Below are 67199 nucleotides of genomic sequence, written 5' to 3' on the forward strand. Positions count from 1 at the left end.
TGTTTTCATAACCAATTCAGTATTTAAGACGCGGCCAGCCGCCGCGGAGCTCTCGGGCTCCCCCTTCCTTTGTCTCCACCGCTCCCCTCCGCCCGCCCCTCGCACCTCCTCCGACAAACCCTGCGATTCTGATGGAAAATTCATTAGTCTCTCCCTCCCCTGCCCGCGTTCCCAGGCAGCTCCTCGCCTGATGTGTCCTCTCCATCCTGATTATCTGGAGACGCCAATTTCAAAGAGACATCTTAATAGTGATGTCAACGAATTAATTAGATGTGTTAATGAGCTAAAAGCAACCCAAATTAAATTAATGCGGCAATAAGCACAGACAGCAAAATTAGCTCCAATTTCTCTGAATGACTCTGAACTGTACACAACACCTCATCTCGCAAGAACACCACCATCCCCCAAAGCTAATCAAGAACCCGGCGCAATTAACTGCTTAATTACAAACAGGCACACGCGCACACGCGTGCGCACACGCAAACACGCCTGCAAGAAATTCAGCAGGCGGGGAGGGGCCGGCCCGGGCCGGCCTGGGCCAGCCTGGGGGGTGGGAAGCACGAATCCCCCCGAAAGAGCGCCCACCGCCGTCATACGGCCACCCCTCGGTGATCTGACCCCGGCACAGGGGCTTGGCACCGAGGCGCGGGCATTCCAGTGCCTGGTCTGTGTTCTGCGGCCAACGTCAGGTGGCTGGACCCCGCCAGGGGGAGAAGGGCGGCTGGGGTGCTCCTGCAGGGCCCCTGGGCCCCTACCTGGGGGCGTGGGGTGGCTGGGGAGGGGCGCAGGATGAGGGAGAAGGGAGGAAGAGGGGCGGGAGGGAGGGAGCCCAACTCTGAGTTGTTTACTGCTTGCATCAGAATCTGAGTCGCAACTAAAAAGCTAATTGTCCAGCCGGCTGATTTCCCACCGGGCAGGGAGAGCTGCTAATAGCTTCGCAAGCGGCTCAGGTATCTGATTAGCTGTGATTGCAGCTAGAGACAGGAGAGGGGTGAGGGCAGAAGTGGGGAGGAAGGAGGGCGTGGCGAGGAAGGGGGAGGTGGGCCAGATGGATGGCTGGCCCAAGGCTCGGAGGGCGCTGGGCAGGTGCAGGGGAGGAGGTGACGGAGGAAACAGAGGTGATCTGGGAGGGGCTGGCCCCCCCATGTGTGGAGCTGGGATCCGGGATCCAGGATCCCCACGGTGGCTCTGCTGCCCAGGCCATGCCGTCTCCAGGGAGTCCTGTGCCCCTGCAGGCCCATCTAGAACACGGGGTACTAGCTGGGCCTGGCATGACGGCAGGACGCGTGACCCAGAGCCCAGGAGCAAGGGGCAGGCCCAGAGTGTGCCCAGTTGGTGCCAACAGTCAGGGGCTGGAGTAGCTGCCCCTGTGGGCACGCACGGGGCCAGCAGGCAGTGAGGCCCGGACCCCCGGCTGTCTCCCACCCTCCCACCTTTGAGGTCAATGAGTTTAGTCTCCTAAGTCAAGGATGCTTTTTGTTCATTTCAGATCTGGGTGATTGATTCGGGGAGAGAAGGAAGGAGCTGGTCGATTTGGTCCCTCCAGGCCAGCCTCCCGGGGCGCCCAGCCTCCGTGGAGAATGGCTCTCCCCAGAGCAGGGCAGGGGGTGGGGGTCCCTGGGAGGACCACGGATGGGGGCTGGGGGCAGACGGCACAGGCCTCCTCTCCCTCTGCGTCCTTCCCTCTTCGTTGGTCCACTTGTCGGTTTTTCAGCGTATTGATTCATTTTAAATATATCCGTTTCCATCCTGCTGCATGCTGGAAGCTGGACAATACGGCCTCATGAACCGTGGCCATAGGCTGCACCCCTTGTGGTGAGCACCCAGCGCCCAGGACGGGCATCCCTGTGCGCTGGGCACTACTGGTGTGAGCACAGGGCTCCGGGGCCCTGAGCACCCCACAGGGGCACTGAGAGTCCCAGGGAGGCGGTGGCCTGTTGATCAGACCTCCAGCCTGGGGTCACGGAGAACCCGCCCCCAAGGCCACCCCCGAATGGGCCTCCGACTTCAAACCCCAGAATGGGGAATCACAAGCATGAGTTTAAGGGAGGAAGAGGCTCGGCGTCTTCAAAGCCCACGGATGTGGCATCCTGAGGCTGTCGGGACAGGCCTGGATTCCCAGGCTGGATGCTTGCTTCCTTTTATAGCTGGGGAGACTGAGGCTGAGGGTCTGGGGGACGGGGTGGGGGGGGGGTTGCTCAGGTCACACAGGCCCTCTGCTTGCTCTGCTCTGATGCTGGGCCGTCACCTCGGAGGCTGTTACAGGGTTTTATCTCCCAGCAGGAAAAAAGGATTGTTTTGCTCAGGAAAGTGTTCCAAAGAGGTTTCCAGTCCCCAGGCAGGGGCGAGTCCCCAGGGCCTTTGGGGGTGGGGACAGCAGGGTGGGAGGGGCGTCCCCGACCGGCTCTCCCTTAGGTGGCCACCCCTCCGTCTCCGTCCTGCCCTCTGACTCGGGGAGGGCCCTGGGCACACACACAGGTGCGCACAGGGCTCGGGGAAGCAGGCTGGTGCTGTGTCAGGCACACACCTGGAGGCCGCCCAGGCCCCGCAGCCCACACCAATTAGGAACTCACTTTACATTATTTTAATTTGTCTCTGGGGCCCTGGAAGCAAAGTCATGCGATTATTATTATTATTTTTTTGGCTGGAAACTCCAGCAGCCATTGTATAAATTACGTCTAATTGAATCCATCGGACGTCATTTCTCTTAAACAATCATGTTTTCCTTTTCCCAGCAACTGGGCCACCCGCTCCGAACTCGCTCCCGTGCCCCTGGGAAGAGGAGGGAGGCTCTGAGCCACCCAGGCCACCTCACCTGCAGGGGACAGGGGCTCTCTACTCCGTCCCTCATGGGCTCCACCTGCCACCGCACCACTGGCTGCTGTGTGGCCTGAGCGAGTGGTGTCACCTCTCTGAACTCCCGACTTCCCTCTGTCAAAGGGCTGGTGTGAGGGTTAGAGACAGACAATGCCCGGAGGATTCTCGGCATGCTGTCCGCATGGAGCGTCCCACTCAGAGAGCTCGGTGTGCAGCCACACCAGAGCATCCTCTCCCCCCAAAGCATGGGCCCCTGGTACGCAGGGGTTTGTATTTAATCAGCATGGACAGGGAAACAAGTGTCATGAAGGAAGAGTCTGTGTCACTCCCACAATCCCCTGGAAACACGCAGGGCCTCACGGGAAGCACCAGGTAGGGCAGGAGGCGGGGGTGCGAAACTCCGGGCAGGGCGGGCAGGCCTAGGACTGGCCACTGTGGATGGCCTCAGCGGGTCCTGGGGCGCAGGGGCCGTCCCTGGGGCCTGGGGTGATTGGGGCAGGAGGACGGGGCCTGGGGTATGAGGGCTCCACAGGGGAGGGCTGGGGCGGGGGCTCTGTGTTGGCTGGGCTGCGTTTGGAGAGTGTGCTCTCGACTCCGGGGCCTGCAGGTTGTCAGAGCTTCAAACACGCAGGCAATGGGAAAACACGGTTAATACAGAGGGATCAAACAGACGTCAGCAGCGCATGGGAGGCCGTGTCCCGTCTGATGGTGCTCAGCCCTCTCTGCCGGCTTTGTGGACCCCACAGTCGGAGCCGGGATGGGAGTGCTGACCCCGGCCTAGAGCTGAGGACACTGAGGCCCAGCGAGGGAAGCCGCTTGCTTGAGATCACCCGGGGAATTGGGCCGGGCCAGGGAATTGTGACCTCAGCCTCCTCGGGGCCGACAGAGAGAGGAAGGAGCTTCCCTGTGGCCCGGCGTGGGGGGTGGACGCCAGGCTCCTGGGCTGTGTCGGGGTCCAGCGAGGCCCTGTCTGTGATGCATCGGCGCCTAGCGGGTGCCCGGTAAGCACTCACTCTCTGGGCGAGTGTGGACAAGACTGTGCCCCACCCCAGGCCTCAGTTTCCCTATCTGTACCTCGAGGGATGCAGTGGACAGGCCAGGGGCTCGGGCTGCAAGACGGCCCGCACTGTTCGCCCTGGCATCCTCGCTCTGGGAACCTACCCCGTCCACACTCTCCTGCAAGAGAGCTGGGCGGCCCAGGCTGCTCCCCGAGGCAGACACCCGGCAAGGGCAGCCGATGACTCCGTGGTCACACCCTGCGCCGGTACAGCCGGCAGCCGGCCAAAGGGACGGTGCAGCTCCACACGGAAGCGGGCGAGGCGGCTCAGGCCGGAAAGACGCAGGACACCGCGTGCACGCTGTCGCCGTGGGGAAGGCAGGAGGTTTCGTGAGGCGCTTCTGGATACTCAGGACACTGTGAAGAGCAGAGCAGGAAGCCCGGGTCTGCGGTGGAAGGGAAGCATCGTCACCTCTTCCCCTTTGCGCCTGTTACCTTGTCTTTAAAGAAGTTCTAAGTGCTTTTAGGTATAAACACCACAAATGTACATCCACGCAAAAACGTGTACCTAAATGTTCGTGGCGGTGTCGCTCGCGACGGCCGAGAGGTGGAAACCACCCAGACGTCCGTCATCTGATGGGTGGATCCACACGGTGGGGTGCGTGCAAACGACTGAGGTTACTCGGCCACGGAAGGATTCCACGTGGATGAAGCTTGAAGACATCTGCTCAGAGAAAGAGGCCACTCACAGAGAACGAGAACACGCCGGAGATGTACAGAGCGGGCACAGCTGTGGGGACAGGCAGTGGTTTGGGAGCAAATGGGGACTGGCTGCTAATTCGTAGGGTCGGAGTTTCTTTTGAGGTGACGACAGCGTTCTCAAATGAGACACTGGGGTACTTGCACAGCTCTGCAAACGCACGAAAGACACACGAGTGTTAGGAAGGAGAAGCGGACAGGGTGCTGAGGGTCCTCGGCTGTGGGGACACAGCACACCAACTCAGGGATCTGAAACCACAGAAAGCCCCGGGCCCCAAGTCCAAGATCAAGGTGGCCCAGGGTGAGCTCCCTCCAAACGCCGTAGGGGAGGAGCCCTCCGGATGCTCTGCGGGATGCGGGGCGGTCCTGTGGCTGCACCCCCCCCCCCCCCCGCCTCCGCCTGTTAGTCCGCGGCCCTCTCTGCTTCTTATGGGACCAGACACCCTGGATTTAGGGCCCATCCCAGCGACCTCATCTTCATGTGGTGACCTCTGTGCAGACCCTATACAGGTAAGCGTCTGACTCTTGATCTCAGCTCAGGTCTCGATCTCAGGGTCATGAGTTCAATGCCCGCATCCGGCTTCACGCCCCGCGTGGAGCCTCCTTTAAAAAAAAATTACAAAGAGAGAGAGAAGGAACACAGCCATCGTCCCGAGCATGAGCCTGATGCACTCTGGGGGGACTCACGAGCTGGGAGCAACAGTAGTCGTAGTAAAAATGTCCCTGGCTGGGAACCTGGCCGGTTCTGCCCAGAAGGCCCGCCCCTGGCCTGGCCCCTGCCCTACTCTCCCCTCGGTCCTCACCCCTGCAGGCCTGTCACGTGCCCACATCCCACCTTCTGAGGTAACAACCTGCCACACGCACAACCTCTTTGCACCCAAAACGTTCTCTGATCTGTGTAAGCTACAATTGAGTCTGCGCCGCTTGATATTAATATCTTTTGTTTGTGTGTCAGGGTTCTGCGGAATCTAATTAAGGCGTGTTCTCGGTGTATCCGGGGTGTTCAAACAACTCCGCGGAGCAGACAATGCAAGCTGTTGACCTGCAGAGATAAACTGCTTACGGAGGACTGGGGGGCGGCGGGCGGGAGGGGGGGGGTGCACGGCTGTTCTTTTCTGCCAGGGTGCCGGCAGCTCACCCTTGTGCGCGGGCGGCCCCAGCGTCCTTGGAGGGGCGTGCCGACCCCAGCGGCAGTTTCTGTATGCCCTTCTGTGTGTGCAGACACGTGCACAAATGTGCACCACACCCAAGTTAGGCCTCCCTGGACAAGCAGCCAGCAGTGTCGTGTCTCCCCCGTCATCGCCCCATGCACAGATGGGGACGCTGAGGCCCTGGTGCGCCTCACGCGCGCGGGTGTTAAGGTGGACCTCAGGGCTGCCTTCAAGTAGCCGACAGGTAGCGGCGAAACCCACATCGGGGAGGGCTGGCCCCGGGGTAACACTCGGGCCTGCAGTGCAGACTCCAGGGCAGGCCCAGGTAAAAACTGTCATCCCCGCCGCAGAGAGGTCTGGCCTGGACCCACACAGTGGGCTGCTGGCAGTGCTGGACCTTCCTGACCCTGGAGGCCACGGCGGGGCTCCCTTTTAAGGAATTCGCGCGCCCACGAAGTACCTGCCCCACGCAGCTTAGCAGACGCCGCAGCGCCACCTGCCGACCGCGCTCGGGGCTGCAGGGAGGGCGTGAGGCTGGATTGGAGGCCCCGCCCCTCCTCCAGCCCCGCCCATCTGCCCCAGGCCCTCCCGCCACCCGGCCTACCCGTTTGCCCCATTCCCCGCCCACTCTGGACCCCGAGCCCCGCTCGGGGCCCCGCCCCACCTGCCCGGTTCGGCTCCAGCCCCTGCCCACTGCCCCGAGGCCCCGCCTCGCCCTCCACCAGGCCCGCCCACCTGCCCCAAGCCCCGCCTCTCCGCCAGGCCCGCCCATCTGCCCGGGGTCTCGCCTCGCGAAAGCCAGGCTCAGGGAACCCGGACGCTATAGTTCCCCGGAGAGGTGGGCAGCTTGGTCACGGCTTTCGGGTCCAGCTTGAAGCGGGCGCAAACGCCTGCCAGAAGTACAGGAGGCGCGTTCCCTGTGTCATGATCCTGCCATTATGTGGGCCCATCTCTCAGGTGAGGAAACCGAGTGGAGAGAAGTTGTCACCCGCCTGGGTCCCACGAGGAGGAGTGACCCAGTGGGCTGTGAGCCCCGCAGCCGCTGCAGAGCGGGCACTGACGACGACCAGTAAACCAAAGTGTATCTGTTACCTGTTAATTGAGTCGTTCACACCGCAAACCGGTGGGACCCTCTCGCCACTGAGCGGTAGGGGTGCTGACACCGTTTCACAGGTGAGGCACACAGACGCGCCTGCATCGGGAAGTGTCGGGGCGGGCCACACCCCCCCTTCTGTGCTGGCGCCAGGACCCGACGTGGTGAGCAGGAATCTGGGGCAGAGGCCGAGGACCCTCAGGAGTGGGCTGGGCTGAGGGTCACGTCCTGGGCAGGACTGGGAGGCGGGGCCCCTCCCGGAGTGGCCTCAGTCTCCGCATCCAGACGTGTGGCGTGTGGCGGGGGAGCTGGAGCGAATCGCTCGGGTTCTGCCCCTGCCCTCCAAACACCGCGAGTCCGGGATCCACCAAGGACTGTACCGGCACAGGGACCCGGGCTTCACCTGCTCTCGCACCCGGCCGGCCCCCCACAGGGCCCCTCCCGGCGCCTGTGGCTTCACCACCGGGAATTTGAGCGCCTCTGGCCACCACACGCCCCCCCCGCCCGGGGAGGAGGCGTCTGTGGGGATTAGGGGCTGCCAGGGGCAGAGGGAGCCCCTGGGGCTGGGGGACCCTGAGAAGCATGACCTTACCCAAGTCCCACCGCCTGGCCTCCTCCCGCAGCCTCCGGGCCCCCGCTGTCCCACCTGTCCCATCCACCAGCTACCACGCCATCGGGGGCCCAGTCGCACACAGCTACGTGCACACCCCAGCTGTACCGCTGCCAAGCCGTGTGGCCTTGAGCGAGTCGCCTCACTTCTCTGAGCCTTCGTATCCTCATCGGGAAAGTGGGCTGACATCCTGGGCTGGTTCTGGCCCAGGTGTGGGCCTACCAGAGCCCGGAGCAGAAGAGGGCAGGTCTGCGGCCCCCGCCGGACCACAGGTCTCGGGAGGCCCTACTGTGTGCTGGTGCAGCATCAGACTAGATGTCGCTGCTGTCCCTGGCGTCCCACCACCAGCCTGAGAGCCAGGCCAGAGTGCCTTCCTCAGCCCCATTTTACAGGTGGGAACACGGAGGCTCAGAGAGGCCGTGTGATTTGCCCAAGAAGTGAGGGGAACAGGTTTCCAGCCCACGACTCGGCTGTAAGCAGAGCGAACCATGGGCCAGGGGTCCCTAACCTCAGGCCCAGGGGTCCCCCGGGCTCCAGCTGGCCTGGCGCAGGTTGGGCTCCGGGACCCTTGGAGGAAGGACGCACAGCTACTTTATAAAGGCTGGGAATTGGCTCCTTCTCCCAGAGAGGGGCACAGCCGGGCCCTTCGGCATCTGTTGTGCGGACAGGCAGCCTGGGGCTGGGGCGGAGCCCCGGGGAGCCAAAGTGCGTGTGTCTCAAAGCCCGGCCGCGGGCCACACCGTGGGCGAGAATGGCCCCTTGGGCCGTCCCCACCCGGCAGGGGCGCACGTGGCCCCACGCCCGCACTGATGCACACGCGCACCCCTCTGCGGTCCCAGGTAACAGCAAAAGCGGGGCTCAGGGACCGGTTTCCTCTAGCCCCGGGTAGGGAGGAGTGTCAGAGCCCCCACAGGTTAGTCCCCCGGCCTCTCGGGGCAAGAGGCCTGAGACCAAGGCTTGAGAACTGACCGTGACGTCCCTCCAGGCTGTAAGCGCGTGCCGGTTCCCTCCCGCCCCACGCGCACGCACACAGGTACGTGCCGGGCAGCCAGCACAACCGTGCACATGCCCCCTGCGGCCGCTGGATGGGTGGAGGGACAGTCGGAGCGGGGGGCGGAGGGTGTCCACGGCGCTCTCGGTGAAGCGCAGGACCTGTCCTCACAGAGACACCTGCCTGGCGCGGGAGGCACAGACCTTGCGGGCCCTCACAGACCCCCAGATGGGCACCCGCCCCTCCATCTCCTGCCGTTGTCCAGGGGCATCCGCCTCCTCCCCTGGGCCTGCGTGGGGACCCCCTGCTCCACCGGCTCTCCAGAGACCCCTCGCAACCAGGGCTGGACACGAGGCACTTGGAAGCGGGGCGTGGCGGGATAGGCCCAGGAAGTCCCCCCTCCCGTGGCGATTCAAGTGCATTGTTGCACACGAGTTTGGCATCAAACACTGGAGCGCCTTTGGACTTCCCAGCACGGTGCCCGATGAGTTAATTACCAGAACACCAGACCCCTGGGTCTGTGTCCTCGCTCCTGAGTGCGGAGTGGTGGCCTTGAGCCTTCGTGTCGGGGAGATGTTGGGGGCCAGGGTGTGACCCCAGCAGACCAGCTCTCACCCTGCGGCCCTCTGCAGGGCCCCCTCCAGCTCTGTCGGCAGCCCTCCACCCTCCTGAGCACGCGGAACAGAAAGGGGGGTCCTCCTGGCCCACTCCTCCCCGCCCCCACCTCCCCAGCTGCTTCAGACCCACCTCCGTGAGCTCCGGACGCGAACCCCCACCTGGCCTCTACTCATTGTCCTCTCGCACCCCAACCCCTCTGCCCCCGGGGCCTGCCCATCCCACCCTAAAGTGCCCAGATGCAGCCACGTGGGTCTCCTGCCACACCCTCCCTGCCCCCCGCTCCCGTGAAGCCAGACTCCTGGTCTCAGGACCCAGATCTGATGGTGGGAATCTTGTTCCCCAAACCCAGTACCACGAGACAAACCCCAGGCAAACTCAAACCGAGGGGCATTCTGCAAAACCCCTGACTAGTACTCCTCAAAACCGCCAAGGTCATCAAAGCAAGGGAGGTCAGGAAACAGAGGAACCCAGGGAGCCAAGACGCAATGTCACATGGGTCCCGCGTGGGGCTCTTGAACAGGAACGGGAGCGAGGGAAACAGGAAATCTAAGTAACACGCGTGCGCTCCTAGGAGCACACCTGCCTTGGTGTCGCGGCTGTGACCCACGTCCCCGAGGGAGGTGGGATGCTGACGGCGGGGGACGGTGTGCGGGGATGCACGGGAACCCTGTTCCGTAAACCTACACTTTCCGAAAATAAAAGGTGTGTTTTAAACAGAGAGAGCACACACAGGAGATCTGCCTGAATGTGGAGAAACTCACATCTGTTTCATCTTGGTGGTGGGTTCGTGGGTGTCTGTGACGTTGTTCTCTGCACTCCTCTGTGCTCGGAAACGTCTCATAATTAAACACGTAAGAGAAAACAGACCCAGATCTGACGCGCCGCCCTGGCCCGACGCCCGCCAGAGTCTCCTGGAGCCCTTAGCATCAGGTCCTCAGGTCTTAAGCCGGCCCACGAGATGGATGGGGACCGCCTGCCCGCCCGCCCGCACGCACTCCTGACACCACACGGGGACCGGCGTCTGCCTGTTGCCTTCCTGTCGCCCCCTCTGGCCCCTGCACCGGTTCCCAGTCTGCACCTCTCACGCTGGGAGGGAGGGTCCCAGGTCCCAGCCCCCGTGGGGTCACCTCAACGGGCATCGCTGTTTGTGGTCCACAATGCCTGCCCCCACCCCCGGGCCAGGGGCCGGGACCCCTGTGAGGCAGGTGTCATGCACCCACTTTCCAGACGGGAAGACAAGGCTACCCAGGAGCTGCAGGGGTGTGGCCTGGAGACCAGCGTTCTCTACCACACTCACCCCCAGCCTGGCGTCCCACCTGGAAAGTACTGCGGGGACCAAGAATCCAGCCTCCGGGCCCGGACCGCGCGGAATGAACGTCAGACCCTTGTGTTCTGGGCCCTGTGACTCTGCACACTGTCTCCATCCAGCCACGCTGGCGCCTCCCCGTGTCTCCGCCACGCCGACCTGCCCCAGGACCTTAGTACCTGCTGGCCCTGCCCAACACGCTCCACCCTGGAGAGGCATTCCCCGGCCAGGGCACGATGCTGCGCCGTCCCCGCCCGGCTGTCAGGGCTCCCTCCCACCCAAGCAGGGAAACCGAGGCCCAGAGGATGGAAGGAGCCTCTCACAGGGAGTCAGGGACAACTCTGTTGTCTTCCCTCAGCTCGTCTCGTGAAACTCACATATGCACATGTGTTCACATTCACAAAAACACCCACACGTGTGAACACACGTGTGTGCGTGCACACAGCAGGGCTGGGGGTCTGTGCTGGGCGGCCGGCCAGGTCTGCAGTTCTTACGATGCGCACGTGACGTGGCTGGCGTATGACGTGTCCCGTGGGTGTCCCGTGCCAGGAGCACACGTATGTGACACACTCCCTGCCGTGTGGCACGCTGATGAGCGGAGCGTTTTATCCCCATGTGCGTGCACACGCGTGTGCAAAGGAGGGCTGGCTGCAGTGGGTGTGGCGGGTGTGGCCAGAATCGGTGACAGCACGTGGGCTGTGGGTGCGACGGGCAAGGGATAGCAAGTGCTATCCGGGCAAGGGATAGCAAGTGCAAAGGCCCTGAGGCAGGGGCACGTCTGCCTCGTTTGAAAACAGCAGAGAGGCTGGCGTTGCTGGAGCAGAGCGAGGGGGCGTCAGGCCAGCTGCATCAGGCTGTCCACCATCTTCAGAGACTGTTTTGGTGACCTTCTTCCCCCACCCTGTCACCAGGGGACCGGCAGGGAAATGGGCAGGCAATAGTCTCAACTCCCATTGTGCCAAAGGGAAACTGAGGCCCAGAGAGCGCAAGGACCCTCCAGACCCTCCAGAACCTCGGTATGAGCTGTTGGGACCACCTTAGGCCCCCTGCCTCCCTGACCACGTGCGTACAGGTAGAGTAGGTGGGCGTGGGGCCCACCTGGCGGGCAGGTGTCCCAGGGCACAGCAGTGAATTTCCGTGGGAAAACTTGGCATCAGGCTGGGCTTCCAGAAGGGGAAACTGGGGCCCCGAGAAGGCCTGCCCCCCTCCCTTAAGAAACTGTAGTGCACCTGGGCCGGACTGGGTCCCCACCTCTTCCCGTCCTGTCCCCCCAGTCCCGTTACAAATAGAAACCTGGGCCGGGGACCGTATCCCACCCTGGACTCCCCCTGCCCCAGCCCCCGAGGAACAATTTACCTTTCAGAGCCGGTCCAAGATATTAATTAAGATAAATCTACCTCAATTTTGAGATTCTCTTATCATGTAATTTATCAAAATTATGTTAATTATTTCTGTAGGGCAGCAAAATTATTACCTCTTTTGTGTCTGATTTGTATTAATATTCATAATTTAATAATTCAGCATCCTGGCCATCTGGTCCGGGATCAGGTTCCCTTCCCTCCTTCGGTCCCAGCCAAAGCGTCCCCACCACCCTGCCGGGTGTCCCCAGGGCCCGGCCCACCCTGTCCCCACGCCTTCCCCGCCGTCCACCCGGGCGGACTCCGCTGCTGCCCCGGGCCTGCCCGCCCCGGTGGCCCCACGCCGCCCGCGGCGCCCGAAGGCCCGAGCGCAGGTAGGCGCACCGTCGCCACCCTCGCTTGGCAGGTGAGCCAAGCTGAATTGACATTTTCCACACTTTGTGAGTTTTACACTGTAATTTGACATAATTAATGCCTACATTACTGCTGATAATTTAGCTAGTTAATTAAACTCGGAGGAGATAATTAAGGAAAGGCTACTGCTTGGATTGCTAATTGTTTTTGTCATTATTTCAGGGGGCCGACAGCTGCCGGCTGAGTCATCCTGTTTTGTCAGCTGACGGGTCATGTGACACGGGGGTCCCCTGGGGTCCCCCACTTCCAGGGAGGGAGGCGTGCAGCCGGCTACCTGGCTGCTGCCTGGAACCCCGCCAAGAGCAGGGCGCTACTGACTGGCCCAGCCCCTCCTCCCCCTCCTCCCCCTCCTCCCCCTCCTTCCCCTCCTCCTCCTCCCCCTCCTCTCCCTCCTCCTCCCTCCTCCTCCTTTCTCCACCCCTTCCTCCCCCACATCCTCCTTGTCCTCTCTCCCCCTCCTCCCCTCCTCCCCCCCTCTCCTCCCCTCCTCCCCCCTTCCTCCTGCTTCTCCTTTCTCCTCCCCATCCCCCTTCCTCCCCCTCCTCCCTCCCCCTCCTCCCCTTCCTTCATCCCCTCCTCCTGAGAGCTCTGGCCTGGGTCACACAAAGGTCAGCCTAAGCAAACGGAAGGAGGAGAGAGCCCTCCCAGCCCCACATCTGACCAGGGGGTGAGGTGACCCTGGCCACACCCCAGCCTCCCACAGTGGTCGGGTGGGCGGTAGGACTTCCCGGGCCACTAGGTTATCCCTCATCACCGAGAAGGCCAGGGAGGTCGGGGAGAAGGCGGGGTGGGGCAGGGACCGTGCTCCTCCAGACCTCGGATGCCGCCTGGTGGTAGGCAGACCTGAACAGGCGGATGGGGAGCTGCCGAGCCCCCCACGCCTGCCGAGGGGCCGCCGACCCCGGCACCAGCCATCAGCTGCCACCAGCAGCACCCCGCACCCACAAAGCCAGCCCCGCAGGCCGCACGGTATGGGGGTGTGCCGTTATCATCGCGTCCTCACTTTCGCTGGCGAGAACACCACGTGACAGAGCCGATGCAGGCCCCGTGGGGGGCGGGGGAGCATCAGGACGGTGGCCGAGCCCAGGGGCCACGCTGTCCTGACAGGCCGGGAAGTGGGTCGGGGGCAGCCCCTTGCCTCCAAGGAGCTCCAGGTCCCACGCGGGACTCGGGACTCACGGTGCCACAGCAGCCAGCTTGGGGCCATGAGGGGAGATGAAGCCACCGTGCAGACAGTGGCGGGGCAGATGCAGGGAAGGGGCCCGGGACTTTGCTGATGTCCTGTTGGGGTCAGTGAGCGCTGAATTAGCCAGTCTAGACCCTTCTTTCACGTAGAAAGACCCTTCTTTCACGTTCTGGCGGCTAACGAACCAGAATTGTTTGGGTTTCCCTGACCTGAATGTTCTGAAAGCCCAGCCGAGCCCCCTACTGGATGCCCATCCCGCAGTGCCCCCGGCAAAGACGGGGTGGGCGTCTTTCAGTAATCGTATCATTGTCTCATGGTAGGCTCACGGGGGGGCCTGGAAACCCACTTTCTCCTGCTGAGCCTGTCCCTCTTCTCACCCCTGGCAAGAGCTGCCACTTCCCCGGGAGGGCTGGGCTTCCTCCCGGGGCGGGCTCCAGCCCGTGGGACACTCGATCGGCTTAGGTTTATGGCCTCGGACGGAAGCGCCCGCTTCGCAGATCCCGGAGCTCCTTCTCGCAGCTTTCGCACGGGCCACCTTCCACCAGACCTTCCTCTCTTGCACGACACCGAGAGCCACAAAAAGCAGTCCACGCTTCCTGATACTCTGTTTTCCTGCTGCATTCCCAGCCCTGATGAAGTCTGGTCTGGGACCCAGGTCCCGCGGGGTCGACTGGGTGTCGTTTGCTGTGGGTGCCTCCCAATGACTGACTTCCCAGCTCGGAGGGCTGGTTCCCACTGCGGACCCGGCCGCAGTTCCGTGACCTATAACGCCACCAGTCCTGGCACGAAATTCCACATCACCTAGGACGCTTTCATCCACAAACACCAGAAAGCCTGAGAAAAAGTTTACGCACAGAGGGGATTGTTACCCCGGAGGTAGCGCCCCCCAAAAGTTCGCGTCCATCCAGAACCTCAGAGGGCACAGACCACAGGGTCTTTGCAGACGATCACGGTGAGACGAGGTCATTAAGGTGGGTCCTGACCCGGTGTCCCTGGTGTCCTTATAAAACGGGGTCATTTAGACACAGACATGCACGCGGAGGAGAGGCCACATGCCCATGGAGGCAGAGGCAGGAGTGACACGGCCACCAGAAGCCGGGAGTGAGGCCTGACACACTCACCCCCACAGCCTCAGAAGCAAACAGCCTTGCTGACACCTTGATTTCAGATTTCTAGCCTCTGGAACTGGGGGGAAATAAATTGCTGTTGTGTTAAGACACCACCAAGTTTGTGACACTTTGTTATGACAGCCCTAGGGGCACATATATCTTAAGAAATCCAGAGGATAAAGAGGTTTTAGGACTGAATAATCCAGTGGGTCACTCACTGATGTCATCAAAGACCCATGTGTCTTCATCGGTTCCGCTCTGCAATCTTCAGTACGTCAGCCATATTCCCTCTCGTGGTCACAAAGTGGCTGCTGTAGCACCATGCATCCCAAGTAGGTATGATGTCCCACAGAGAAGAAGGTATACCTTCCTGGTGCCTCCAATATCAGGGATGTGTGTGGATGGCCCTGATTGGCTTGCAGTAAGGATGGTTCATTTCCTAGGCTTGGGAGGCGGACACATCTGAACAAAACGGGGAAAAGCAGCAGCGTCTGCCTGGATGCACATCCGGGGCCCTAGGAGAGAGTGGCAGACGGGATCGCCACGAAAGCAAGTGGCAGGGTATGTTGTGGGGGCTGGGAGTGGAGCACGGAGAAGGCCAGGTTCTGTGGGGTGGCCCAGCCACTGACCCTCAGCTCTGCGTGTGGCTGCCCCCACCCCTGGACAGCTGGCCGCTGGGCTCCCAGCACCACCCACAGCTTCCCCGAGGGAATTACCTACCCAGTCACACTTGTGTGTCTTTGACTCCCCCTTTAGGACCCACAGTCCAGGTGGGGACACACCTGACAGAGGGGTGTTTGGCCTCAGGGAGCCTGCTGACTATGCTGTGCATTATGGGGTGAGCCATGTCTCCCGAAACAATACATCCACATCCTAACCCTGAAAGCTGTGAACTTTCCCAGTCCTGACCCTGGGACCCTTGAACCTCCCGCGTCCTGGCCCTGGGACCCGCGAACTTCCCGTGTCCTGACCTTGGGACCCACGAACATACTAGTCCTGACCCTGGGACCTGTGAAACTCTCGCATCCTGGCCCTGGGACCCGTGAACGTTTTGCATCCCGACCTTGGGACCCGCGAACATACTAGTCATGGCCCTGGGACCTGCGAACCTCCCTCATCCTGACCCTGGGACCCGCGAACATACTAGTCCTGACCCTGGGACCCGCGAACCTCCCACGTCCTGACCCTGGGACCCAGGAACCTCCCACATCCTGGCCCTGGGACCCGCGAACTTCCCACGTCCTGACCTTGGAACCCACGAACATTCTGAGTCCTGACCCTGGGACCCGTGAAACTCTTGCATCCTGGCCCTGGGACCCACAAACTTCCCGCGTATTGACCTTGGGACCCACGAACATACTAGTCCTGACCCTGGGACCCGCGAACATACTAGTCCTGACCCTGGGACCCGCGAACCTCCCTCATCCTGACCCTGGGACCCGCAAACATACTAGTCCTGGCCCTGGGACCCGCGAACCTCCCGCGTCCTGGCCCTGGGACCCGCAAACTTCCCGCGTATTGACCTTGGGACCCGCGAACATACTAGTCCTGACTCTGGGACCCGCGAACCTCCTGCGTCCTGGCCCTGTGACCGCGAACGTTCTGAGTCCTGAGTGTAGGACCTATAAACGTACTAGTCCTGGCCCTGGGACCCTCGAACCTCCCGCATCCTGACCCTGGGACCCATGAACCTCCTGCATCCTAGCCCTGGGACCCGCGAACGTTCTGAATCCTGACCTTGGGATCCAGGAACATACTAGTCCTGACCCTGGGACCCGAGAACCTCCCTCATCCTGACCCTGGGACCTGTGAACGTTCTGAGTCCTGACCTCGGGACCCTCGAACATACTAGTCCTGACCCTGGGACCCACGAACCTCCCTCATCCTGACCCTGCGACCCACGAACATACTAGTCCTGGCCCTGGGACCCGCAAACCTCCCACGTCCTGGCCCTGGGACCCATGAACCTCCCTTGTCCTGGCCCTGGGACCCAAGAACCTCTTACATCCTGACCTTGGGACCCACGAAGGTAATAGTCTTGGCCCTGGGACCTGTGAACCTCCCGTGTCCTGACCCTGGGACCCACAAACGTTCTGAGTCCTGATCCCAAAACCCACAAGCCTCCTGTGTCCTGACCCTGGAGCCCAGGAACGTTCTGAGTCCTGACCCTGGGACCCGTGAACCTGACCTTACTGGAAGGAGGGACTCTGCAGACATGATGGTTAAGTTGAGGTCACGCTGGGGCAGGGAGGGCCGCAGTCCAGGGACTAGTGTCCTCACAGAAGAGGGAACACGGACACACACGCAGGGAGGAGGCCACGTGGCCACGGAGGCAGAGGTTGGGGTGACGCGGCCACTGGCCCAGGATCGCCCAGGATTGCCGGCGGCCACCAGGAGCTGGACGAGGCGGGAAGGACCGTCCCCTGGAGCCCTGGGAGGGAGCGCGGCCCTGACACCTTGAGTTCGGACCTCTGGCCTTGGAACTGGCAGAGGGTCAGTCTCGCTTGTCTGAAGCGCCCAAGCTGGCGCTCTGTTCCACAGCCCCAGGACACTCGGAACCCCAAACCCATCGTCCCTGTCTCCTGTGACACAAACGCAAAGGCCGGCCCTGTCCCTCCGGAGCCTCACCCCTGACCCCAGCCACCACGCCAGGCACCAGCCCCCACCCACTGATGCAGTCACCCCTTTCTAGAAAGTTCTCCCTCATAAAGAAATGAGAATAGAAATGGCCCATATGGAAATGTAATGTTGTTAAAACCACTGATTAAGTTTTACACAACCGTGTGAGAACAAACGGAAAGGTTTTAGCTTTTTAATTTAAGGAAAGAGGAATATGATATAATTTCAATTTGTGATAAGATAAGATGTTCTCGATATTGCGGCTTCAATTGGATTACATCCTAATGTACTTTGTAAAGTGTCAGGCCGGCTGCAGATTAAGGTGTGTGTGTGATATTCTTTATTAACAACGTAATGGGCCACATTCGCGCCATCCGTCTTCATCAGCGTTTCCGGCCCACCTGGGAGACCTCGTGAGTGCAGACTCTGAAACCCCGGCCTTGGGGTGGGAGGGCTAGGAGGAGACCCCCAGGTGGACCAGCACAATGGCAGGGCCCCAGGGGGGGCAGGGGAGGGGGGCCCGGGGCAGGAGGGCCCCAACAGCCGAAGCTCTAGAGGCTTGGGGGGGCGAATGGGAGCCAAAGCAGCCTCAGAGGGAGGGAGGTCCCAGCCTGCACGAGGCAGGGTGCGAGGTCTGTGGCACAGTGGGTGGGAGGAGGGGCTGAGACCCCAGTCCTCCCGCCGCAGCCCTGCCCGTGGGTTACGAGCTGCTGGGCCCTGGGGACATGACCCAAGTTTACAAGTATGGCCCACAGAGTGTTCTGGGCACCCCGGGCTCCAGGATGCCCTGAAACCCATCTTGGGGGCTTGATGAGCCCCCACCCCGACCGGCAGTACGCACAGTCCCGGGCAGGAAGCGAGGCACATGCGGGAGGCCTTCCCAGGGCAGGACCAAGGCGCAGGGGGAGGGAGGGAGCCATGGGCTCTGTTCTTGCCTCTGGGCCCAGAGGCTCCAGCGAGGCCGGCTGCTGGGTCAGCAGGACCTTCTCTGCGGACACACGGAGGGGCAGCTGGCCCTGGGGTTGGGGGCCAGGAGGGATGCGAGTGGGTGGGGAGGACCCGGCTCAGACCCAGGAGGCAGCACATGGGCTGCCCTTTCTTCCCGGGACCCCAGAGACACGGGGTGGACATGAAGTCCACACAGAGATGTCATTTGCGGGGTGATAGCGGCTCCCGCCCAGGCCCCGCCGGACAGGGTCGCTGCACCTGCAACCTCCCAGATCAAGGCCAAGGGCACCAAAATCCAGGGCCCGCCACGCCTGACACGTGACCCCGGGCACTCCTCCGTGACTCGGTTTCCCCTCTTGTCAAAGTGACGGAGTGCCGCCTAACACTCCCCCATTTCTGTGGAGGTCTGCTCCCCAGGTGGCCCCAAGGACCCCACCCCGCTAGCCCTGCCCCCCTAAGGACAGCCCTGCTGCCCCGTCTCCCTCCAGCCTCTGTCCCTGCCGTGTGACCTGAGAAGGCCCTTCCCCTCTCTGGGCCTTGATCCCCTTCTGCAGAATGGGAGGGGGTCACAGGGGCTGAGATACCGTCCACGGGAAGGGCCAAGGCAGCCTCACCCATCACAGACGGAGACCCCCATCCAGGGGGGCCACCCAGGGCAGGGGCTGGGGGAGGAGGGTTGGGTCTAGTCAGTGGAGATTACAGGGGTGAGGCGTGGCCTCCGCCGTTATTTAGAGCTGCATATGAAGCCTCCACTCCTGGCAGGGGGCTGTGTGGGACGGGGTCGCCGCAGTGAGCCCCTCTCTGGCAACCCTGGGCCTCCGGTCCCCTGAGTGCTGTGCAGACCCCTACGTGGGGAGGGGGCCGAGGCCGGGGGTGGGTCCGGGCTCCCTCTCTGGGTCTGGGAGACTAGGCCTTCAGCTCTGCGACGCCCCAGAAAATCCCCCCAGAGACCTTGCACCCCCAGATTCCTGCACCCCTCCATTTCCCTGGGGACCCCTGGTGGGCACTCTGCCCGGGGAAGCACAGGTTCCCCCAGGCCCAGGTGGGGCGTCTGTGACCGCGCCCGGGGCTCAGGCAGGGCCTCCCTCTTGGGCCGGTACCATTGCTACCCATGTGCGCAGGAGAGAAAACCGAGGCCTGGAAAGGCTCCTGGCTGGTCCAATGTCCCCTCTTGGGACACGGGTTTCACTCAACAAACATTTGCTGCGCTCCTACCATGTTCTGGGTGCTGGGGACACAGCAGTGCCAGGGACAGACGAGCTCCCTGACTCGGGGAATGTCCGTCTTAGAGAACACAAAACCAATACCTAAGTCCAGAAGGTGACCTCCAAGTGAGAAAACCTGCTGGGGTGGCCGGCAGAGAGCCAGGGGGCTCGGGAGACCTCTCTGAGGAGGGCACGGCTAAGGAGACACCTGAAAAATAAGGAGCCAGCCTTGTGGGGGATGGGGTTCCAGACAGAGGCACCAGCCAGTGCAAAGGCCCTGTGCTGTGTCTGCTTGGAGCCCTGTGAACAGAGCGAGCAGGGGAGGGGAAGTGGGAGGCCAGCCCAAGCCCCGCCTTCCCGGGTGGGCGGGGCATGCAGGAGCCCCGCCCCGCACCCCACACCGGCCCACTCCCCTCCCTGAGATCCCCCAGATTTGTACTCTGGCAGCCCTCAGAAACCCATGGTTTCTGCCCTGAACGTCCTTTCGTTGGGGCCACGAGCCTTGGACCCACGAGGCCTCAGAGGCTTTGACGATGTGTGTGCGCTGTCAGGAGCCCAGGAACGGCCCACCCTTAAGAGCCCCCCCACGAAGACATCCCCCTCCCCAGGTCTACTGATGGGAACACTGGTCTTTCTAGGTCCCATGTGGGGAGAGAAAGGCCCAGACACGTATTGAGCGCCTCCTGTATGCAGACAGCGCAGCCTTGGAACCACACAGCAGACGTGGGCTTGCGTCTGGCTCATTAGCTGTGCCTTCCGGAAACTTCTAGGCAGGGGGTCCCTGGGGGTGGGGTCTGGGCGGGTCCCCCAAGTTGGGGCGGGGCCTGGTGAAGCCAGGCCCGGTGGCCGTCCCAGGGGCTCCACTCCTGCTCTGCCGGCTGGCTGAATGGACACTGCAGGACCTGGTAGCCCTGTGTCCCCAAGGTCACATGCATGCGTGTCCTGTCACCACAGTGTCCACGGGGTCTGCAGGCATCGGGCCCCTCGGCAGGGAGCACGAGACCCCACCACCAGCAGGGCTCTGTTGCCGAGCACCAGCCTGTGCCCAGCCAGGCACCCCAGGGAGCAGCCGTGGGGAGGGGCACACCCTCACCCTGCGGGGACGCCTGAGGCGCGTGTCCCCAGCTGTCCCCCCCGCCCGGGCTGTCCTGGCTGGGGAAGGCATGCCGTCCTTGGGATCCTTGCCCACCCCCGTCCCGTCTCAAAGACTCCACACGCACCCCAGCCCGCCAGGGGCTCCCTGAGCCTCGGGGGAGGGTCCCAGGCTCCAGGCCCAGGCCCCACCTAACGCTGTGTAGCTTCAGGGGGGTCGCATGGCCTCTCTGAGCCTGTTTCCTTGTCTGTAAAACACAGCTTCCCCGCGTCTCCGCTGCCCCGTCCCTGCTGGCTGGCCCTCTGCCTCCCCCTGGTGGTGAAGAGGCCACACTGCCGCCGGCCCCGGTGTCCAGAAGCACCCCCATGGCCCTGTCGGGCCTCACAGCCCGCGTGCAGCCCAGCTGTAGGTCGTCAGAGGCTCAGAGGGGGCGGGGCTCTGGTCCACGGCCACAGAGCTGAGCGTCTCTGCATCGTGTCTGTACCAGGCAGCCACCCTCCCTGTCCCATGTCACAGCCTGACCTCAGGTCCCAAGAGTCCCCGGCTGAGACCCTCCAGCACCCCCCCGTAAAGGCAACAGGATGCAGTGGGAGCCCCGTGGGGCCCCGGCCTACTCAGCAGGGTCTCCCTGCTCTGTCCTGCCTGGGACGCTTGGGGTCTCGACCCCGTCTGCCACCAGGCTGGGGAGTGTTGGTGCTGTGGCACTGCTGAGGGTCCACGAGGACCACCGCAGCGGGCTCCCACCGTGGCTGGGGACAGCACAGACACACGCCAGCTCCCCACACAAAAGGGGACACTGAGGCCTGGGTCCCCCGAGTGCGGGCAGTGCTGGGCAGGGGCTCTGGGTGAGCTGCCGGGAACCCGCGCCCCTTCGGCCTTCTCTGCCTTGACCGCGCCCTCTCTGCACCAGAGGTCGGCAAAGGCGGTGAGCCCCACTGCCTGCTGGATACCAGGGCCTGGGGCAATGATGCTTCCAGCCCAGGGCATAGCTCACCTCCGCCCTAAAGGCCAAGGTCACAGATCTCGAGCTTTGGAGATCGTGCGTGGGGCCCGCGCCTGAGTGAACCTGGCACAGACCCGCTCTGTGCCCGGCTCCTGTCCCTCGAGCCGGGCCAGGAAGCAGCTTAAATGCCCATCTCTGAGGGTCCAGGCCAGCCCAGGGAGGGTCAGCGCCTGCTCAAGGCCACAGACACGTCCACGCTGGCGCAGAACTGGATGCCGGCCACGACCTCCAGGCCGCCCGGGAGCCCGTGGCGCACAGGAGAGGGAGCCAGGCCACGTGGTCAGTTTCTTTATTGAGACGGCTCAGACCCCACAGACAGGGTGGTCCAGGTCCCCACCCCCCGGTGCCGGCCCTGTCCGGGTCAAGGGCGAGGGTCCTGCGTCCCCGCCAGGCAGCTCACTCAGGGGTTTTGCTTCTGCCCTTCAGGGACCAGATCCTGGACAAGCGGAACTTGGGGTTCTTCTTCTGGTCCCCGCTGCTTCTGTGGAGGTCTGGGGTGGGGGGGACGGACACTGAGGACACTGCCCCTGCCGAGAACGCCCTTCCCTCCCACCCACCAGGGCCCTCCCCGGGCCCCCAGAGCCTGTAGGAAGCCAGGCCCTCCGCCCTCCCTCGTGGGAACCACCTACGCGCCGCCAGCCTTTAGAGCCCCCGCTGGCACCGGCCACGCCCCTCGCCCCCGACCACAGGATCAGGAGCTGCCGGTTGGGGCTCCTCCGAGCAACGGGAAGCTTGCTCCCTTGGGGTGAGCCTTTCTGTCCTCAGGCTGCATCTGCCACATGGGGCCTGGCACCCACCCCACGGGAGGCCCGGCCCCGACCGCTCCCACAGTTACCCAGATTCTGGATCATGTTCTGAAGCACCTCGTCCTCCTCTCGCTCTCTGAAACGGGGGCGGTGTGGCAGTGAGGGCGCCGGGCCTCTGTCGGACTCACGCCCGAGCCTTGAGCCCACCTGACACCTGCATCAGCTGCTCTCCCCGCCCCCTTGGCCGACCCTGTCTGGGTCCAGACCCTCGTCCGTGCCATGGGGACAGAAGGGCCCTAGGAGGACCTGGGGGCAAGCTCACAGAGGGACGCGTCTAAGAACCTTGGCCACTGACTCCGCGTGGCCTCGGCAGGCCCCTCATTTACACATGGGGACAGAAACGCCCCGTCGGGGTGGTCACGACGCTGGCGGCCCAGTGCAGCACCAGGAGATACAGGTGGCTGTGTGTATTTAGTAAAAAAAAAAAAGTGTAAATTTCTCTCCTCTGTTGCACGGGTCACACTGCAAGTGCCCAGTAGCCACCTGTGGCTGCCACGGTGAGCCAGTCGCGGTATAGAATGTTTCCGTCCTTGCGCAACTCCGTCAGCAGGCGCTGACCCCCGAGGGTCAGGGAACACGGGGCTCGAGGGCTTTGTCGGGGAGAACCTCTGAGTCAGGCTGCCTAGGCTGGGTCTGCCTTTGGGCGCAGTGCCCCCGCCTGCAGGACGCACACGGCGGGGGTCTTGTACCTCCCTGCCGATGGGGCGGGGGAGAGGTTCTGAGCATGAGGTGGCCAGTCCAGACCTGGCACGGAGGAGCCAGGGTTCTAGCGCCCCATCACCTGGGCCCCAAGACCCCGCCCTCACCTGAGCCGGTCCTCCTCCAGGACGTCCACAATGCTGCTGCGGTCATCCACCGTATTCACGTACTGGTTTAGCAGATCCTGCTCCCGCTGCCGGTCCTGGGATGACTTCAGACTCTCTGCAGGGACAGCCTGCCTTCAGCGGCAGCCCTGCTGTCCCAACCCGCTCAGGGACACACCGTCCCCACTCCTCAGGGTCAGGCTCCTCCACTGGAGGTGGGGGGAGGGTCTTGGGAGCAACTGGACAGAGCCTGCGCTTCTGCAGTGAACTCCTAGCAATGCTGGATGGATGGACGGATGGGTGGACGGGTGGACGGGTGGACGAGTGGAGGGATGAGTGGAAGAACGACCAGATCAGAGACCTGGCGCTGCTTGCCCCATCCCACGGCAAGGAAAGGCAGAGTCGGGACCGCCAGGACCCGGGCCCCTGCCCCAGGCCCTCCGCCACGCCATCCACAAACCCGACAGGCCACGCTAGTCTGGGCTGTGTGCGCCTACATATTAGCTCATTTAGTCTCTGCGGCTGAGGGAGGTGGAGGCCAGCGTCCCCACTTTGCAAGCACAGAGGGGTCGAGTGCCCCGGCCAAGGACACACAGCCAGGCGTGGGGGAGCACAGACTGGACCCCGGGCTCCAGAATGTGTGCCACAACCACAACCCACGAGCCTCCCCAAGGGGTGGCCACCCAGGCAGCCCGCTGGAGGGGCCTGGGAATGCCACATCCGTGCCCGCGGCCAGGACCGAGCGCCACCCCTGGCGGGCCGGGCTCCTGGTGGTGGGTGGGACGTACCGGGCTTGGCCATCAGCCGACGGAGCTCCCCCTCCAGGTCCAGCTGCTGCTCTGCCAGGCGCTGGTCCTTGGCCCTGCCGAGGGGACACAGGCGTGAGGCCCGCCCCGCCTGGCCGGCCGCCCCCTGGCCTGAGCCCAGCCTGCACCCAGAGGCGGCGGCCGCGTCGGGGAGGGCCCTTCGGGCAAAGACCCCTCACTTGTACATCAGCTCCGACTCCTGCCTCAGCAGCAGCTGCTTCTCGTGAATGAGCTGGAACCAGTCGACCATGAGCGCGTCCTCCGAGGCATCTGGGGAGGGGGGCCGGGACGGGTCAGGCCGGGCACGCGGGAGGGGGCTGGCCCGGCCCGGGGCGGCGTGCACGTGGCTCACCCCCCTCGGCCGCGCGCAGACGCTTCTCCAGCTCCACGCCCCTGAGCTCCAGGGCGTCCAGCTGCCTGGCGATGTTCTGCATCTGTCTCTGGATCTCCTCGGGCACGTAGTCAGGGTGCAGCTGGGGACAGAGGGGTGCTGAGGGGCGGTCGGGGAGGCCGGGCCGTGCACCTTGCCCACCTGCACCCTGGCCCACTCACCTTGCTGGCGCTGGTCACTGCCTTGCCACGTAGGGTGGGGGTGCCGGCCGAGCTCACGGGCCTCCCTGGAGATGGCAAGACAAGGACAAGTCTCCCTCCTGGACCTGGGGGCGCCGGGCCCAACGCGACCCGGATCCCGCCTGCCCGGGATGCCCCCCGCCCCACCCAGCAGGCCGTGAGAAGTGCACCGCGCCCGACCCCGGCCCCCACCCACCCCCGGGTCAGCAGCCGGACACCCCATCCGGCGAGCTGCCGAGAGCGAACGCCCCATCATCGCCAGGCCAGTCGGGTGCCGGGAGGAGCCGGGGCCTCTGTCCGGTGGGCGCTGGCAGGGAAGCACTGGGGGCTGGGTCCCGGGTCCCGTAGGCTCCCGGCCGCCCCTCCCGCCCGCATTGCTCAGAGCTGCAGGCATGCCCCAGGCTGCTGCCTTCCCTCCGTCCTGGGCCCCGTGGGCTCGTCACCCTGCAAACCCCACCAGACGCTCCCTCCTCAGATGAGCCCCTTCCTCTGCATGCCAGACAGCATGGGGGCCGGTGTCTCGGGGCTGACCTGGTGCGTCCTGAGCAGGGGGCTTCTCTTTCTCCTTCTTCCAGCTCCCGGCTGCGGCTTCCTGCTCCCGGGGCTCGGGACAAAGCCAGTCTCCAGAAACGTCCAGACTGGCAGGGACAGCCAGCTTCCTGCGGTGGGTCGGGGTCGGGGCCGGGGACAGGGAGGGGGATGCGGCTGCCCGAGGGCAGGGGACAGGGTCACTTGTCGAGCCAGCAGGTTCGTCGCCCTCCCCCCTACCGCTTCCCCAACCCGGGGCCCCATAGGCCAACATGGGGTCAGTCCTCACAGCCCCGTGCCCACGTCCACACAGGGAGGGAGGTCTGTACCCTCGACAGCACAGGGGCAGATGAGCCCAGGGGGCTGGAGACCCGCTCCAGGTCACGCAGGAAGAGGTGTGGGGGCTGGATGTGGATCCGGGGGCAGCTGAGCGTGCGGGAACAGCCACGCTTACACGTGTGCAAGCGTAAATGCACGCATAGGCCGCCACCCCAACACCAGCTCCTCGGGCACCCCGGGGCCGGGTTCCCGCCCAGTATTACCTGAGAGGCCGGGCCCAGGGCTCGCTGCGCCCCGTGTCCTCTCAGGCCCAAGAGGGGCCGGGGGGGTGTGGACGTGCCCCGCGGAGCTCCCAGGGACCTTCCCGGGTGCCTCGCCCGCCCTAGGCTCTCCCAGGATCCGTGGCTCCTTCGACTCCGGACCCCTAGACAGAGGGCAGGGGGTCAGCCAAGGAGGGCACGGGCCGTCCCCCAAACCCCCACGCTGGAGGCCAGAATGGAGCCCACGGCGCAGCTCCAGGCACAGGCACCCGACCGGCTGTGAACCCCCAGAACACAGGTGCGTGTTCACACACGCACCCAGCTCTGTGGGTGGGAGCACGTGCTCAGCTGATGCGCCCCGGGACCCAGACACCCGCCCTGGGGCAGGTCCCCAAGTGTGCTGTCTGCCCTTGGGCATCGTACTACGCGGGGGGCGACCACCCTGCACGGTGAGCCTGGACCAGCGCGTCCAGCCCCCCGGGGTGGGCGCGTGTGACGGTCTGGCCAGGGTACCTGTGGCCTCATTCAAGGAAGGTTGTGGCAGCCTCTCCCTTCCCCGTCCTAACCGAGCCCCTTCCCCGCTCCGGGCTCAGGCCTGGTGGGCACCCACCAGCCCATGGCTGTCATCCCCCTGCCCACCCTCCCAACCTTCCAGCTACATGAAGGGAATGCAGGCCGGTGTGACGGCCCCCTCCTTGCTCGGGCTGCTGTGAACTGGCTTCTGCTACGGGAGAGAGGTCCGGGCGGCTGTGCACAGACCCCTCCCACGGGTGCCTCAGTCGGTCCATGTGCCGTCATTTACCTGCAGGCGTCTGCTGACGTGTGCCAGGCCCGGTGCTAGCCCTGGGCCACAGGCCGCCGCTCAGGCCCCACCCACCCCTCACCTCTCAGCAGGGTTTTTCTTCTCCACAGGCTTCAGGCGGGCCCTCCATCCTGCCGGCCCGTCCTCCTGGCCTTCCTGGGGGCTGGCACTGGGGCCTAGGTGAGGGCAGGGACACAGGTCATGGGCGGGGGGGGAGGGGTGTTCCGGGCAAGGGGGGTCTGCTGGGAAAAGCTGGATCTCCCCGCCTCCACCTGCCTGCAGCCGTCCCCTCTCAGGTGGACACAGAGCAGCCCGGCCCACGGGAAGGGGTCCGGCTGGGAATCGGGCTCAGGACTTCAAGCCTGACCACCTGTGCTGTGTGTGCTCAGGGGACTCGCTCCCCTCTCTGAGCCTCAACTTCCCCTGCTTCCAAATGGGTGAGGATGTGGCCAGGTGAAGCCCGCGGATGCCGAGTGAGCTGTGCGTCTGCCGGACGTGTGGCTAGGCCGTGACAGCCCGTCGGCAGGCCCCCTTGGCTCAGAACGGAGTGGCTTTCATGACGGGGGCTCAGCCAAAGGAGCGAGCTCGGCAAAACCCTCTGCGTGGGGTACTCTCTGAGCCCGGCTCACTGCTCAGCACTAAGAGACGTCCAGGCGCCCGGAAGAGAGCCAGCTCCGTAGTTCCACAGAAAAGCGTGAGGAGCAGCCCAGGAAAGTGAGGCCATGAAACGAGATGCGGTCCGAGGGGGCTCCGGGCTCCAGGCGGGGCCCCGTGTCCAGGGGGCTTTGGGACCCTCAGAGCACAGGGCACCATCATCGGAACAGTGCAGGAAGGACAGACATGCTCGGGAACCGTGGATGTAGAGCCTCGTGGGAGGCGGTGACCCCGTGGCCGGGGCAGAGCAGGAGCACGGTAGCTGCCTGCCCGCCTACACCGTCACTGGGGACACGGTGCTGACGGGCTGGGACGGCGGGGTGCGTGAGCGGTGGCCGTCTGGCCGCGCCACACCGAGGGGCGTCTGCCACCGCTAACTTGGAGTGAGGCGGACCCGGGAGAGAGCGAGGGCCGGCGGGTGCTGTGGAGCAGCGTGAGTGACGGGGACGCGGAGCGGGAGCCTGGGAGCCAGGCCGGAAGCCGGCAGATGTCCGGGGAGCGCAGAGGCAGACCCGGGCTCCCCCACCCCACCCCGCATCGGGGGGAGCTCTTACCCTTTGCCAGTGGGACCTCCGGCTTCAGCCTGGAGCCAGCACCCGCCTTGCCAGCCCCCGAGGATACGGGCGAGCTCTGGGGTGGCGGGGAAGCCTGCGAGGTGGTGCCTCTGCTTAGGGGGGCTGGTGGCTCAGTCCTCGCAGGGGGATTAAGGGCTTGGGGAGATGCCAGCGGTGACAGCTTGGCCGCTGGACTTGCTCGTGGCCCTTCCGTTCTGGTGTAGGGTTTCAGAGCAGGGGAGGTGACTGGGGAGGGCCTACAGGTGAGAGAGGAGGCATCAGGCACAGGTGGATCCAGGAGCCCTTCCAACCATGCCCCCCAGGCAGAAGCCCCTCAGCCTCCCCTGGCAGCTGGTTCCTAATGCCCCCCCTCCTGAGGGAGATAGCCCCTCCGAGGGACAGGCCAAGGGTACCCACTTCTGACACAGCTGTATAGCGGCACCTGATTTTACCTTCCTGCTTAATTTCGGCATCAGCTGAGATTAAAATGCCCCAAAACACACCCCTCATGGGGCGTGGGATAGCCCCCCAGCCCCCCCCCCTTACATCTACCTGCCTAGAGGCACCTGGGACTCACTGTGGGCGCCCTGCCCAGAGCCGTGGACCAGCCGGGCCTGCCTAGCCCCACCCTCAGCAACACGCTCGAGGCCTCCACGGACGGGGCTGCCTGTCACTGGGCCACCCTGCATCCCCTGGGGCACACCTGCGTGCAGGGCGGCAAGCTGGGCGCCTCCTCCAGCCAGGGCAGCTGCTCTGTGCCCTGTTCTCCCTCTGAAGCCACTTTCTCTCCCCCCTGCTCTCTGGGCCCAGGGCAGCCAGGAGGAGCAGACACCCAGCCAGGGGTCCCCCACGCAGAGCCCTCACACGGCCAAGCAGCCTTGGCCCCCAGGTGCCCGGACATCCCCCGGCCTGCAGCAGGGGGGCAGACTCACCCTCCCTGGGCACCCCCAGCTGATCCAGAGGGGCCAGAATGCTCCCCCCAAAACAAGGGGCAGCACAAGGCGGCGGGCACAGCGGCAGCAGCCAGCCTGGCACGCGATCCCCTCACTCACTAGGCCACTGTCGTGTGGTGAGTGGCGTCGCCCCCCAAATTCAGGTCTACTCGGAAGGCCAGAGTGTGGCCTCATTTGGAAATAGAACCTTTGCAGATGGAATCAAGTTTAGATGAGGTCATCCTGGATTAGAGTGGGGGTGTCCTCATAAGAGACAGAGAAGTAGAAGACAGACACAGAGGGAAGAAGGCCAGGTGACCCTGGAGGCCAGGAGGGAGCGTGTGGCCACAGGCCGGGAACTGGGGCCACCGGGAGCTGGAAGAGGCGGCAGGACCCCCCCCCTCCCCCGCCGGCCCTCGCGGGGAACGCCCACCTGGAGTTCAGCCTTCGGGCCTCAGGAACTGGGAGAGAACAGTTTTGTGTCGCTTTAGCCCCCAGCGTGTGGTGTGTGTCCCAGCAGCCTCAGGAAACTACCACAGGGACCGTCTGACCCGTCAGAGCCTGCTGCGTCCGGCGTGCGACACGGGCGGGAGGGCCGAGCTCCGCCAAGGCCAGACTCGACACTGGGACCACTCACGGCCTCTGGCTCCCCATCGGGGGTCCTCAGGTGGGGCTCAGGATGTGCCAGGTGGCGGCCCCCAAGAGTGTGTCTGGCACGCCCCCCTCCTGCCGACCACCGGGCACTTTGGGCCCCATCTCATTTTCCCCATTCCCCAGCTGAGGAAACTGAGGCCGGGGAACACAGCCCCACGGTCAGTCCTACAGCCAGGCCAGGCCTGGAACCCTCCTTGGCTGCCCCCGCCCCTGCCGCCACCCACCTGCCAGGCTCCTGAGCGCCGGTGTCCCTGAGCCCCGGCAGGGTCTTCTGCAGGAAGCTCAGTGCCTGTTCCCTGCCGCCGTCCCCAGAAGGCACATCCGCGGGAGCTGGGGCCCTGCCAGCTGGGCTGGAGGCAGCTGCGGGCGTCTGGAAGAAACTCTCCCGGGCCTGCTGTGTCCTGGAGGCCGATGGGGTCCAGTCTGGGGTGTCTGCCGGGACCGGAGACACTGGGCCCAACCTGAGCTTGGTCCGGGGGGCTGCCCCTTGGGGGGTCACCCGGCCTTGCGGCGTGGCTGGGCGAGAGTCTGGGGCACTTGGGGTCGCGGCAGGGTGGGGGCCGACTGCTGCCCTGTCCTGTCCCAGCGACGACCACCCTCTCGGGGAACTGTTGGCCACGGGCACGTTGGCTTTGCCACCCGGCGGGCCCACCGAGGACCCGGCTGGGCTCCCCGCGTGGACGTGGGAGGAGGCGGTGGCCCGAGGCTCAGTCGTAGTGGGGGCGACACCTTTGGGAGTTGAGTTGCCCACCACAGGCTCCCAGGCCGCTGGCCTGGCCTTTGTCCCCGTGTCTCTGTGCCCATTTGCTTCTTGGGCCTTCCATGGGGCTCTGGGCGGCTTGGAGTCCGAGGGGACAGCCCTGGGCTGTCGGGGGGCCAAGCGTGGCAACGTGGGGCTTGCAGAGGTGGCTTCGGGGTGGTGGCTGGAACACACGAAGACGCCGGGCTCGGCGGTGGCCCTGTAGGCCCCCGAGTGCAGCGTGTTGGAGCACTGCTTACACCTGGTGCAGGGCAGAGGAGGACCCGTGAGCAGGCTCCGGGCCGACGTGCACTTCTCCATCACACGCTCTGCCGGGAGCGCACGCTCGTGGAGCCCGGCGTCTGCTCATCCAGCAGACAGCCCTCCTCACGCACAGTGACCATTCTGAGTCACAGACCCCGCGAGGATCCTGCTGGGGGCTCAGATACCCAGGAAGCATCTGTGCTTGTCAGCACACACGCACACAGGGGCTCACAAACGTGCGCGTGTACACACGTGCACGTGCACAGGCCCTACCTGAAGCAGTTCCGGTGGTAGAGCCTCCCGTCGGCCAGGTGTCGTTGCACGAGGTGCACGTGTTTGCCACAGACCCCACAGGTGCTGCTGATGGAGCTGCCCGCCGAGGCCTGGCCCTTGGGGGGCGGGGGGTGGAGGGGGCAGCTGACACGTCTGAGCCCCCAGCCCAGGCCAGCGTAGGTCGCGTGCCCCGGCCCTCCCTCCCGACAGCTGCCTCATCCGCGGCAAGAAGATCCCGCTGCTTGGACCAGAGGGCTGAGGCCCCAAGGATAGCTGCCTGCCAGGCGCAGCCAGGATGGCCCATGCCCAGGCCGGCTGGACTCCCAAGTGCAGGGTCTGCAGCCCGGCCCAAGGAGAAGGGCTATAGGGACCTGACCTCGAGGGTCTGGGGGAACAGGAGACAGATTCGGGCCCTCCTGCTGCTCCGTCCCACCCCCTCCCCCCCCCCCCCCTCCCCCCAGCAATCTTAAGGCTGGGGCCGCCGGCTGCTCCAGTCCCTGGGACAGCAGGGGGCGCCCAACCACAGCATGTCACTCGTCCTCTGTCCCCACCTCTGAAAGTGGGGGCACCCTAAAGCGCTGGACAGGCAGGAAGGACACACCCAGGGCTCTTTCCTGACCCACCCGGGAGGCCAGAAACGGCTTAGGAACCAGAAAGTTCTGGGTTCAAGGTTCTAGCCCTGCTCAGAGCAGACCTAGACCTTCCTGGGCCTCAGTTTACCTATCTGTACAACGGGGATCATATCCCGACCACACAGGGTTGAAGGAGCTCGTGGAGTCACTCCCGGTGGGTTCCTGATAAACAGCAGTTAAGGCCGTGCCAGGGACCCAAGGGTCCCCCATCCCAGGTGCCCAGGGTGTAGAGGCCACACTCAGTCCCAAGAGCCAGAAGGAAGGCAGGGCCGGGTGCTTACAGTCTTCCGCAGGGGGCCCTCTGAGCTCCCATCCTTCCACTGGGCGGCGGGCTTTGTGCTGGCTGGAGACAGTGGCCGGCCCTGGGCTGGGGTGGGTGAGGGTCTGGCCAGCTGGGGCAGGGCCTTCTTCCCAGACGGTTCCTCGTCAGAGCCCGACGGGGGCCGCTTGATACCGGCCATGCCCCCAACTGGCACCAGACACAGAGGGTCAGGCTCTGAAGTCATCTGGGCCCACCCCTGCTCTGGGTGCCCTGCAGATGCCAGTGCCCAACACGGGGCCCAGAGCCGGGGGTGTCGGGAGGGGCAGCTCCTGCTGTTCTGGGGGCCTGGGAGGGGCAGCCCCAGCAACCCCAAGTGCACATTCCCAGCAGGGGCCTGGCCTCACCCGTGGCCCTCCCTCTGGCTCTGAGAGCCCTGATCTGGGTCGGGAGAAATGGGACTTTTCTGTTTCTCCACAAAGTGGAAATATCAAGGCGGGGCTGGTCCTGTGCCCAGAGTTGTTCCGGGGATTTCTAAGGCTGGATGAGGAATGTGGGGGGAGGGGAGGGGCTGAGCTTCAGGGTGCATAAAGCAGCCAGAATCAAGTCCCTTGGGCCCGGCCCCGACCCTGCCCGGAGGACCCACCCGGCCAGGGTTAGCTTGGTGTCTGTAAGGCCAAATGTGGGGGGTTGGGGGGGGGGGCGGTGAGGGCCTCTGGAGTCAGGCCCGGGAGCCCACCCTGGGGTCCGCCAAGCCGCCTGAGGCAAGATTTGTGGGCATAGGCTCCAGGGGTGCAGATGGGCAAACCGAGGCCCAGAGGGGAAGGACAGGCAGGATCTGGGTTCATGCGTTCAGCGGGCAAGTGGGTGTGGGGCCGGGGACACGTGGACCCTTGCTCAACCCTTGCAGCAGCGCAATGGGGGGCCGTGCTCCCCTGAGGGGAAGCATGGGGATCATGGGGGGCTCCACATGTGCGGCACCAGAGGGGTGCCAGAACAGACTGGCTTCCCGCTTCCCGCCCCTGCCGGGCAATGCTGGGGGCCGGTGCTGAGCTGGCAGAGGAGGCCTCCAGCCCCGACTCACTAGGGGAGCGTCCATGGAAGTAGTTGTAGTACTGTGACACGTAGGTCAGGATGCTCAGCCGGTCGGGCACCTTCAGGGCCACCATGTCCTCAGCGTCCAGCAGGGCCGGGATGCCCAACTGCTCCTCGGCCACACGGAAGGCCTTGGGTGGGAGTCGGAGTAGTCAGCACGGGTGGGCTGGGAGACATCCCCCCCTCCCTCTCAGCCAGGCCACCAAGCTCCTCCCGGAAGGAGATCAGAAACCCCGTCAGGCCCAGAAAGCTCTGGGTTCAAAGTTCAAGGTCTGCTCAGACACGACCTCCCTGAGCCTCAGTTTACCGGTCTGTACAATGGGGATCACAGTGCGACCACACAGGACTGAAGTTGCTGGGGAGTGGGTCTCAGCCTTGGCCAGCCTGGCATCTCCTGCCTGTAGACGCCCATCCCTCACCTGACAACCCTCAAGTCCCCATCTGGACCCTTCCCCTAAACTGCTGTGACGCCCTTGCAAAGTCTGAGGGTGACACCTGGGTCTTTAGGTGTCCGAAACGGGGCTCCTGAGCCCTCCCAGACCTAAGCCCGCCCAGCGGTGATGTCCCTCCACACTCAGGTCAAAGACCTCCAATCTCCTTGGACTCCCCTTCAAAATACACCCCAAATCTGACTCCTCCTGCTGCCACTATAGTCTTCTCACCACCCACCCCACTGTCAACATAGACCCTGCAGACCCCGAGCGCAGCCAGCACAGCAGCCCCCAGGGAGGAAGCCAAGTGCTTCCCTTGCCCTGCTCCGGCCACACCCCCACTCTGTTCGGGCCACACCCCCGCTCGGCTCGGGCCACGCCCTCAGTCTTCCAGCCACACCCCCACTCTTCCCCCCACCCCCCCCACCCCCCCCACCCCCCCCCCCGCTCCGGCCCCACCCCCTCCTCCCGCTCCGGTTACGCCCTCACCGTCCTGGGCACGCCCTCACTCCATTCCAGCCACACACCCCACTATGTTCCGGTCACGTCCCCACTCCGTTCTGGCCACACCCCTCTCCTCTGGCCACGCCCCACACTTCTGGTCTCGCTCCCTCCGTTCCAGCCACACCCCCATCTGTTCCGGTCACGCCCCCATTCTGGCCGCGCCCCCAGGCCCCCCTCCTTACTCCTCCTAGCCAGGTGCCCTCCTGCCTAGTGCCCTGGCCCCTGGCAGTACCCCCACCAGGCCGCCCCTCCTCCAAGAGTCCACAGGGCCCCACTGTCACTGCAGAGGCCTGCCCTGCCCCGCTCATGAAGACCACCGCGGCATACACCTCCACTCCGTTGTCCCCACGTGTTCACTCCCCCACACGCGCGCTAGTGCCCCAGCACAACTTTCTGTGAGGATGGACCAGCTCTATTTCAAGCTGTCCAATGGGAGGGAATGTTTGAAGTGTGGACAGTGCTGCCGAGAAATTAAAGTTGTCATCTTATTTCTTCTTAATTAAGTTACACTTAAATTGAAATCGTCCACCAGCGAGCAGGGACCTCATGGGACACGCAGCTTTGACCTGCAGAGCTCCGTCCGTCACCCCCGCTGGAAAGTCAGCTCTGGACCCGCGGCCGCAGGGCGTGCGTCTGCCTGCCCCTCTGGGCGTCAGCCCATCGAGATAATGGGGCTAATTCTGCAGCAAAGAAACTGAGGCGAGGACAGGGCAGGGCCTGGCCAGCCAGCAGAGAGCGGCCACAGGCAGTGTGCTTGAGACCCTGGCGGCCAGTCTGACAGCCCAGCTCAGGGCGGTTGGTCCCCCCAGGGTGGGGAAGGGCCAAGCCAAGGGCCCCATCCTCCCAGAGCCACATCTGGACCCCGCTCAGCTACTCGCAACCCCTTCCTTCCCCGGCAGGAAAAAGGGGGCCGGGAGGGCCTGGGCATCAGACTGGAGGCTATTTCTGAGGTTGGGGTCACCCGGCTCAGGACCGGCTGCGGAACTCGGCAGCGCGCCTCCGGTCTCCATGTGCTCATCTGCCCTGGCAGCAACTACTACAGCTGTTCCCAGAGGAGCCCGAGGGTGGTCCACGGGACCTGGGTGCCGGCACAGGGCAGGCCCACCAAGCCAGCTTTGAGTCAGGAACAGGGGGCACTCACCAGTTTGTTGTTCTCATAAATGTTTTCCTTCCTGAGAGCATCAAAGTTTCTGGAAGACAAAAATACAGGTGTCCAAAGCAGTTCAGAGGTGATCCTGCTGAAATAGGGAAACCGAGGCCAGGAGTGGCAGCTGGGAAGGAGTGAGGTCACACAGCAGCCACGAATGGGCTCACTGGCCCAGCCTGGATAGTGGGCCTTCCTGGAGAGGCCAAGAGCAAAGGCAACATTCAGACACTCAGGCAAGCCCTGCACCAGGGCCAGGCTGGCCCGGGACTCGGTGCCCACACCCACACGGGCACATCTCAGCCCACTGCACCCCTGCAGGGTCGCTCAGAGCAGAAAACACAGCCAGGCCCAGCAGGGGCTCAGCCAGATGCAGGCTGATGTTTCCGGGAGGGCCGTTCAGATACCCATCTGTCTGTCCTCTCTGCCGTCTGTGGGGTCCTCAATGGCTGTTCTGCCCCTTCAGTGTGCACTGGATTGTTCGGGAAGCCCTGTGGTGTGGGGAAGGGCTCGGGCTGAAATCTGCGTCCCAACTCAGCCAGGCTTCACCGTCGGACCCTGGGGGAGCCCTCTCCTCTCTCTGGCCACGGTGCCCATCTGAGAGGGGGACAGCAGCTTCTGACCGCAGGCTGGGGGGGCCCGGCTGCAGCGGGTCCCAACAGAGCAGGGCCAGGGCCCCGGGCCACGTGGCAGGGACGGGACGGGGCTGCCGTTGGCCCACCTCCCTCCTAGGAGGACCCCCCCTGCCGGCCTCCAGCCCCACGTCCATCACCCTGGCTGGCTTTGGGGAAACCTCACTGTTTCCGCTTGGACCACCTCCCAGGTAACGTGTTCCAGATGCTAAGACCACCCCGTGAGCACAGAGCGTGCTTTTGTGCAAGGACAAGATGGCGGGCATCTCTATCTCCAGATAGACATGGCCAGAGGGGGCGGGCATGGCAGCCTCCTGCTTCATCATCGAGGCCACATGAGCACTTCACCCTGGGTCTGTCCCACCAGTGTCCATGGCGCGTGGAGTGGCCCGTCTCCATGCATCGCCCCAAGGAGTTCTTGGCAGGCCCCGGCCTCCAATCTCAGTGGCTTCCCTCCCTCCCCCACCCCATCCCTTTGAAAGCTCAATCTCTTTTCCAGACCTGCCCCGGGTCACTGACCCAAACGGCCATGTCTCAGCAAGATGCCCCTGTGGCAGGAGGGCAGGGTCACAAGCTCTGTTTTGTCTCCAAACATGCAGGAGAAGGAGGTCCCCTGCCCCCTGCATCTGCCTTGGGGAGGGGGCTGCAGTGGCTGCATCCGGCAGATGTCGTGGGGGCCCTCTGTTCCCCCGGACCCTGAGGGAGCATCTCAGCGCTCCAGGCAGGTCCCGGTGCCCACAATAGTGGTGCCAGCCCCCGCTGAGCAGGTCAAGGGGGTGCGGGTCTGAAGCTGCAGAAAGAATTGCCTTCCCACTCAAGTTCAAGGGCCACCACCCTCAGGACCCTGTCCCAGCCGCTTCCCTGGGCCCTCAAGGCCTCCACAGTGGGGCTGGACCACCCTGGCCAGTCTCATGGCTTTCACACCCCTCCTGAACCAAGCTCTCTATGGAGGGTCCTGCCCTCCCAGCCTCCCAAGCTTGGCTCACGCTGTTCCGGGCGGCTGGAACACAGTTTCCCTGCCTGACACACCCCACCGGGGTCCCTCCCTGCGGGCACCCCGCAGGTCCCTGAGTGGACACTTCTCTGCCTCTGGCTGGCGGCCCCATGAGCTCACATCCCCCGCAGCATGGGGTTCAGCCGGCATCGCCTTTGTCCCTGAGGCTGCCTGGCCAGGAGCTCTGGGGCCGGCGCACTGGCAGAAATCTCTGGACTGAGCTGCCTTGCAAACCCCTTCAGAGAGAGCCAAGTAGAGACCACACCCATCCCTCTCAGGAAGCCCGGTGTGACCAGCTTTCCGCCATGGGGGGTGGGGGGGAGGACTCTTCTTGAGGAGGGCTGAACCGTGCCCCCCACCCAAAATGATCTGTTGGAGTCTTAATCTCCAGAACCTCAAAATGTGACCTTCTTTGGAAGCAGGGTCTTCTTTATAGACAGAATCCAGTTAAAATGAGGTCAGGAGGGTGGGCCCTATCCAAAATGGCTGGCGTCCTTATAAAAAGGGAAATCAGGACACAGACACGCACAAAGGGGAGACAATGGCCGTCCACAGCCAAGGGGGAGAGGCCTGGAGCCTCAGGAGGAGGCTGCCCTCGGGCACCTGACTCAGCCTCCTAGGGCAGGCCTGACAGACGGACAGCCCAGCTTTGGCCAACCCTCCGGAAGGCGGCCAATCTGTGTGCAAGGCCTTGTTGGACCAGCATGCACGAGCTTCGCCCTCGCTGGCCCTCGGCGAGGCGGCTGCGGCCCAGGGCACTCCCCAAGTTAGATCATGTTTTAGTCAAACTCCTGTAATTTGAATTCAGGTTCTTTCTGGTAAAACTCCAAGGTACCTGCATCCAGCTGGTGCACTATAAATGCTCTCTGATGAATGAGTTCTTCCAATGCTTGCCAAGCGAGGGGACTTTTGAGGCGTCTATTCTTTCAACGTGAGCCAGTGAACGCACCCATTGGGTCTATGTGGGCATCGTGTAAACGCTGACCTGTCGGCCGTGTGCCAGGTGCCAGCATGCGTCCAGCCCTGGCCTGGCCTGGTGTGGCCCAGAGAGCCTGAGGCACGGGCCCTCCCCTGGCCACGGCTGACCAACACTGTTGACCCACCACTGCTGAGACAGCCAGCCTCCTGCCTCCGGGCTTTTGGGGCTCTTGGGAATGTGTACCCCCTTCCAAATTCCTGGAGAGCTGACCTCACGCTGTTTATTTCCTGGAACAAAACGCAACCACGTGGGGGGTGGGCGCTGGGCTGGGAAGGTGCCTTTTCCAGGCACCCTCAGCACATCTGGAATTAATCCCAGTGGGAAGGGGAGCAGACAGGAAGAGGGGAGACACATCTCAGAGATGTGTCTGTCTCCACAGAGATGGAGAGGGACAGAGACAAGACAGAAGCCACACGGCAGTGGGGAGGGAGACGCCTAGCACAGACCTTGCGATAGAGTGCACAGCCCGGGGAGACATGGGACATGACGAGGTACCAAGGCCCCAGGGAGAAGGTCTGGGGTGGGTGCAGGGTCCAGGCCCCACCCTCCTTGCTCCTAGTGGGCAAGTCAGACACCTCAGTCTCACTGCCAGGCCGGAGCAAACCCTGACCCCCAACCTTGGCCCATCCGAGAGAGTCAGCCCTGGGGCTTCTGCGGTGGCCTGAGTGGGGCATCACAGGGTGCCCGCAGCCCCTGCTGTGTCCATTCTGGAGAGTCTGGCCGGAAGGCGGTGGCGGGGACCCGGGAAGCAGGCCCTCAGGCTGGGGAACAGAAGGCCTCTGTCCCCAGGAGGCTTCCTGCTGGCCAAGAGGCCGGCGTGGGAGGAGAGGCCAGCTCGGCCGCCTGGGCCCAGCCCACCCTCCGCTCCGGGCCAGGAAGAGAAACAGTGGTGTCTCCGAGCGTCTGCGTGGGGGGCCTCTCCTGACTCCGGGCTGCATGCGGTTCTCAGGGAGCCCTGCCATGGCCAAGGGGCAGAGCCCCCAGCCCCTGCTGTGCCCCAGCCCTGACACCTGACATCGGCCTCCCAGGCTGGAGGGACCTGGAGAAAGACCAGGTGCCCCTCCCCGTGGGCCTGAGGGTCTGGGAGGCCCAGCGAGTGTGCAGCAGGAACCCCCCCCCCCCCCACCGCCCCCACCGGCCTTGTTGACACACCGGCCTGGTCTGTCCGCTCCCCCTACAGACGGCCCAGGAGGAGGAGCCCACGGAAGCCCTGTGCCTGCTGCCCGGAAGGGCTCCTGCCCCTCCTCCCTGGCGGGAGCTGCCACCCCTGCCTCCTGCCTGTCCCCTGAAGCCCTCAGCCCCCTCTGGTCAGCCCAGAAAGGGCAGGAGCCCAGCCCTTACAGGTTTTCTGCCCCGAGGTGGGAAGGGGGCTGTTTGTCCTGGGCAGCTCCTGCGCTCACCTGCCTGCTGGGCAGAGGTCGGCATAGCCAGGGAAACAGACCCGAGGGCAGAGCAGCGGGCTCCCTTGAGGCCGATATGAGAGACCCCAGGGGCCCGGGCTGGTGCTGCCCGGATAACTCCCAGTGGGGCCTCGCTGGGTGGGCCCACCCCCCAACCCATGCTCGCCTCCTGGTGTCCCCGCGGGGCCACCGCAGGTCACACGTGCCTCCCGGACCAGGGCCGCACGATCTCATGGGCGGAGGCAGAAGCAGAAGCGGACTTAGCGTCAGGGCAGCACAATCGCCACCTGTCTGGCTGGGCGCCCGGCTCCTTCACAGCTGCTCCCGAGGAGGCAGCAGGGAGGAAGCAGCTTCTGTGCAGCAGGAAGGCTGGACATGAGGCGCAGGGAAGGACTTCCTGGTGGCAAAGTCAGCTGCCGCCCAGAGGGTCTCCGAAGGATGGGGAGCATGGGAGTGGGGGGGGTCGCCCTCAGTCCGGCCTTGGAGGCGACCCTAGGAGGGCGGCACCCGGCACCTCTTCTTTACTGCTACCCCCCTGCCTGCACCCCCGGCCTCCTCCCCTCCCTCCTGCACACAGGGACCTGCAGGGCCCCCACCTTGCCAGGACACCAGCCAAACTCTTACTGTATCTACAGAGTCCCAAGTGCAAGCCCTCAACCGTAATAGCTCGGTCTGTACCAACTATGTGCTCATACCCACCACACACCTGTCGTGCCAGGTACAGTTCCAGGCACTGAGGATAAGCGGTGAACAAAAAAGACATCCCACCCTTCTGGAACTAAAAGCCCGGTGGGGACAGACGGACATTAACCAAGGCAGCAGTAACTGAGATTACCAGACGCCCTCAATGCCACTCCCTGAGGCAGGGGCCAAGTCCACTGTATTCAGTCTGCAGTGCAGGGTACAGAGCAGAAACTCATTAACGGTTAAATGAACAGTTATATGACGCCTGCCTGTGCCAGCGTGGTACACACCCACGTGCACGAGCCTGTGCTCATGCTCAGGCAGTGCATGCTGGGACAGGCTCAAGTGCCCCGCGCGCGCGCGCACACACACACACACACACACACACACACACACACACGGGCGTCTGAACCAGCACTGCTAGAAGCAGACAGAAGCTCCAGGGGCTCCGAAAAGCCCCAACTCTCCAGCTAGACCCGTGATGTGGTCCCAAGGCTCCCGGCCAGCAGACGGGCGTACCTTACTTCCCTACAATTGCAGACTTGTGCGGACCTCCAGGCTGCCTGGGCTCAGTCCCCAGCCAGCCTCACCAGGGACCTGCCCGCACCCGGGGCGCGGGGGGAGGGGGGCTCGGCCTGTCCACCTCCTCTCCTGGTCCCATCCCCAGCCCACCTCCCCATCAAAGCTCAGCTTAGGGTGTTCACTGCCCAACGTCTTCTGCCTCCAGGCACATCCCTGGGCAGGGGGCACACACTGCTGCCCAAGTACCACATGGGGCGACTCCCCATGAAGCTCCACAAATGTCTTTCACAACCTTGGGCAGGAGGAGGAAATACGTGCAGGCCTCTTTCTCAAGACCAGCTTCCCGGTAGAGTGCCTGGGACTACAGGTTACAGCTGGGTGAGGGGGAGGAGCCCCAAGTGGCAGCCTTGGCTCTGCAGATGTGCTCTGAGACCTGAACAAGGGTGCCTCGTCTCTGGGTCTCAGTTTCCCTATCTGTACAGAGAGAGGCCTCACTGAGGAGCTGCCTCTGGCCCCTCGCAACCCTGAGACCTCCCTGGCAAACGCGCACCCCAAGCCACCCCTGGAACGAGCCACGACTTCTCAGAATGCTTTTAAACATTTGTTTCCAGGAGGCAGGTGGCTTTCTGAGGACAGCTCTGTCCCAGCAAGCCAGGTCCCAGCCGCCCAGCCGGAGCGTTTGCTGAGTGAATAACTGGTGGAGTGGGTCCCAGGTGGGGACAAGGTCCAGCAACAAGTGCCAGCCACCACTCCAAGACCCTCCCTGGGGAGTCGCCCTAGTCCTCTCCCCTGCCCACGTGCCTTGGTTCCGGGGGATGGGAGCTCAGCCCCCATCTCATACCCTGTCACCCTGGGGTGCCCCGGCAGGCCTGCCCGCAAGACCAGGGGAAGTCTGGGGCTTCCAGCTCTGCGTCGGCCCCTCCCCCACGGCGCCCCTGGGCTGCATTCCCAAAGGTGCCTGGACCTGCTGGGGCAGGGTCAAGGGCATAGCGCCCTTGAAGCTCCGACTAACCCACCCCCTGCTGTGGTGAGTGGTCCCTGGGGCCGCGGGGCTCTCAGGCGGCGCAGAAGGGTAGCCCCGCCGGCCCTTTCCCAGGGAGACGCGCGGGGAGGAGTGGCTGTGGCCGGAGCCCGGACGCCGGCCTGACTCACGGACTGACTAAGTCAGCGGGGGCGGCCGGCAGGGCTGGCTCCGGCCCAGCTCCGCTTGGTGGACGGGCGAACTGAGGCCACCGGGCGGGTCATGCCCGCAGGACCCCGCTCCGCGCGCCCTCCCCCACCCGCGCTCCCCGGCGCCAGCAGCCTGGGGCTCAGCTTCCCCGCCCGAGGTGCACTCACAGGAGGTCGGGCCGGTGGCGGTGCAGGATGGCGCAGAAGGCCAGGCCGTCGCGGAACGACGTGGTCATGTTGGTGATGCTCACGTCGCGGTAGCCCTCGCACTGCTGCCGGCACCACTGCTGCAGCGCCTTGATGGCGGCCATGCGGGCAGCGCGCGCGCCCCGGCGGCCGCGGGGCTCCAACCGCGCCTCCCGGAGCCGCGGACCGACGCCCGCGCCGACCGGCCGGACCGCCGACCTCGCCGCCGACCCCCGGCTCCGACCCGCCGCCCAAGCCCGGCCCCGGCCCCGGCCCCGGCCCCGAGCCTAGAGACGAAGAGGAGCCGCGGCCGCGCGGCCGGCGGGAGGGCAGCCCGAGCCAGCCCCCGGCAGGCCCCGCCCCCCGCCGGCCCCGCCCCCAGCCCCCTGCCCCGGCGAGACCCCGCCTCCAAGGGCCACGGCCCCGCCCCCTTCAGGCCGCGCCCCACCCAGTCCCGAGCGCAGACAACGGCCTCGAGCCGGCCACGCCCCCTCCAGGGCCCGCCCCGCGAGGTCCCGCCCCCGCCCGGAGCCACGCCCACCCGCCTTCCCGCTCGGGTCCCGGGGTCCTGGCCTCCAGGGCTCCCGGGCGGCGTCGGACTTTCTTTTCAACCCCACACACCCCCACCCCCCGCCGCCCGCCCTCGTGGAGAAGTGCAGGACAAAGCCCCTCTACAGACGGGGAAACTGAGGCTAATAAACGGTGGGGCGGTCGGGCCAGTCTTCGGCCCTGGGCACCCCAGGCCTCCCGGGAGGGTGCCCCCACCCCAGCGCGGGAGCTCCCCTCGCGTTTCTGGGCTTTCAGAGGACTTTTCCTCCTGGGTGCCCCTGCCGGCTGGGGTCCAGGCGACGCCCGGCCTCTCGGTTTACAGAGCGCAGCTGAGGCTGAGAAAGGGGCGCGTGCCCGCGAGGCCAGCTGGCGGGGGCGGGACGGGGCGGTCCGTCCCCAAGTCTGCCCCCTCGGGCCTGTCCACCGGGCTGTTCCGGGGCTCCACGCCCCTCGGAGGTCATGCTGGCCTGATGTTTCTGACTTTCCACTGGGTACCTCCTGTGGGGGGCCCAGTCACCTGGGCACATTCTCTGTGGAGCCCTGGCTGTGGCCTCGCAGATGGACAGCCGGAAACAGTGGGCAGCAGAAATGTGAGATGACCTCAGCCACCAGGCCCCAAGGCTTGTCCAGACAAGGCCTGCGGGAAGGAAGGTGTTTCCTCATGATTGGCCCCTGGCAGGGCTGCAGGGAGGCCGCTCTGTGCCCACTAGAAGGAGCAGAAACGGCTTCGGGGCCCGAGCCAGCACGTGGCGTTCCAGCTCTTTCCTGTGGCCCAGCCCGGAGGGGTGGACACCCAGCTGCCTAACAGTGTGAGTGAGACCTGTGGGGGGGGGGTGTGTGCAAGCAGGTGCTAGACAGGGAGCTCCCGGCCCTGGGCTCAAGGCGGACAGGACCCTGCCCTGCCCTGCCCCGCTGGGGCTTTCCCAGCAGGAGGACAAAGGACGATGTCCTGGCTGGTCCTGGAACCTAGAACGAACAGGGTTTTCCTGAGTCCGAGGGCAGCAGTTGGGAGAACTGGAAAAACCAGTGAGGAAGGGAAGGGCCGGCGGGGGCGGCAGGGGTCCGCGGGTGCAGGAGGGGCAGACAGGCCTGAGGCCCACCTCTCTCAGAAGGAAGTAAGGGGGGGGGGCGGGCAGAGGTCTGGTCTTCGGGAGTGTAAGCTGCACTCTTGCCTTGCCGGTCACCACGCAGCCTCCTCTGGGGACAGTGACTTGGGGAGCAGCACTTGTAGTGTCCCCATGAGCACATCATGTCCTTCCATTAGCCCTGCTCCCCTCCGGGACCCCCAAACCAGCACACCCCCTAGCCCACCCACTTCCTGCTGTCCCCCTCTGGCCACCATAGTCCACCCTTCCCCAGCAGCTGAGGGATCTTTCTAGAGAGCCAATTGGCCACGCGCTTTCCTGCTTGACCTGTGCAACACTTGGAATAAAGTCCAGGCCCCTTGTCACGCCTCCTGGCCCTTATCACCCCTGCCACTCCCTGACCTCACCCTCCCCACGCACCCCCCCTTCCCCTTCTGGCCTCAGAGCCTCTGACCTACTGGTCCCCTGAACTCAGCCACTCCTCCAGGACCCCAGACAGGCCCCACCCATGGCCAGCCACGCAGTCGTTGATGGCTCCTTCCTGCCGGTTCCTCAGGCCACAAGCCCGGGGTGCCCCTGTCAGCCTGTCCTCTCGATGCCCACACGCAGTCCAGCAGAAAACCGGCCAGAGCCACCACCTGGTATGAGCCAGGATTTCTACAGGAACCCTCTAACCGCGCCTCCGCGGCCGCTTTGCCACCTACAATCCATTCGCAACACAAAATCTGTAACAGCGGGGGTGAGGGTGTGCCACACCTGCCCAAAGCCCTCCTCTGCACCCCCACCTGACGCATGAGGAAAGCAGGGTCCTTATGACGGGCCATCCACCCCTCCCTCCAGTCGGTGTCTTTCCTACCTGTCCTCCTCCTACAACCACCCCTCAGACAGGCTCATGTTCCTGCCTCAGGACCTTTGCATTCACTCTTTTCTCTGCCTAGGCCGATTTTCTAGCCTCCCTTGCAGGTGCGGAGGGAGGGGGGCGTGTGACTGAGTTCTGGCTGATGGAGGTGGTATGTATCTAACCATCTTCCCTGCCTGCTGGCCGCACGCACGGGACACTGCAGGGCTAGGCTGACCAGGAACGGCTGTGTTGGTCTCTGGACGAGGGGGAGGTTAACGTGCACTGGGCTCAGTTGCTGGGACTTGGGGATGTTTGTCACAGCAGCTAGCTGGCGTTCCTCTTCCATTGCATGTAGGCAAGCAGAGGCAAAATTGCACCTGTGACGGCAGTCCAAGGGGACACGCAGTGCCACTCATTCGGTGGTAAAAGAAGGGCCCTGTCTTGGTTCAGAAGGCAGGAGGGGCCGTCCCTGTGGAGGGAGCGTGACAGCTGAGACCTGAAGGATAAGCACAGCTGATGTGGTCGGAGGGCAGGAAAGAATTTCCCAGGCACAGGGAATGGTGCGTGCAAAGGCCCTGAGGCGGGAATGAAGGTCTAAGGACTACAGAAAGGTGAGTGTAACTCCCACAGAGGAACTGGGGAGGGAGCAGGGCCAGCCAGGCTCCCTCCTCCAGCCCATCAATTTTCACGACCACTTTACCTTTGAATAGAACCACTCTTTATTTTTTATTTAAAAGAACTTTTTTGAGTTTATTTATTTTGAGAGAGCAGGGGAGGGGCAGAGGGCGAGAGGGAGAGAATCCCAAGCAGGCTCCACGATGTCAGCACAGAGCCGGATGCGGGGCTCGAACTCATCAGCTGTGAGATCATGACCTGAGCTGAAGTCGGACACTTATCTGAACCACCAGGTGTCCCTACAGCACCCTTTAAAAGCGGTCCGGGGGCACCTGGGTGGCTCAGTTGGTTGAGCATCGCACTTCGGCTCAGGTCAGGATCTCGAAGTTCGTGAGTTCCAGCCCCACACTGGGATGGCTGCTGTCAGCACAGAGCCCACTTTGGATCCTCTGTCCCCTCTCTCTGCCCCTCCCCAGCGTGTGCTGTCTCTTTCTCTCTCTCTCTCAAAAATAAAGATTAAAAAAAAAAATAGATAAAGTAGGCTGAGCATACCTATCCTGCAGCCCAAGAAACTGAGGTTCCACAAGAAAAGGAGGAACCCCCTGTTCAGCCGGGAAGACCAGGCCCCGACATGGGGTGAGGACCCGAGGAGTCTGGGTCAGCACAGGCCGGCATCCCGCCCGAGTGGCCGCCCTGGTCAGAGGCAGGACTTCCAGGCCAGTCGGTCTTGATTCCCCCACCTCCTGCTTCCAGCACATTCTGCTTCTCTCAGTGATGGTGGGGGACCCACCCTGGGAGGACGAGGAGGGACAGGGCCAGAGGCATCACTAATCTCAATCCAGAAGCCAACTCTAGCTTGTGTGTCCACTTAGCTTCTGGAGGACGTGTGGGCCACAGGGCCCTGGGGAGGGTCGCAGCGGCGGGGCGCTCTAGACCCGTCACCTGGATTCAGCCCCCAAGAAACCGATTTGACCAGGACTGATGGGCCAAGCCGGAACAGAGTCGGGGTCACTCGCCCAAACACAGCAGGCCTGAGCCTCTGAGGCAGAGGGGGAGAAGCCGGGCAAGAGGGAATGGGGGTGGGAGGCAAGAGAACAAAGGGAGGCCCTGGCCCTGCAGCTTTCCCTGCAGGACTTCTCAGAGCCTTTATGTCCTGCAGTACCCCAGGACTCCCAAGGGAGCGGCCACGCTGCACAGGGGTTCCCAAGCCGACCTACCCACAGAACCCCTGCTGCAGGAACGTCTCACTCACAGAAGCGGGCGCCCCGACTTCCTCAGGAAACACGGAGTGAGATGGGCGGGCCAAGGCCGGGCTGGAGTTCTCGCTCAGACACTGGTTTGCCCTGGGACCCTATGGGATCTCTTCAGGGTCACACAGGGCCTCTCATCCCTGGGTGTTTAGGGAGGAAGGGGCCAGGGGTGCCCCGTGGAAATAGGGCTCCCTGCCTGGGGCCACGCAATCATGGCAGTAGGAGACGCACCCTCGTGGGGGAGAGGTGGCCAGAGCGCCCCCCCCCCCCGGAGTGGACGGAAGCCCCCTCACGTACCACCTGCACAGAGAGGACAGCTGGGGGGGGGTCATACTGGCTTCGCAGAACAGCCAAGGTTTGTCCCTCCCCCCACTTCCCAAGGCCACGGTCAGGTCGGCCAGGGGCTCGCTCAGGTGCTGTGGAGGCCAACGCCATGCCCGTGGCTCCAGGCGGGAGAGGGGGCTAGAAGCTGTGACACCTCATTTTAAGGGGCCACCCATTAATTAATTAGGCCCAATGAATAATTCATGCTGCCTTGGGTATATTAATAGCATATTTATATGGCGTGCTATGGATAGTATACATTCTCGTCTGAACACTTCACAAATAATTCATGACCCCGCTCCTTTCCTGGGCTCCGGGAGAACCTGGCCAGTGCTGAGGCTAGGGCTCGTGGGTTGCTTCCAACAGCCAAATTTTGCATTTCATTATAAATGGCTTTGCTGGGCATGTCGGTAACTTTTACATTTCCATCCACTTTATTATTAATGGCTTTCCTGAACTGTAGCAGCCAGGCGTCGCGCACAATGCGTTATAAATATTTGATCCAGCATCTATAGCCCGCCATTTATCATTTATAACGGGTTACAAAAACATTATAAAACATTTACCGCACATTTATAGATCATTTTCGGCTACCACGATGATGTGTTATAAATACATTATTAATCCTCCTCACGCCATTTATAGGAGCCTCTTGTAATGAGGCCCAGCCCGCCCGGCCCCTGGTAAACAGAGCACACGCAGGGGCTGGTGGGGGCGGCCAGGCAGCAGCACCCGGCCGGCCGACGACGGAAGCCCGGCCCCGCCTCTGATGGCTGTGCGTCCTTGGCCGGATCACGGCACGTCTCTGTTCACGGAACAGGTCATTTATTGAGCACTTTCCGGGTAGGACGCTGCTCGAGGGCCACCCTGAGCCCTGGGCGTTACCGGCAGGCCCATTTCAGAGATGTGGAGCCGGGCGGGGGTGGGGGGATTTGCCCAAGGCCACAGCCCAAGGGCTGAGCTGGCGTCAGACCCCGGGAGGCTCTGTGCCACAGGTGTTGCCCATCCCCGGGCTGGGGCCTCCAGGGAGCAGGATTGACGAGCTCCAGGCGGGGGAACTCAGATCCGGGGTGAGGAGCTCCTGGGGCCGGGCGTCCCCCGGGGCTGGCCTCTGACCTGGCAGCCCCTCGGCTCCCGCGGCCACACGCTTTGCCATCGCAAAGGCCCTCGGGGCTGCGACCCGACTGTAACGCTGCCCCGGGGAGCAGAGGGTCTCGGACCCCGCGGCCCCTCCACAGAACCCCAGCTCCAGCTCCGAATCCTCGGGAGGCCAGCAGGAGGCTGAGGACAGTGGCAGCGGCCCAGGTGTGCAGAGCAGGTGGCTGTCGGCCATCAGACGGTCAGAGGGACCCTGGGCCCTGCAGCGGGAAGTCCTGCACCAACCCAGGTCCCCTCTCTGCGTGTGGCCCTGTGACCTTGGGGTGTGCGGCTCCCCCTGACTGTTCCTCCTAGGGCCTGAGCTCCGTCTGGAACAGTTGGGGCCAGGCCACTTCCTGCACAAATGTCCCCCCAGCCCCACCATGTGCAGGCCCCGTCCTTGTTCCACACCAAGAAGCCCCACAGTCCCCTCCAGGCCAGGAGGGCACCGGCAGAAAACCAGGGCTGTGGGCTCATCACTCACACTTGAAAAAGGAGGAGAACCCTGTGGCCCCAACTGCAGGATGGTAAGTTGAGTCCTCACCTCAAAAACTCCTATTCATCCTTCAAGACCCACGTGACATTCTACCTTCTCCGAGGAACCCTTCCAGACTCCCCCTGGCATAGGCCTTGTGGGATCCAACCTCTGGTCTCTGGGGGCCCAGCCTGGGCCGGGCACGGGACCGGGGTCTGGTTGGTGAGGGACCTGGACAGGCCTCCCCCAGAGTGTTCCCAACAGGTCCCGGGGGAACAGGTCCCCCCTCCGACACCTGAAATAACCCTCCCTCTGCCCGGCTGGACCTATCCGGGTCAGTTCTGGGGTGCCCTGAGGAAGGAAATAGGAGAGATGATTCTGACCCTCGACAGGAGCGGATCTGCCCTGCGTGGGCCTCATGGCCCTCATCTGTGAAATGGGGGCATAAGCCAGCCCTCCCAGGGTAAACACAGGGGCACGGGCCCCGGGGAGCCTCGTGGGGAGAGATCTGGACTGCCCGCGCCTCTCTGCCCCTGGCCTGCAGGACGAGGGCGTGTTTGTGGGTCAGGGCCCGCCCCTTCCCGAGACTGAAAATGAAACCAGGTGTTTTGTTTGGAAGCTGTTGGGGAAGCACCTGAAACCATCACCATGGCAACTCCTCACCCGGCCCCACCCCTTCCCACCTGCCTTAGGAAGCCCAGTGACCAGCAGCCCTTGCAGCCAGCCCGGCCTTTGCACAGCATCCCTGTCCTAGACTGAAGGGGGCCGAGAGTCTGGGGCTGGACTCCTGTGGAGTCCCAGAGCTGTCCGGGCCACACTGGCCCCCGCCACGGGGAGCTCACTACCGGGCTCAGCGCTGGCCCTCACTGATCCCAGAACAGACGGGCAGGGACCACAGGCCCCGCCCCCACTTCCCGCCCCCCTGCGTGGATTCCACACCTGTACCTGCCGGACCTCGGCTCGGGTGTCCCAAGTCTGCAGTGCGACCACTGGAGATAGTGCCGTGAACACAGGCTCAGGCCCACACAGTGGACGCCAGGCCCCCACGCCGCCTCTGTGGCTGGCACCGTCCCCAGGGGACGTGGAAAAGCCTGGCGTGTGCAAGGGCCGGGACCGTCCGCCCCACGGGCGCCCCCACTGGAGTCACCCAGTCACGGTGCCTGGTACCAGCCCCCTGGACGCTGGGAGGATGCCCTCATCGGGGAGCGGATGCCCTGTCGCCTGTGCCCGCCACCACGTGTTTCACGTGGGACACCTCCGCTCAGGTAGCTTCCATTTTCCTGCTGGGTTTCTGCAGCCCGTCAGCTAGAGACAAACTGAGGCCCAGAGAGGCCCAGGACTGTCCCCCCCGCCACCTCCCTGACACCCAAGGATCCCCTTCCCCAAACCCGGTCCAGCCTTCGGGGGCCTCTGGCTACTGAGCACGCGCGAGGGGACCCCCGCGGGGAGCCCGGGTTTGCGGGCTGGGGAGGAGCACACAGGCGGCCCGTGGACCTTTGCCACAGCCCTGCCATCATGGAGGGACAGGCGGCAAGCAGGCCCCGAGCCCAGCGGTGCTGACCCGGGGTAGGGGGCACAGGACCCGGAGGTCCTACCTGGGCTGAGCTCAGGGGTCTCACTAAGCCTGTGCTGACAAAGCCCCGCCCACTCGGGCCCGGAGCTTGGGGGTGGGGCCCAGCAGGCAGGTGACCCGGCCCCCACACCTCCACTCCCTCCAGCACTTGCCCCGCACAGCCGTGGGCTGGGGGACACCCCAACCCCCGCACCGGGGCTCAGGCCTGGCCTCCGTCCGCCTTCACACTCCAGGGGCTCCACGGGCGGTGCGGCCAGGGTCAGGGGCACCGACTCCGCCCTTGAGCCCCCAGCACTCCCTCAGCCCAGCCAGGGCCCCACCAGAGACCTGGCCTGTCACCCACCCCAGTGCCTCAGTTTCCTGGCGGGTGAGGGGAGACCGGTGCAGAAGGTAACAGCCAGCATCTCAGCAGCACCTTCCATGTGATGGCGGAAACCGCACACCTGATTCGAAGCCCGCTGTCCCCTACGGGCCCCGCACGCGTGCCCAGGCCCCCTGCAGCCCCACCTCCACGGCCACTGCGCGCGCCCGGCCTGCCCGCCCGCTCCCTCGCGGGGACCCTTGGTCTTTGCCACGCTGGGGGACAAGGGCGGGATCTCGCGGCTGCTGGAGCCCCTGCCTCCCGCGCTTCTCCACCGGGAGGTTTCAGAACCCGCCGACACTGCTGTTCCGTTGAGAGAAGCAGGAGGAGAGGCAGCCCAGGCGGACAGGGGCCCAGGCTGCACCCGGACCTGATCTCCCTCGGGGGCCTTGACCTTAGGCCCTGAGGTTGGTGAGACTGGGCAGGGAGGGGGCCCAGAGACTGCCCCTGAGAGCCTCCTCTGCCTCCTGGGATCCCTCGCACACCCTGGTGCCGCGGTTCTGACAGGGGAGAGTCCCACCCTCCTGCGGGGGCTCCGGGTCACATGCTGTCGATGGGGCTTTCTGACCATGAGGGTCCCAGCAGCCAGAACGGGCGCCCTCTCCGGTTGGGGTGCGGGGGAGGGGTGCCGCCTCGGAGGCCGCCCTTCTGTGGTCTCAGGGCTGCACTGGGTGGGGGCTGGGATGCTAACTTCCGGGAGCTTGGGACCAGGGAGGCTGGGTGCTGGGAGCAAGGGTTCCGGGAAAGGGGCTCGGGAGAAGGGGCGGGACGCCAGCCTTCTCCACACCGGGAGGGGCACTGCCGCTGTCCGCTGGGTGAAGTGGGGCCAGGCTGGGGCACAGGGGCTTCCGGGGCAAGGAGGTGACTCTCACACTCCCCAGGGCTAGTCTCCCTCCAGGGGCGGAAGTTCAGCCTGGACGTCTGCCTCCTGCCTCCACCCCAGCCCAGCAGCTTTGGGGTCAGTTTGTTGGCCACGGCGCCCCCTGGTGGCCCCAGTGGAGCACAAGCGGGCAGGGGAGCCTGCTAGGGGGTGAGGGGTGGGGAGCCCGAGTGGGTAGGGGTAAGGCGGGGCGGTATCTGTGCTGCTGAAAAGCATGAAGGTGGTGGGGCCGACTTTATGGGGCGCTGCCCCTGCCCCTCAGCGCCCCTGGGGCCATGTTCTCGGGCAGGGCGCCCAGCCTAGCACCCGCAGCTCCCCAGTGGGGACACTCGCGGGTGGGGACGCTCTGGGCGGCTCGGCTGGCACCGGCTTCCAGCACTGGTGCCCTCAGCCAAGGGTCCTGGGCCTGTGGCCCCTCTGGGGAGTGAGGGGACCAGCCTCGGCCCAGGGGCTCCTACCCGACAGAAGTGCTCAGGGCCGGACAGGTGGAGCAGGACAGCAGGGAGCAGGGGCTATGGCGGGCGGGCTCCCCCTCCCCGCCCCGCTCAACCCGCAGGCGTCTCAAGGGAAGCGAGCACCAGGCAACCGACACTCAGGTAATTCACAACGTTTTATTTAAATCCAGCCCCTCTCCGAGGCTCGCCGGGGCGGCGGCATCCTCCTGCACGGGGTCATGGGCCCTGGACGCTGCCCCTGCCGGGCCCGACGCTGGCTCAGCGCCCTCCCTGACCCGGAACCACCGGGCGGCCAGCAGACGGGCCCCCGCGCGGGCTCACATCACTGCCTCCATGTGCAGGATCCTCAGGGCCTCGGAGATCTGGACACTGGTGTCCATCTGACCATACATGCCCACGAGGAAGGCCCGGTGCAGCAACACGGCTGCGTGCTCTGTGGGCGACACGGGACGGACGTCAGGGTCCCGACGGGCAGCGGGCTGTGGGAAGCAGAGCGCCCGCTTCCCCGTGGGCCGGGTCGGGACTCACCCTGGCAGAGGAGGGTGTATTCTGGCAGGTTCCTGAGGGCTGTCTGCACCACCTCAAAGTCCCGGCTGCCCAGGCAGTACATGAACGTGGGCAAGAAGTCTGCCGCGATGCTGCAAAGACACACGCTCAGACAGACGCCTCCCCCCTGCGCCCAAGACCACCCTGGAGCCCGCAGCCAGGCCCCGGAGGGGTTAACTGACCCCCGAGAGTCTGGTCCGGGGCTCCCTCGGCCAGCAGGGTCAGGGCAGGCCCGGGGCTCACCTGGGGTTGTTCTGGATGGAGCGCAGGGCCAGGCCAAAGGCCAGGTGGCGACACGGCTCCTCGGCAGAGCTCATCAGCCGCTGTAGACTGGTCTGCAGGGGTGGGGGCGTGACGGGAGCTCAGACCGCCAGTCCCCAGGCTCTCGGCCATCGTCCTCAGGACAGCGACAGCAGCGAGGGTCGGCAGGGGACCCTGCTCCCCAAGCCCCCACCCCCACGGCCTCGTAACACGAGGTGGGAGGCGTCGGCCGGCCGGCCATCGGTTCCCAGAGCGAGGCTGGGCTCCCCGCTCCCTGGGAGCACCTGGGGCAGGGCCAGGCTCACACCTAGGCTGCCCCCGTCCCCACAGCGGCCCGATTCTGACAGAAGGCTGACCGGGCCCTCAGCTCCCTCACCGAGAAAAAGCCCAGTATCTCAGGTCTCCGCCGAGACATCTCATCTATGTCGCTCAGAACTTCCAACAGATCTAAGTGGGCAGAGGGAGCACGTGAGGGCCAGGCCTTGGCTGCTGGACCCGGGCCGGGACCTCTGTGTGCCCACGCAGCCGAGGCAGGAGCCCCAGCCCGCACCATCCCCCATCCCGCCTGCCGGGCAGGGGCCGAGCAAGGACACCACCAGGACCCTGGCTGGTCCCCGGTCTGGTCTCTGCACAGGTTCCAACAGAGAGAGCTGTGGTGTTCCAGACGCGGTGCAGCCTATCAGAACGCTAGCACCAGTGCCCTCTGGAACCTTCCACACCACCCTTGGTGCCTGGTGAGCTTGGGAGGCCCCCAGCGCCTCGGGGTGAAGAGCACCCGGCGCCCGGTTCCATCAGGCCAACGACCCCACGCTGTAGGCACCGTTGACAAGGAAGCATCCAGAAGTACCGCGCCCCCGCCACCCCCGACCCTCGTCCGGCAGAGGGAGGAGGCCAGGGATCTGCACTGGGACCGCCGTCCCCACTGCCCGTCGCCGGCCGTCCCGAGACGCTCCTGCTGCCAGGTGGCGGCCAGCCCCTCACACCCCGCTCTGCTCCGGTCAGCTGATGCCCAGACACACACCCGGCCCACAGTGTGCCCGGGAGCCCGAGCCAGTGTGGCCGCGCAGCCCCTCTGCTCCCTGCCTGCCCTCCGTGTGTGCCGCTCGGCTCCGGGGTCCCCGCTCTCCACCGTAGCCGCAGCCTGTGAGGCTGCCGGCAGGGCGGCCCGTCCCCGCCTCAAGCCCCTGAGGAAAGAGCCCGGCTCCCACCGCCTCCCCCCGCCCCCCGGCAAGGACCCCGCGCCTCTGGAGGGCAGGGTGTCCCGTCAGACCCAGGGCGCCACGGGGCCATGACGGGTGCCCCCTGCCCGCCACAGGGCCGCCACAGGGCTGCAGGAGCCAGGCTCCCAAACTCACCCTCCACGGCCTGGCCCCGGGAGAGCCTCTTCATGTAGGGGGCCATCTCCGCTGCGGTCAGAGGGGTGGAGAGCGACACGCTGACCAGGGGCAGGGAGCCGGCCGAGCTCTCATCTGGAAGCCGGGAAGTCGGTGCCTTCAGGCCGGAAACAGAGCCACCCGGGCCGGGAGCACCCACCCGCCCGGAGGCGAGGCCTGCCAGCGCTCACCGCCATGGCTCCGGACCCTGCGCGTAAGCGGGGCCGTCCCTGCCAAGCACCCGCGGAATCCCATGGGAGGGTGGAGGCTGCGGCCACTGCCCCGGGGTGAGCACGCTGCCTGGGACACAGCGGGCACCCACTCAACGGGGGGAGGCGAGCCCGCTGGGAGCCGCCCGGGAGATGGCACTTCCCGGCCCGAACCTGCCACCTGCCACACCCAGTGCGGGTTTTCTCTGAACCTGAGCGTGACCTCGAGGCTGGAGTGGCGACCCGCCCCGCCGCAGCCCTGGCACCCAGCGGGCGCCCAATAAAGGTACGCGCGGGCCCCACGGCAGACGTTTCTACAAACTCCACCAAGTGATTCGGCGGAACTGGGGGCAGCACGGGCGCTCAGAGCCCAGCGACGGACTCTGCCCGGGGCACGGGGCCCGCCCGCTCCCTCACAGCTGCCCCTGTACGCCCCGCAGCACCAGCCCCTTCCCGGCAGAGCCCTTGCGGGGCCCACTCACCCTCGCCCTCCTCGTCCAGGCCCCGGTCGGCTCTGCCGTCCCTACTGGGCAGGCTCAGCCCTGCGAGGAGGGACTTGAGGGTCACCAGATCGCTGCTGTCGAAGGACAGGTCGCTGGGGAGGACACAGGTTCTCCGTGAGGAAGACACCACAGGGGCGGGATGGGCGGGTGTGGGAGGAGGCAAGGAGCTTCCGGGAGCGGGTTCACAACAGAAGTGGGACTCGGCCGGAGCCCCCACCCCCCACCCCCGACCCGTCCCCACACCGGGCTCCAACCCTCAAGCAGCGTCCGTTCCCAGCCACCACCCTGCCTCGGGGACCCGCCCCCGTCCCCCCTCCCCCGACCCGAGCACTGACTGCCCTCCCACAGCCTTCCCTCCGGCTGGGCTGGACCCTCGCCTGCCGGAGCCTGTGCAGGCCGGACACACACACACACACACACACACACACACACACACTCACTGCAGCGCGTCCGCGTGTTTCTGCAGGAAGGACACGGCCGCCGGGGCGTTGCAGGTCACGTACTTGTGGGTGAAGTGCACGAACTTGTGGATGAAGGGCGCCAGGTGGCGGGACGACTTTCTGTAGCTCTGCAAAGCGGAAGCCGGGTGCTCACAGCTGCGGCGCCCCCACCCTGCCCGCCACACCTGCCCTGGAGGCCTCAGGACGGACCCCCGGACGCCAGCAACGCCACCGCCTGCCGGCCGCCATGCTAAAGTCTCCAAAACGGCCTTGCCGTTCGTGAACTGCCAGCGTGGACAGGCAGACGTCTAGCTGGAGCGTGAAAGCAGATGGACGACAGACCCCAGGAAGGCAGGAAGGCCGCAGAGAGGGCTGTGCTGAGCCCCGGCTGCAGAACACGAGCTGTGTCCCCAGGCGCACGAGAAGCAGGGAGCTGGTGCCCAGGGTGGGGGGCAGAAGCCACCGGGTAGGGGGCCTGGCCCTGCCCTTGCTGCGGTGACGCGGGCCAGCCCTGCCCTCCCACAGGTCCCAGGAGCCCTCACCCGACAGCCTCAGGCGGAAGGGGACGGAGGCAGGTCAGGCCTGACCAGGCTGTGAGGGCAGAAGCGGGCGGAGGGTGGTGGGAGCCGTGGGGGTGCCAGTGGGCAGAGGAGGAACAAGGACACACGGGCCTGGCCCGGGGGGCGCCCAACCACCCGGCGGTGAAAGGCAGGCGGCCCAAGCTGGCGGCAGACCCACCAGAAGCAGGCGGACGAAGGAGCGCAGACAGTCCCACAGCGCCCCCTGGTGCTCGCTCTGGAACACCTGCGGCTGCAGCAGCTCCAGGACCCCCAGCACGTGCAGGAAGAAGGTCAGGTGGTTCTGCTGCCGGAACTCCTGGAAGTTGAGGTGGGTGCGGCCGTGCAGGAGCGCAGCGATCATGGGCAGGTGCCTGGGGGCGACGAAGGGTGCTCGTGGGTGGTGGGTGGCCGAAACCCGCCCGTCCGTCGGTGGCCTGGGCCACACCCGGGCCCACCCCTAACAAGCTCCGGGGCACACCCTGAGGGGCCGAACTGGCCACACTGACCGTCCCACCGGGTTCCAGGTTTACGAGGTGCCGTGTGTCCTGACCCGGCCTCCGGGGCTGTGCCCGGGCCCTCCCAGCTCAGACTCGGCTCAGCCAGGAAGAAGCCAACGGCCACCACCGGGCCACGAGGGCCGGCAGCTTCCAGATGCAGAGCCCACTCTTAAACCACCCGAGCGCAGGCAGGACACGAGGAGCCACCAGACGCCCTGCTGGGGCCCCCAGAGCGCAGCCGGGCGCCCGCACCTGAGCAGCAGGATGGGGTGGGCCACGGCCAGCTTCCGGCAGGCCATGTTAGCGTCGGCCACCCTGTTCTCTGACGACCTTGAGTCGCTGGTGTCTGCCAGGAGGGTGATGACGCGGTGGATGAGGCCGTCCAGCTGAGGAGATGGCGGGGTGAGGGTCAGGGGCCACCCGCAGAAGGCCCACACCCGGCCCCGGCCACACAGGGGACCCGGGAAAGCTGTCCCCCTGTGCTTTCTGGGGCCACGTCAAACAGGCCGGAGCCAAAGCTTCCAGACAGCCTCGCACACGGAATTCAGTCACCCTCCATGTACGACAGACACCCTCGGCTAAACGCCAAAGTGGTACGTTGAGATAGAAAAGCAACACGGTGCGTAAAACACGATCTCAACTCTGCAAAGTGACACAGACGAAAAAGCGAACGAAACGGGGTTAGAAAGAACCAATTTCCCTACGTCGTGCTGAAAACATGGAAGGTGACAGATCCCGCCACGGAGGCAGGGGCAGGAGGCCTCCTGGATGCCTGGGCCCCCGCCGCGTATCTGCCCAAGGCAGTGGAGGCAAGCACCGCACACGGGCCGTGCAGCGTGACGGTCCCGGGGCCCACGGTGGGCGGGGGGCATGAGCGGGCGGGTCCGGCCACGCGGCGGACGACCCCACGGCCCAGGAAGGAGCGAGCCATCTGCGCACGCCAAGCACACCCGCTTCCCGGGACCACGCGGAGTGCAAGGTGGCCCACGAGCAGCATGCGTCGCCGCTCCACGGACAGAGGCTCCGGGGAGCGCACAGGCCCGGGCGCTCACCGGGGAGGGTCTCGGGGGCCCGAAGGAGCGTCCCGCTCGCTCGAGGCAGGGTTTCAGCACTCACCGCCGCCGGGGCTCACCCCCGCCCCCGCCCCCCGCCCCGCTCACCTTGCAGGTGCTGCTGCCCGTGGCGCCTCCACTGTGCAGCAGGGCCTCCGGCACGGGCGCCCGCAGCTCCGGCCACTGCAGGTACAGCTGCACCAGCAGGTCCCGGCAGCGCCTGCCCGGCACGCTGTAAGAGACCGAGGCGCAGCTGCTGGGCGCACGGGGCTCCGTGGGCGGCAGCCTCGGGGCCCGCGGCCAGGGAGGGGGGCCCGCTCACCTGTCGCCCCACTGCTGGATACAGCCCGTCAGGTGCGCCGTCACCGTCCTGATGCTCGCGTCGTCCCCGCGACAGCAGCGGAGCAACAGGGGCAGCCGGGCCTGGAGCAGACTGCAGGCGGCGGCGTCCCCGTCCTGGCTTCTGGCCTCCGCCTCCGCCAGGATCAGCTCCGCCAGGCCGACGAGTTCCGGCGCCCGGACTCGCAGCGCCAGCTCCTCCCGCCGCTTCTGCAACCGGCGACCGCCCGTCAGCGCCAGGCCGGAGCGGAGGCGCTGGCGCGGGCCTCGCCCCACCCGACACCTGCCTGAGGGGTGCGCTGGTCCCTTCCCTGCCAGATCCGCGGCACGTGGATGCAGGCCCACAGGAAGTCCAGCGACGCCGAAGGGTCGAACCTGCAAGGGCGCAGCAACTCTGGCTCGGTTTCCAGGCGCAGAACGCAGACCACCGTCACGGCGAGAGAACGAAGGGCAGGACGTGACCGGCGGTGGAAGGTGTGCACCACGGACGTCTTTCCCGATGAGCTCTCTAGGTAAGGGCCACCCCGCCTCACCTGACCTCCCCACGTCTCACACCAGCGAAACGAACGGCCCTGCCCACCCCCGGCACCTGGAACGCCTGCACGTGGCGTGGACGGCAGCCACGGACACCCTCCGAGGAGAGGTCGTTCTGTCTGTTGACCGTCTGCCCCGGTGGACGCCCGGGGCGGGGAAACTTGGACGGCGGGGGGAGGGTGTCTGTATCCCCAGGGTGGTGAGACCCACCGCAGGGCCCCCTTCCGGGTAAGAGCCCCAGGCACCCAAAGAAGCCAGGCGCGGTGGGGAGCACGGGATCAGATGTCCAGAGGCCCCTCAATGCCGCCCCGACGCTGCCTGGCCCTCAGGGAAGGGCGGGGGGGGGGAGGGCACACACACCTCTGCTCCCGGTGTTTGCCCAGCAGGATACGGATACACTGGTGCAACGTGGACCAGCTGGACTGGTGAGTGAGGAGGGCGAGCAGGTAGGGTCGGAAAGATGGCACCTGGGGGCCCGGATGACCTTTGCCCTGCGGAGGAAGGACACCTGGGCTGACCGGCCAGCCGTCCTCTGCCGAGTAGGGTCAGCAGACGACGCCCCACTCGAGCCACCGAGAAGCAGAGGGAGGAGGCCGTTCCCAGCGAGACCCGGAGCCCCCGCCTGGGAGGCAGTCCCGGCCACGTGGGGTCCAGCCGGAGTCGCCACAGCCAGAACACGTGCTGGCCCGGACCAGCTTCTTGGGGACGGTGAGCGCGAACAGAACGACAAAGCCCAAATCCCCATCTCCTGCTCCAGAACCTCAGAAGCCGGTCCAAAGACCGCCACGGGCCGCAGGAGCACCTCGGGAGGCTCGGGGACGGACGAGGGTGATCACCGCTGAGACTCCCGGCCCCCGCCCCTTGCAAGGCCCCACAGCCTCCTTGGGGACCCATCCCGGGCGGGGGGCCGGGCTCCGCTCTCCATGAGGCTCGCCAGCGGTGCCTCCCGTCTCTGCACGAGGCCCTGGGCCACGCGCTGCCGGTCACCCGCCCCAGCAACCCGACCTGACCATTGCAGTCACTGCTCACAGGGGAGGGGGCAACCCCCCCCCCCCCCCCGGGCCGACGAGGGTCAGGCCTGGGCTTCCGCTGGGACCGAGGGAAAGCCGGTCCGTGCGGGGGCCGGCTCGGGTCCGTGCACAGCCCACCTTGCTCCGGGAGAAGAGCAGCCTCTGCTGTAGGTCGGGACAACTGCTGATCACCTCAGGGTCCAGCAGCTCCAGCCAGTCGACCAGGAGCCCAGAGCAGGGTCCCAGCTGCACGGTCTCCGGGCTGAAGGGAATGCAGGGCCGGGTCAGAAACGGCTGGCCTGGGGCGGGGGTGGGGGGCGGGGAGGGGTGGGGGGCGGCGCGGGCAGGCCACAGCCCTCCCAGACCCCCCAGCCCACCTGCAGCTGTCGGCCTCGGGCTCCCCCGGGGCCGGGGGCTCCTTCTCCTGCAGCAGCAGGGAGCTCAGCACGGCCACGGGCCTCCAGGTCGGGGACGCGGTGGCAAAGAGAGCAGCCACCAGCTCCTCCAGGTGGGGCGACCCCGCCTCAATCAGGCCTCGGAGGACTGCGGGGAAAAAGAACGTGTTCCGCGTCACTCCAGCTCCGGGGACGGGCGCGGACGGGCCCCGGGCCACCTGACTCCGGGACAGACAGGCCAGGGCTATTCGGCCAGGGGAGGAGCCTTCCGGCGGACCGCCGTTCCTGGCCCCAGGCCCCATTTTGGGGGCACCTGGGAGAGGGACCTCTGGGCTCGGCAGCCAGGCTGGGGGGTTCTCACGGTGCCCGGCCCCGAGTTACCTTTGCCGACGAGCTCAGGCTCCACGCCACACTTCTCCCCCGACCTGAGGGTGGCGACCACGGCCCGGACAGTAGAGTTGACCACCTCCGAGTCTCCGCGGAACGCCAAGGCCTCGGCGAGGCGCAGGAGCCCACTCCGTGCTGCAGGGAGGCGTGCGTGTGACCCGGGGTCTGGCGCGGGCCCCCGTCCCCGCTCCCCAGCCTGCCCGGCTCCCCGGCCCCGCCTCCCCCCACTTCCCGCCGAGGCTCCCGCTTTGTTCCCCACAGGCCCAGTTTTCCACTCCCTGGGCCACGTCCACGCTGACGCCCACGCAGAGCCCACACAGCCCAACGGCTGACACCCCCAAACGGACTGGGCCCTCCCCACCGCCCCCGGGGGAGGGGCAGCAAGCCCAAAGCCCTCACCATCGCTGATCCTGCGGCGTGCCGAGTACTGGGCGGCGAACAGCTTGAGCTGGGCCTGCAGGGGTCCGCCCTCCCCGGCGGGGCCGTCCAGCCACTGCAGCATCTGCACGAGCACTTTGAGGAAGAGCGACGAGAAGCCGGTGTCCTGTGGCACACAGCGCTGTGGGGGGGGACCCGCAGCTCAGAGCCGGGACCTCCGACCCTTCCAAGCCGCAACCGGCCCGGCTGCGGCTCGGGGAGGAAGAGGAGACGCCCCACGGGCGCACACACGAGTGACAGCACGCGTGGACGCGGGCAGACGAGCAAGTTCGGCAGGGTCACCGAGTCGGGGTGACAGACGCGGACCGGGAACCCCCGCCCCCGGCTTACTGGGGCGCCTCCCCGAACAGAGGTGGGGCTCTACGCCCGGCTCCGCAGCCGCCAGCTCCCTCCCTGCCCTGCGAAGCCGAGGACGAAGGCCCGCACAGGGACGGCGTGAGGGCAGCCGGTGGGCAGGGCCGGGGCCAGCTCTGCGGAAGGCCCGGGACTCAGGGTGGACTCAAGGCCGAGGCCCCGGGCCCCGGAACGCACGCAGCAGCCCTCGCGCGTGACTCCCCGCGGGCCAGGGCTCTGCCGCACACGCGCCCACCTGGTACTGAGAGATCTGGCGCAGCAGAGGGCAGGCGAGGAAGTGGTTCCGGTGCATGGACATCACCAGGGCCCCGCCGTGAGGGGAGCCGAGCAGGGTGGCGACGGCCTGCAGGAGGCGCACCGTGACGCCGGACAGCTCGGGGCTCCCCTGGCGGAGTTGCGCCAGCTCCTGGCCCAGGGCCTGCTGCAGCGCGAGGGCGACGGGGCGGGCGCTGGAGCTCTGCCACCGCGGGCCCGGGCTCAGCGGGAAGATCTGGAGCAGAGGGAAGAGGGGGGCGTCAGGGCAGGCCGGTGGGGGAGAGCGGAAGCAGCCGGCTCGAGAGAGAGAGAGAGAGAGAGAGAGAGAGAGAGCGCGCGCGCGCATGTGCCTGGGCATGCAGGAAGACGCGAGCCTTCCCCAGGAACGTCGCCATTCGGGGAGATGAGAACACGGCACGGAGGCCCCGGGCTTGCGGGGCTCGCCGTGCACACACGTGTCCACAACGGGGAAAGCCCTGGGGGCAGGAAGCACGGCGGCAGCGGCCAGGGAGCGAACGCTCCCAGGACCGTTCTGAGCGCGGACGACGGTGCACGGCCCTGGACAGGCATCCGCTCCGGCGGGCGAAATCGCACAGCACGAGCGATGCCCACGCGCAGCACGGCAAGGCGGCCCTCAGAGCTCGGGTCCCCGGAGCATGTCTCAAGTGAGACACGCCAGACAACCCGCCTGAGGTGGGTTTTCCAGCTCCGTTCCAGCCGGGAAGCCAAGCGGCCGGGCCAGGGTCGTCCAGCGCCGGGGAGGGAGGCACGGTTCTGACCCGGGCGGCTGGCTCCGGGGAGCCCTCCCCATCTGGATGTGGGCTCTGGGGTGGCGGCCCTCTCTCTGGGCGGGAGGAAGGACCGGGCAGCCCGGGGCGCCCCGCTTCTGGAGAGACCGTCCCAGGCGGTGGTGGTACCTGCAGGACTGTGCTGGCCAAGTCGTCCTCGGGGCCGAGCACCCGCACCTGGGTCACAGCCCGGGTCCGCCCCTGGCCCGAAGGCTGCTCCGGGCTGCTTTTGGGTTTCGGCGCCTCGGCGCTGTCTGCGCGGAAAGGGGAACGGGCTTCAGCGGGTGACTCTTCCCAGCTGGCGTCCAGCGCGGGCCCGGCACCCGAGAGCAGGCCCTGCAGAGGGGCCCTCGCCCCCCACGCCCCCGGCTGCACTCAGGCCTGCGGAGGCCCGGGAGGAGCAGGGCCTTCAGGCGGGATGTCGGATACCCGCCCGGGACGAGCGTGCCCCCGGTCCGCGTGCTGAGGTGTGGGTCGGGGTCGGGCAGTACCTCGTCGGGGAGGCAGGGAGGCCGTGAGCAGGGAATGGAAGGTCTGGCCTCCGGACGCTCCTCTCTCGTGCTGAACCTCCACCAGGTGAGCCATGTAATCTGGGAGCCAGCAGCCAGGTTACGTCCCCGCGCCCGCGGGAGCAAGCGCCTCCCCCCGCCCAACGCCCGGGCTTCCCGAGGCCCAAGCTTCCTGGAGGTTTCCGGAGCTGAGCTGCAGGACGTTTCACGAAGGGCCTGCTGGGGCGGAGTGCACGCCGCAGTGTCTCCCGCCGCCTGCAACCCCGGCAGGCGCGGACACCCGGGCGGTGCTGGGACAGGGCGGCCGGGCTCCAGGCCGGACCTCCTGCCGGGAGTGCCCCCCGCCCCGGAGCCGCCCCCTAACGCTCGGCCCGGGGTGTGTCGCACCCGGTGGTCACCGTGGGCGGGGCGGGGGCGGGGCGGGCCCCTGGCTCTCACTCTTGTCCATGATGTTCTGCTCCAGCGTCTGGGGGTCGTGGGCCACCGCCTGGTCCAGGTACTGGAGCAGCTTGCTCATGCTGGACACAGGGATGCCGAAGGACTGCACGAACAGCAGCAGCTGCTGGGGCTCCAGGTCCTGCAAGGCTGAGACGGACGCTCGCTCGGTGCCCCTCCTGCTCGGCACCCCGGCCCGCGGGGTCCTTCCTGAAGCCCCAGCCTCTCCCCACGAGGCTCACCACCGGCTTCCGCAGCTCGCTACCCGGGGGGGCACTGTGCCGGCCCTGTGCCCCCCTCCCCCCACCCCTGAGCCCCCCAGAACCATCCCTGGCTCCCTGCGGCTCCTTACAGCGTGTCCTTCCCTGCGCATCACAGACTCGCCCCGCCACGCACTGAACCGCCTCCCGGGCTGCCCTCCACCTGCCCGGCGCTCCCTGCCAGACGCCGCGCTGGCCTCGTCTGGGAACAGCCTCCGGCAGGCCGCCCAGCCCCCACCGCATCCTTCCAGAGCCAGCGCAGAGGACCCAGCCCTTCCCGCTCCCCTCGAAACCCCCGGGCCGCTTTCCCTCTGTCCTCTGGCACCGCCTGCTTCCAGAGAGGCCCTTGGCCTCCCTGCCCGACTGTGAGGGGCTGGCGGCCAGGGGCAGCGTGGCGCCCGCCCCAAAGCGCAGCACAGCTCCCACCGGGAGCCCCGTGGGCACCTGCTGAGCGACGAACGCCCTGAGCCTCGGAGGCCAAGTCCCTCTCCCTGGTGTGCCACAGTGGGGGGCCGGGCTCACTGAGGCGGCAGGTGGCCGGGCCACCCCGGCGACAGACCCCCGGGCCCGGCCGGCCCGCCCGTACCTGCGTCCACCAGGCGAGGAACCTCGGAGCGGATCATGCGCAGCTTGAGCCAGTCGGGCAGCAGCAGCGCCTCCTCCGACGTGTCCACCAGGAAGGCCGTGGGCAGAGGCTGCTTCTCCGGGAACCAGATGTCCAGCAGCGCCTGGAACTCGCCGTCCCCGGCTTCGGGACAGACGACGTGGCGAGCAGCGTGACGGTTCGGCAGGGCCACCCCGAGCTCCGCAGTGAGACCCCTCCCCCCCCTCCCCAGGGCAGGAGGCCAGGGCCGGAAGAGCCCCAAGTGGGAATGGAGGCTGCGGAGGGACGGGAGGGGCGGCCTGCGCGCCGTGCCCGCCCCTCCTTGGTCTAACCCCACGATCTCCGCGACCCCATTCCAGCTGAGGGCGCAGACTGTACCACGAGGCCGGCCGGTCTGCCGCAGGGGCCTGTGTGAGACTCGGCCGGCGCTGGCCCTGGGCTCCCGCCCCCTTCCTGCCCCCAGGCCCCGCAGACGCCCCTGGGCTGACACAGAGCCTGCCTCCCTTCCCTGCCCAAGGCTCACACACTCCTGCCCTCCTGACAGGGGCCGCCTTCCCAGCAGAGCCCACACGGCACTGACCCCAGCAAGGGGCCCCATCCCTGCCCTCCACGCCCACACGCGATGACGCGGCAGAACAGTCCGCGGCAGTTGGCCGGAAAGGCGCGAAGAGAAGGTCCCCGGGCCCTGGACACAGCACGCGGCCAGCACGGTGAGCGTCTGCTCAACAGGCAGCCCCGGGTTTACGCTCCCCGTTCCAGGAACCGCGGGCTTCCCTGGCTGGGCCGCGAAGGCCTGGACACACAGACGGGCATCACGTCCTGATGACGCGAGGCCACGGGCCGGGGTGGCGAGGACGCGCCAGGGATCCGGGCTTCTTAATCCCAGGCGCTCGACGGCTCAGGAGACCTCCCGCCACGCGGGGGCTCCGGAGCACTCCCCCCGAAACTCTGGGTCAGCGAGACGGTCCCGTCTTCACCCTGCGGGGACCCCCGCCCAGAGCCCCCGGCGGGGGCCGCGGTGTTTCCCCCCACCTCTGTGCGACCCTGCCCGGCGGGGCTGGGGCTCAGGGGCACGAGGAAGAAGGCAGGGAGGCCAGGAGCTGCCCCCCGCCCCCCCGCCTCCCCCCCGCAGGCCACTCACCGCGGGGCGGCCCCAGCGTCAGGAGTATGACCATGGCGTGGACCACCAGGATGTGCATCGTGGCCGTCTCCCCGCCGGTCCAGCGCAGGAAGACCTGGTCCTGTGACTCCGACTGCAGGAGAGGAGGCGGCTGGCTGGGCGGTGGGGGGCCGCGGCGGGGGGGGGGGGGCGCCGGGCCCGGGGAGGGGGCCGCCAGCCTTACCCAGCTGTACACCTCCTCCCCCTCCTTGCTTTTGCGCATGCGCCGCACGTAGCGGGAGAATATGGAGAGCAGGGCCACCAGCACGGCGTCCGACTCGGCGCTGCAGGAGCGCTTGGAGAACAGGTGGGACATGATGGTGGAGCGTTCCACGACCAGCCGCGCCACATCCTGGGGGCGGGGAGCACGGCCGTCAGAGAGCCTCCCCGGCCGGCCCCGCCGTCTCTCGTCGCCGCCACGCCAGCCCACCGCGAGGCCGCCCGCCGGGGCCGCATCACGTGAGCCCTCGCAGCCACATGCTGGCCGGGGCCGGGGTCGCCGGGACCAGCAGAGGGAGGGGCCCGCGTGCACACACAGGGACGAAACCACCAGGCAGGGCCGGGAACGGCAGGGCGGGACAGAAGCGAGGCAGACGCCCACCGGCCCGGACAGCGACCCAGATGTCACGGACGTCACCACCCGCCCTGCTCCTGCTCCGAGCGGGGGTGGGGGGGAGGGAAAGAGGGGGAAACGCTGACACCAGCCCTGGGCGAGAGCGTGAACTTCCTGCAGCACACAGGCCACGAGCGGTCCCCAGGCTGGCCCCTCGACGACGGACCCACACGTGGGGAGAACCCCACCTCCAGGGACCCCTAGCTGCCCGCCCGTACCCTTGCTCCCTGCCCCCATTCATCCCACAGAGCACCGGGCCCACGGGAGCCGCCTGAGGTCAGAGCCAGAGTGGGCGGACGGGACAGAAAGGTCAGGAGAAGGCCCGCCAGAAAGGGCAGGGGAGGAGGAAACGCCCGTGCCCCGGGCCACCACCCTCCCTGCAGGGAATAAGAACACAGATGGGCTGGCCCAGCACCCTGTCCTCCCTCCCTGAGCAAGTGCTCCCTGGGGGGTGGTTGGAGGGGGGTGGGCAGGCAAACCCCACCTGCACGGCCCGGGCATCATCGGCCTGGGGACAGAGGGACACGGCCAGGCCTCGATGAGCACCACGGCCGCTCTGGCCACAAACACACCTGAACCCTCACACCCTTGACACCTGTTCTGGGCAGAAGAGCCCTGGGAAGCAGGCTGGGCTCCTGCAGCGCCCCTCACCCCCCACCCCGGCCCAGGTGGCTGTGCCGGCCCCCACCCCCGCGACCTCCAGGTGCAGGGCCCCGCCCCACCCCCCTCACCAGGGCCAGGTCGCTGTGCTGGCCCTGCTCCTCCACAGGCGTGTGTTGGGACAGGTAGACCAGGTAGGCGCTGATGGTCTGCGGGTCGGTCTCCATGTGGATGGCCTGGGGGAGGGGTGGTCGCGTGAGCTCGTTCGCGGGGCAGCCCCCCGCTCCCGCTCGTGCCACTGCTGTCCCTCAGCCGCCCGGCGGCGTCCCGGCACCCGTACCTGCTGAAGCGCCAGGGCGGTGGAGGTCCGGACGCTGTCGAACAGGGGCAGCCTGGGCAGGTCCCGGAGCAGCCATTGGTAGCCCTGCAGCGTCTCTGTGTCCCCTGAGTCCTCCTCCATCGGGGGCTCCTTCTCCTCCCCGTCCCGCAGACTGCCCTCCGACAGTACCAGGGACAAGCCCTGCGAACGGACGCGTGCGTGGGCCGGACATGCTCCCTCAAAGCCCCCGGGGGCGGGACTGGCCTGGCTGGCAAAGACGCCGCGTCCCCTCAGAGACGCCTGAACCGACGAGAAGGCCGCAGCTGGAGCCCCATCTCTGGAAAGTCGTGCGACACCTCGAAAGAGGCGGCGAGACCGCTACTCCGTCACTAAGTCTCTCCCGGGAGCTCACATCGGCGCCCAGGGAGGGATCACGGGCCAGCGGGACACAGGGTCTGCCTCTCCCAACCTCACCACCGCCACCCTTTCGACGCGAAACCGGCTAAGCAGCAGCCTAGGTGAGTGAGACACCCGCCGGGGGCGCCAGGGAGCGGGGGCGGAGCAGAGCGGCCCCTCCCCGAGCCGCACCTTCATGGCCAGCACCCTGGAGGCCACCTGGGGAGAGCCCAGGCGCCGCAGGAAGTAGTCCAGCACCTCGCACGTGGTCTGCTCGTCGGCCTTGGGGCCCAGGAGTAGGTCCTGCAGGCGGCCCAGCAGCTGCCGCTGCTTCTGCTGCCTCTGCGGGGGCGAGGGGGGCTGCTCAGGGGTCCGCGCGGCCGGGCGCGGGGCCGCGGTGGGCCTGGGGGCGCTCGGGGGCACCGACCTGACGCTTCCTGGCCTTCTGCTCCTTGCTCTCGCCCTCCTCCTCCTCCTCCCCGGACGTGGCGTCGTCGGCAGCGTCGTGCAGCAGGAACTCACACAGGCACTGCACCGGCAGCACGTCCAGGGAGCCCTCGCTCGACTGCACCAGGTCGGCCAGCCAGGGCATGGACTGCGACGAGGCCTGGCCGGGGCCGCGGACACACTCAGCGGCGCCCCCGGCGGCCCGTCCGCCTGCCCCCACCCTCCCGAGGCCGTGGTTCCCGGCAGGTGTGCGGGCAGCCGCCTCACGCGGAGGGGACCCGTCCCCGGGCGGCCCCCGTGTCCCGGGGCGCTCCCTTCCGGCTCTGGCCTCACTTAGCCCGGAGCCGCAGTCCCGGCCCCCTCCCCCTTCCCCCCCCCCCACCCCCACCCCTCACCCCAGGGCCGTGGGGAACTTGCCTGCCTCTGGATGATGTTGAGAAGAAAGTCTGGGCTTCGGCTCCGACACAGCAGGTGCCCGAGGCGCAGGGACTGGTTGAGGCCTTTCACTTGATCCAGGATGTGGGGGGGAGGCCTCCGAGGGGGTCCCCTGAAGGTCCCCGAGGACGCGAGAGTGTTAGGGAGCCACTGGCGCGGCACCCGGGAGCAAGGGTGGCAACTTCCCTCCCCGCCCGACAGCAGCCTCCCCGCGAGGGCCAGACAGCCCCTCCGCCCCGCCCCCAGCCGCTGAGCACGGTCAGCGTGTTCAGCATTTCCAGGGCGTTTCCAGGGCCTGGCGCCACGCAGAGGCCCAGGAGCTGCTCCACCGGCCTCGCCCCCACCCCGGGGACCTGGGTGCGACGTACTGAGGGTCCAGGCTGGTGAGCTGAGACAGGAGAAGGCTGCTGTTCTCGGTGATGGTCTGCTTGGTGGATGCGGCTGCCAGATGGCCCTCGAACGCCAGGATCTCCTGCTTCTCCCGCTGGGAGGTCTGCAGCTCCCGATTGATCATCTCCGTCCGCGTCTCCTCATCCGTCAGCGTGCACGGCGGGTAGGAGTAGTTACTGGGGACCAGACAGGAAGAACCCAGAGCCCTGCCCATCTGAGGCTCGCGGCCACCAGTCAGCGCACAGAGAAGGTCACAGGTGCTCACGAGGCCCCCGCCCTGTGCACGACCTCGGCCACCAAGCGCGTCAGAGAGCCTGTCCGGGCCATCGGCAACGCCGCCAGGTCTGGCCTCTGGGAGGGAGCCCCCACGCCGGCCACCTGCTCTCCTTCCATGGGACAGCACACCGGCCACCTCCAGAATCAGGCCCAACGGGTGTCAGAATCCTGGACACCCGCTCACCCTGCGCCGGATCCCCTCCCCACGGGCAGGCGTCTCCAGCCCACAGGTGTCGCAGGTGGACCGGCTGCTCCCACAGGCACCTGCGGCTTTTCTTTTTTTTTTTAATTTTTTTTTTCAACGTTTATTTATTTTTGGGACAGAGAGAAACAGAGCATGAACGGGGGAGGGGCAGAGAGAGAGGGAGACACAGAATCGGAAACAGGCTCCAGGCTCCGAGCCATCAGCCCAGAGCCTGACGCGGGGCTCGAACTCA

At 65.9% G+C, this 67199-nt stretch overlaps 2 protein-coding genes across 4 annotated transcripts in view; both read right to left on the reverse strand.

Moving 5' to 3' along the window:
* Positions 1-21550: 21550 nt before the first annotated feature.
* MICALL2 (MICAL like 2) lies at positions 21551-41167 on the reverse strand. Of its 3 annotated transcripts, XM_086692655.1 has the most exons (18): positions 40816-40943; positions 34674-34757; positions 34264-34312; positions 32177-32318; positions 31115-31302; positions 30202-30317; positions 29150-29926; positions 27340-27596; positions 26214-26307; positions 25333-25493; positions 24794-24967; positions 24245-24309; positions 24045-24165; positions 23872-23962; positions 23675-23748; positions 22890-23004; positions 22113-22159; positions 21551-21768 (listed from the first exon to the last, which is right to left on the reverse strand). In XM_086692655.1, exons 4-18 carry the CDS (start codon positions 32259-32261, stop codon positions 21674-21676), a joined length of 2460 nt encoding a protein of 819 aa, XP_086548781.1. In that variant the 5' UTR covers positions 32262-32318; positions 34264-34312; positions 34674-34757; positions 40816-40943; the 3' UTR covers positions 21551-21673. The 3 variants fall into 3 exon arrangements, with proteins under 3 accessions (XP_086548781.1, XP_086548782.1, XP_086548780.1); XM_086692656.1 differs by lacking the exon at positions 34674-34757 and having other exon boundaries at positions 29150-29326; positions 40816-41167; XM_086692654.1 differs by lacking the exon at positions 34674-34757 and having other exon boundaries at positions 40816-41167.
* Positions 41168-50515: 9348 nt separating this feature from the next.
* The window catches only part of INTS1 (integrator complex subunit 1), a 29762-nt gene continuing 13078 nt past the window's right edge, over positions 50516-67199 (reverse strand). The window contains exons 18-47 of the mRNA XM_086691892.1: positions 66465-66662; positions 66079-66208; positions 65642-65821; positions 65407-65556; positions 64840-65019; positions 64631-64735; positions 63471-63638; positions 63269-63380; positions 62110-62271; positions 61267-61413; positions 60811-60909; positions 60449-60573; positions 59512-59766; positions 58884-59043; positions 58479-58619; positions 58080-58245; positions 57841-57964; positions 57053-57183; positions 56446-56533; positions 56142-56368; positions 55928-56051; positions 55020-55153; positions 54449-54641; positions 53711-53838; positions 53250-53362; positions 52541-52654; positions 51562-51632; positions 51168-51259; positions 50907-51016; positions 50516-50811 (exon numbers count right to left, since the gene is read on the reverse strand). Coding sequence (XP_086548018.1) covers positions 50696-50811; positions 50907-51016; positions 51168-51259; positions 51562-51632; positions 52541-52654; positions 53250-53362; positions 53711-53838; positions 54449-54641; positions 55020-55153; positions 55928-56051; positions 56142-56368; positions 56446-56533; positions 57053-57183; positions 57841-57964; positions 58080-58245; positions 58479-58619; positions 58884-59043; positions 59512-59766; positions 60449-60573; positions 60811-60909; positions 61267-61413; positions 62110-62271; positions 63269-63380; positions 63471-63638; positions 64631-64735; positions 64840-65019; positions 65407-65556; positions 65642-65821; positions 66079-66208; positions 66465-66662 — 4243 coding nt within the window. The 3' untranslated portion in view covers positions 50516-50695. The remainder of the gene's footprint in view (positions 50812-50906; positions 51017-51167; positions 51260-51561; positions 51633-52540; positions 52655-53249; positions 53363-53710; positions 53839-54448; positions 54642-55019; positions 55154-55927; positions 56052-56141; positions 56369-56445; positions 56534-57052; positions 57184-57840; positions 57965-58079; positions 58246-58478; positions 58620-58883; positions 59044-59511; positions 59767-60448; positions 60574-60810; positions 60910-61266; positions 61414-62109; positions 62272-63268; positions 63381-63470; positions 63639-64630; positions 64736-64839; positions 65020-65406; positions 65557-65641; positions 65822-66078; positions 66209-66464; positions 66663-67199) is intronic.

The sequence above is a fragment of the Puma concolor genome, chromosome E3 (genome assembly GCF_028749965.1).
Source record: "Puma concolor isolate L17-30 chromosome E3, mPumCon1.1.hap2, whole genome shotgun sequence".
In the NCBI taxonomy this organism is placed as follows: Eukaryota; Metazoa; Chordata; class Mammalia; order Carnivora; family Felidae; genus Puma; species Puma concolor.

Bases quoted from the DNA above. Each gene is read 5' to 3' on its own strand.
- MICALL2 (XM_086692654.1), bottom strand. From the start codon at position 40,958: ATGGCCGCCATCAAGGCGCTGCAGCAGTGGTGCCGGCAGCAGTGCGAG. The intron at 23,963-24,044 runs GTGAGCCACGTG...CCCCCTCCCCAG, and splicing joins TCTGCGCGCGGCCGAGGGGG to ATGCCTCGGAGGACGCGCTC. The intron at 23,005-23,674 runs GTACGTCCCACC...CTGTCCCTGCAG, and splicing joins TCGGCTGATGGCCAAGCCCG to AGAGTCTGAAGTCATCCCAG.